A 72,089-nucleotide genomic window follows, 5' to 3' on the forward strand; every position below is an offset into this window, starting at 1 on the left:
TATTGAATGTAAATAAATCAGATCTACCACAGCAGATAATAAACTATGCTATGTCATAACCGAAGCAAACACCACGATTATGCCTCGTTTCGTTCAGTGTTGCTAGGCAACGGACCACGCGCCTAATCGGTTCACTTGGCCGCGGTGTATTATAAACCTGCGGAATGTTTCACTGCTTATGTTCATGTAATAAAAGCGAGTGAAATGTGGAGGTGATGTGTGGCCACTGAATGAGAACTAAATCAAAGATTTCAGTAACTACACTGAGTGTAACATCTGCATAGTGACACTAAACAGCTGAACACCTTCACTTTCCGGTTTACCTCTGAGAAAGAAAAAAGCTGTATGTTGTTTGTTTATATTTAGAATGTTTATAAAAGTACACGAAGTAGGCGCGCGCGCGCGCGCACACACACACCTCCCCTGAGCCCTCGGTCAACATCTAATGACCGTCGATATGCAAATGAGTCAAGACGTAGCCTAACGTGGTGTCGTGTCGGATTTCAGCGGTCACGGAGAGGAAAGACTTTGGAAAGAAGGAAGAAAAAGCGTTTTTTCAGTTACAACAAGCACAGCGATGAGTCCACGTTGTTTCACTGGTTATGACATAGTGACACTAAACAGCTGAACAACTTCACTTTCCCGTTTACCTCTGAGAAAAAAAAAAGCTGTATTTTGTTTGTTTATATTCAGAGTAACACCTTCCAACCACCTCTCATAGTCTATTGTTAGTTTTAATGATTTGGCTGAAACTAATTATCACTACATAAGTACCCCAACACCATTGATCATGAGTTTCAGCTGAAACTAATTCTATACATGCAACAGAAAATGTAGATGCAGATTTCAAATGTATAAAGATACATGCTATATATATATATATATATATATATATATATATATATATATATATGTATATATGTGTATTCGATGCATGCTATATATATGTGTGTGTGTGTAATCGAGGCTGGCTCTATTCAGGGGCAAGAGGGGCAGCGCCCCATCAACTAAATGTCTGCACATGTTAATATATTCCTAAAATTAATATATTACAAGTTGATAAACTGATCTGCGGTAGCAGAGAAATCCGCTGAAAAAGGGACACTACACAATACGGTATTAGATGTCCCTCATGTCTCTGTCCCTCTGCTGTGTGTATTCATTCACAGGCTGCAGCGCGCGCGCTCACACACACACACACACACCTCCCCTGAAGCAGTTGCGGCGTTTTTCAGTTACAAAAAGCACAGCGATGAGTATAAGAATAAAATAAGGTAACAGTTTGGTCTGTGTAGTTAGTGCCCTTGTATAGAATAAATGAATGAATAACACATTCCAACCACCTCTCAAGAGAGTGCCATAGTTTTGCAAAAATACTTGCAAAACATCAGCATACATTGGAGGGAACTTCTGAGGTGGTCAGTGATTGATGGCACGGTCGTTCGGAGGGGGTTGTGATCACACCTACAGTTCTTTTGTTCTAAGCTGTCGGTCAAATATCTCTCCACTTGAAATGGAAGCACAAAATTGAGGGGCAACATGCAAGGGATTTCAGCATCTCGACGCACAGTAGAAGCTGTTTATAAAGAAGACACTGTTTGTTTGTTTTTATTTTGTAATCTTTCTCGTGTTTACCTTGTACTGTACAATGTATATTTATTTTATTAATGAATTGTTGTGAATAAACTACATATGCAGTTGATTTACCAGAAAGGACTTTTCAGTTTTTGTGTGCTAAACTAAACTTCAGGGTCGATTTTATTTGAAAAGTGTATATATATATATATATATAGGGAAAGATTAAGAAACACGCTGAAGCGGAATATATATATATATATATATATATATATATATATATATATATATATAGCATGTATCTTTATACATTTGGAATCTGCATCTACATTTTCTGTTGCATGTATAGAATTAGTTTCAGCTGAAACTCATGATCAATGGTGTTGGGGTACTTATGTAGTGATAATTAGTTTCAGCCAAATCATTAAAACTAACAATAGACTATGAGAGGTGGTTGGAAGGTGTTACTCTGAATATAAACAAACTAAATACAGCTTTTTTTCTCAGAGGTAAACAGAAAAGTGAAGTTGTTCAGCTGTTGTTCAGTATGTCATAACCAGTGAAACAACGTGGACTCATCGCTGTGCTTGTTGTAACTGAAAAAAACGCTGCAACTGTTCAAAGTCTTTCCTCTCCGTGACCGCTGAAATCCGACACGACACCACGTTAGGCTACGTCTTGACTCATTTGCATATCGACGGTCATTAGATGTTGACCGAGAGCTCAGGGGAGGTGTGTGTGTGTGTGTGCGCGCGCGCGCGCGCCTACTTCGTGTACTTTTATAAACATTCTAAATATAAACAAACAACATACAGCTTTTTTCTTTCTCAGAGGTAAACGGGAAAGTGAAGGTGTTCAGCTGTTTAGTGTCACTATGCAGATGTTACACTCAGTGTAGTTACTGAAATCTTTGGTTTAGTTCTCATTCAGTGGCCACACATCACCTCCACATTTCACTCGCTTTTATTACATGAACATAAGCAGTAAAACATCCCGCAGGTTTATAATACACCGCGGCCAAGTGAACCGATTAGGCGCGTGGTCCGTTGCCTAGCAACACTGAACGAAACGAGACATATTCGTTGTGTTTGCTTCGGTTATGACATAGCATAGTTTATTATCTGCTGTGGTAGATCTGATTTATACAAATTTAATATTGTTTTAGCGATAATTTCACGGAAGCGAGTTCAGAACTAAATCGCTGCTCCGAGACGTTCAGAAGCTTCAAATAGAATGAACAAACTAATAACATTTTCTCCATACGATATAAAATTAAGTAGAGCTTTCCTTTTTGTTATAGCCCCTAGATGGACAAAGGAGGAGAAAAAACGGCAGAAAAAAGTCAAAAACTTTGGGTTATAATTCCAAACATGACTTGTTTTTTCCCTCTTCCTTTGTCCCCTTAGAGACTCTGTAGTAGGTTTTATCAGTTGAATATGAAAAAAAGATACCGCTTATTATCAACGCGGGAATGAATGGCGCATTGTCCAAGTGCAAGTTGATCTTGGAGCTAAACTATTTGCTTTGGGTGAAAGCGCCATCTAGCGATCATTGTGTGTCAGCAGCAGCTTCCCATTCAAAACAATAGGCGGTCAAATGACCGCCGAACGGCGTTTTTAGTAGGTGACACTGGCGCGGCGCTTCTAGTGTTAATATTTAATATTTTAATATTGTTTTAGCGATAATTTCACGGAAGCGAGTTCAGAACTAAATCGCTGCTCCGAGACGTTCAGGACCTTTAAATAGAATGAACAAACTAATAAATTTCCTCCATACGATATAAAATTAAGTAGAGCTTTCCTTTTTGTTATAGTACGAAGCCCCTAGATGGACAAAGGAGGAGAAAAAACGGCAGAAAAAAGTCATGCCAAAAACTTTGGGTTATAATGCAAAACATGACTTGTTTTTTTCTGCCGTTTTTTCCCTCTTTTTTTGTCCCCTTAGAGACTCTGTAGTAGGTTTTCTCAGTTGAATATGAAAAAAAGATATCGCTGATTATTAACGCGGGAATGAATGGCGCATTGTCCAAGTGCAAGTTGATCTTGGAGCTAAACTATTTGCTTTGGGTGAAAGCGCCATCTAGCGATCATTGTGTGTCAGCAACAGCTTCCCATTCAAAACAATAGGCGGTCAAATGACCGCTGAACCGCGTTATTAGTCGGTGACACTGGCGCGGCGCTTCCAGTGTTAAGCAGTAAACGCTCCAATATATATATATATATATACTGTATATATATATATATATATATATTGTAGCGTTTTTACGCCTGAAGAAATGCTGGAGAGACGAGCGAGCTTATTTGCTGCCCAGTGCAATGGCTGGGAGTACTTTATTTAGCACACAGCAGGTATGGCATGAGCAGCACCTTCACTCAGGAGCCTACATCCAATTCAGCACTAGCTTGAACTGGAGCACATTTCACACGTCACACCCCTCACACAAACAACAGGGCCAAAGCCACTGACCAAAACACCTTTCCCCAACATGGTGAACACACCGACATCCCCGCAAGGCATGCTGGTCGTCAGCCGCCGCGCCGCCCACGCCACACTGCCCCCACCCGAGCTGTGACCGTCCCTGGTCACCATGACGAACTTTGTATTGGCGGCGTGGAGGCGGTCGGCGCTGGCAGTGGGAACGCCGGCGTCCTTTGGCAGGTGAGGGGTGAACGCGAATGTAGTCCTGAGGCGGTCCGGCCTCCAGAGTTCGATGGTTCCCCGGCGTGCGGCTGGTGAGGCGCAAGACGGTCCCGGTGGGGAAAAACTCCAACCGCACCCGGTAGATGACATCGGAGAGCCGAGCTGGCTGTGAGTGTCCACGCCCATTCGCCCCTTCTGCCTGGCGATGAGCGGTTCACAGTTCCACAACCCGTGGGAAACAGTGGAGCCGGTGTCCACGAGCGCCCGCAGTAAGACGCCGTCCGGCACACAGTCCGTGCCGCCGATATGGGCTCAGCGCGCTCGGCCTCGCGCAGCGGCAGTTCGCTTTGCCGGCTAACAGCGCACGGAGCTGTATCTTGCTCCGGCTCTTGCGCACCGCCAGCCTCCGCCCCGAGATCCAGCGCCGGGATTTTCTGCTTCCCGCTCCGCGTTGGTTGACGTGGTGTGCTCGTGCTAGCTCCGCCAGGTAAGCGCTTCTTCTGCGCGAGTAGTCACTCCGCTACTCGGCGGCCCGCTTGGATTTTTAGAAGGTCCTCCTTTGTGCGCTCGAACCCCTTATTCTCCATCCCACTTCTGACACCAATGTCACATGGTGAACACACCGACATCCCCGCAAGGCATGCTGGTCGTCAGCCGCCGCGCCGCCCACGCCACAATATATATATATATATATATATAAGATCCAATAAGAACATTTCAAGATCCAAGGCAAATTAGTGTCTATGTTAGTAAATCATACTTTTTAGATGTTTCATTAAAACAAAAATGTCTTAGAAATCTTCATTAAGCTCTTATAAACACAGACCATACTTTACTCAGAAGAGAGTTTACCTAAAGAGACCTGAGTGATATATAAAAAAAAGAAATACCTGTAACAATGAGTCTGATTCCAGGTTTACCAAACCATTTTTCTTCATTCGTTCTGATTCTGAAGTAGTATTCATTTTGATCTGATTTCTTCACGTCACTCAGTCTGAGGGAGAAGTGTTTCTCTTCATCTCCTAAATACTCCACTCTGCCTGAGTAACCTGGTTCATTGCACAGACCAGTGTCTTTACCATCAAATGGGTTAATTAACCAAAATGTCTTAGTCACATTAAGATGTGTTGGGTGTGTTTACGAGCCGTTCATAAACACTGTAGATCCTTTTAAAGCACAGAGATTTGTCTGGCTGTATGTCACACTCCATTTATTCCCCAAAGCTCCTGAAACATGACACATTAAAGAGGTGAATAGAGGGCATTATCCAGAGCCCCATAAAACACTGAGTTAGCTTACATTATTTTGATTAATATATAATAAAAAGCTTACATTACTATTAGCTTACCTATTTTGTCATGAATACAATTGCACATCAAGGTTGCAATTATAATTACTGCATTGCACTTATTATTCATTTATGTCTTTTTAAATTATTATTACTTGTGACCTATAAACTTTATTCTCATATTTTTTTACATCTTTTAACTTTCTGTTAGTATTTACTAGTAACTTGTGTGTAACACACTAGCATTGTACACATAGCCCTTGTGTGTCTACCGACTGCATGTAAGATATACAGTGTGCAGGCACATTTACAAAAAACAAAAACAAATAATAAAAAAAAAAAACAACAACATAAAAACAGTTTGTTACCACTAGAAGCAAACATTTAACATTTTAAACTTGTGGTTTTGCAACTACATACAAAATCAACAAAATCAAGCGATTAAAGCAGTTGATATATAAATGAAAAATATATTGATGGATGAAGAATTATGGTCTCTGGTGTGCTTACAAGATGGAAATGTGTGACTCACCTGAGACCATCAGGAGAAAGATCAGACAAGACGAAGGCAGCATTTTGAGGGATATCATTGGTGAAGATTCTGTAAATGATTAAATAAATCAACAAATGCTACTTACAGTGAGCCTTAAAAAGCACAATCAACTATGGCTCTTTTAAAATAAAGATATGAGACTCCTGCCATTTATTTATACTGTACATACGCTATTGTACAGTGAAGTTTATGCCCCCTATTTTTGTATATGTAACATTGTAGCATGTTATTTTTTTATTTTTAATTCCATTTATATATATTTATATATATATATATATATATATATATATATATATATATATTCCATTTATATATATATATATATATATATATATTTATATATATAGCTAATATTAAACAGCATTAACATTATACAAACTGTTTTCGAAATACTGTAATATTTTTACTTCTCTTGTTTTTGTAGATTTTTTTTTACAATTTTGTACAATGGTATTATTATTCTATTACTCAATGAAGACGTTTTCAGTCTCAGTTAAATTTGTTCCTGTTTTATCTCAGATCATTTAGTTACTTCTGTTTTTAATGTGTGTGTGTGTGTGTGTGTGTGTGTGTGTGTGTGTGTGTGTGTGTGTGTGTGTTTACAATATAAATTGTAAACACACACAAAAGATCCTTACTTCACCGTAAGAGTTCTGTCTTTGTGTCTGTCCACCAGTTCCAGTCTCAGTGTCGGCTCGGGCTGTGCTGCTGCTTCTCTGTACTGCTCAACTCTGGTGCTCAATCTGACGCTTCCTGGATGAAAATAGAAAATCACTGCTGCAGCCAAATGTTTCTGCGTCATATTAATTTTCACTTTCGTTCCCCCTGTGGTAGATCTGTTCTGTGATTATGTTTCTTCATCCTCCCTGCTGTCCAGATTTTTCAAAAGTTTTGCATTCTCCACCTGGTATCTTCTTGCTTTCATTTAGTTGCGGTAAGAAGTTGTGCATGCTAAATACAGTAAATCAATAAAAGTGATGTTCAATATGCAGGGTTTTAATATATCATAGCATTCCTTTATGAAATGTTAATAATAATTGCCTTTATTTAAATTAATAAGTGGCTTTATAATTTCGGAATGAACACAATGACAGTTCACTTATTCCTATTGCAATACTTGGGTAAAATGATCAAATACAAGAATAACTAGACATTAATCACTCATGGGAAGTATTTGTTTATTTATTTATTCATTCTTTTATTTGTGGGCTGATGCCATGTAATTGGCCCCCTTCCTCTTCTAGGGATTTTTTCACCAATCAGGATTTTTTGGGAGTCTTAACATGCTCAAAACATCATTAAAATCAGTACACAGGTTGGAATCTGCTGCCATTAGGACACTTGACCGGCTGGGCCCTGAGTGTGGTACACCTGGTTGTGGCGTAGGGCATTCAGAAGAAATTTTGCTCCACAGCTCATACACATTTACACATATACATGTGAAATTCGATATACAATAATTGGCTTATTTATTTGATTGCCACCAAACCAAGACTCAAGACATCTCAAGACATTCGGCTTTATGAGATTAATAAAATATAAACTTAAGATAATGCAAGAAAGCAAGCTTTTGTTTGATATTGACAGGAAAAACATTACATAACACCATAATTAAGCTACTGTCAATTCAAACTATGAGACATTGACGATGGCGAATTCTGATCATTGTTGTTTTGCAACTATATTATAAATTTATTTTCACTTATCAATATTTTCTGGCTTTTAGTTTTAATGATTTTATTCTTTAATTAATTAATTTATTTTCTGAATGGTTTCGGTTTGGGTGTGCTTCGTGCTTTGATATAGCTGAACATGTGTACAGTAACAGGGAATTTTAAGTAGAGGGCAGTGTAGCTCTGAGGTGCACCGGGTTTATGTACAGGTTAGTCCCATGCAAATCATTCTCTTTCACTAATTACAGCTTAATCCTCTATTCAGGGTGGCGGGGAGCCTGGAGCCTATCCCAAGAGACTTAGGGCATGAGGCGGGGCACACCCTGGACAGGGGTCCCAGGCAAATATCAAATCTAAATGATAGATTAAAACTAATGTCTGAAAGTGTAAAACAGACAGATGGGTAACTTCTGTCTGTGTGTGTGTGTGTATGTGTGTGTGTGTGTGTGTGTGTGTGTGTGTGTGTGTGTATGAGAGAGAGAGAGAGAGAGAGAGAGAGAGAGAGTAGACATATACAGTAGGAGTCAAAATCCTTACAGTATATTAAAACATGATGGTCAGCTGTTCTGAAACAGTTCTTGCAAGAACAGTATTGTCGAGTGCATTTGCAAAAGCCATCAAGCACCATGATGAAACTGGTTCTCATGAAAACCTTCCCTGGAAAGCAAGACCAAAACTAACCTCTGCTGCAGACGAAAAAGTTCATTTACAGTCACCAGCCTCCGAAATCAGTGATTAAGAGTGAAATATGGATGAGAGGATTTACAATCCAAGTTACCCATCTGTCTGCCTCTTTGACGCAAATGGTAATATCGAACATGGTCTGTTTTATCAGAGACAAGGTGATCATGAAGGAGCTGGCCCACCCTTCGAGAAGTTTGTCAGCCACATTAGAGCTATCCCGCTCGGGTGCAAAAGCTCCAATATCAGACACATTCTGTATTTCAACAGAAAGATTTTAATGGTTTTCATTAAAATCAGGAAAAAAAGACTCAATGGTAAGTTTATGTGTAAAGAGGGGGATGACAGTTACAATTTATATCTTTATTTAATATCATTTAATCTTTGACAGCCTGTGGAAGAACACCATAGAGCCAGAGCCTGTAGTGGGCCATACTGGAGTCAGAGCTGAAAGGGGTCAGTCCCCAACACACAGGCAGCAATGAAACATACACTGCATCCAGCGCTGATGCAAACGTCGCTCATGCTATAAACAGCATGAGTATAAAACCCCAAATCTGTACCGGAGTCAGCACTAACAGTGACCCCAAGCCTAACAGTGACCATGTTCCTAATGTTTGCACCAGCAGCCAGAGATAAGCAAACAACCACTGACAATTAAAGAAACGCAAAACACTACAGCAAAACCAAGAAGAAAAAGAGAAAATGTGTTCAATACAGAACCAAACAGAAAACCTGCAGCCAATCTGTAAGTGGTAGTCAATACCCTAACACTTTCAAGTCTCCCCAGTTGGGTCCTTGATCAGGGCCCTTAACCCCTTAACTGCTCAGACGTGTAATGAGATAAAAAAAAAAATCACTTGGGATAAGGATGTCTGCCAAATGCTGTAAATGTAACGTAATGTAAATGTGAGTGAAACAGCACTGGAAAGTGAAGAAGCAGGGTGCAGAACACCTCACACACAGGGAGTTACACCCATAGACATCAAAGAGTAAATAAACTGCTTTCTACTGCTGTCCAAGGTAGAGGAATGATGTGTAGTAAAAGCATTTTTAAACAAATGAAAATCCCAAAGACAAATGCAACAAGTAAGAGAAATCAAAAGCTCACCTTTACTAAGGCAGAAATGAAAATGGATAGGAGCTGAACAAACCATAACCTCTGAACAGGTCTGTAAATCTCTGTCAGAATACATGCAGGAAGTGTGTGAGCAGAGTATGAGTAAAGTCTTGTTGCAGAAACCTTGTTTTACATTCCCTCATTTAATTAAAGACAATGCATTAACCTGAGAACTCTATGGCAGAGTCATCTCTCTGATTAAAAAGATCCCAATCAGGAGTAAACCTGGTCTGGTTAAATATGTCATTTGATTTAGAAGGTTTATGTACATGACCTTGAACAATAATACCACTGAGGTAGTGCACACATTAATGTTCAGTATTGATTATTTCGATTATTTTATTGATGTATTCAATGAAACTATGTAGAAACTGCAGGAGATGGGGCACCTGTATATGCATGTGTGTTTTCATGGAACAGAGGAGTGATGAAAGCAATAGTTTGGTTTGGGGCAGTGGGTGCCAGGAGCAGACTTTCTACTGCTTATTGCCAAACAATAGAGTAGCTCTTCCTTAGTGGACTGATCCAAATCTCACAGGATGCAGCGCTCAGTTGGGCTACAACATGGAAAAGCTTCCAAAAGCTTTACAGAGCAGGAACAGTGGAAAAGCAAAGCACCACTCATTGACAGACTTCTAGTAGAGTTTTATAAGCAACGTGAGTGGCATATCCATCTTGCTGGGGACAGCACAGTTGAGGCTGATACTATACAGTATAATTACCTCCCAACCCCAGGTGAAATGGTTTGTCCTGATTCTTAATTAGCACTGAGTAATGTCCTAATGCTCATCAAATAAAAATAAAGAATGTCAAGGACATTAACTGCACAGTTTTCTTTCTTTTTTAAAGAGAAAAGAAAAAGACAGTCACAAAACAAAAATGTGCATCTTTATTATCTCTTTATGTGTTTATTATGTATGTAACAAGATAGGACAGTATAACACTTATATTTGTTAAGGCAGGCTAGTTTGTTGCTAAGAAAATGTGTACTAGTGAATTTTTCTATTTATCACCTGTTTCAGGACTTTAATTCATCACGCTCCTTGGGGTCTGAAAGCAAAAAGGTTTGTTAAAGAAGAAGGTTACTATTTATTTACATCATCATCATCACACACACACAAACACACACACACACACACACACTTTTATTAACGTGACTGATTTGAAAAAGAATAGAAGTTACTGTTACTTGTGCGGTATGGAGAGCCGCATCATGAGATGTTTTAAAGATTATAAGATCCCTGACGCAGGGCTTTAGAGGGGGTCAGTGAAATAGGGGGTGGCGAGAGTGTTTATGACACGGGAAGACCTTTCCGGTGGAGATAGCGGGGGGTTATTGATTAGGAAACTCAAAAGGACACAAAAAAAAACACATAATAAATGAAGCTCCGCTTAACTGATGCGTGTCGCTCTCCCTCACTTTCTTGCTTTGTCTTGCCGGCGTCTTTGACAGGCAGAGGCCTGAGCTTTGCCCACGTAACAGCATGTTTTGTTTGTGTGTCTCTTTTTAAATTTTTTTATCTTCCTTTCTTTTTCTTGGTCTTTCTTTTTTTGGCCCTGATACCTTACCGATGCTACATAAATGATCACACGAAGTAGCAAAGGTATCAGGACTGTTATATACTGTAGACACGCCAGGTGCGTCGTTCAGGCTGATTGACTGACGGTGGTGTTGCCTGGCAACCGCGTGTATAAATGGTCGTGCCTTTGCCTGTTCAGATCTACACTGTTTCCATAACTATTTATGTTCACGTTTGTGTTTAAGTTCGTTCAGTTTTATTAAGAAACCCACGTTATCTTTAAATGGGAAACCTTCCCGAAAAGTTTGCTCAAGCACCTTCGCAGCTCACACACACACACACACACACACACACACACACACACAGCCTGGGCTCTGTATACAACCAGGCTCTCTCTATAACATAACATAACCTCACTGTTTGTAGATGAAATGGGATTATTAATTAGTAAACTAAAAAGATCCTCACTGCTGACCGGCTGCAGATGGACTTTATTGCTCTTGATGGTGTTTGTGGTTAAATCACGGCTGTTTTTGTACCAGATGAATGTTGGATCAGTCAGACTGCAGGTGGTTTTACAGGTCAGATCGGCTGATTGTCCCTCTGTCACTTCTGCAGGAGCGATCACCTGAAGATCTTAAACACAGAGAGACACATTACATCTGATTAAAACAATACTGGGGATTTCAACACTATGAAATAATACATATGGTATTTAATTATGTAACAACGATAGTCTGTTATATTAACACAGACCTTTCCAGAAAAGCAAGGTCAAAACTTACCTGGATAAGGAGGAGAAGTTGAGAAGTTAATTTAGAGTTACCAGCTTCAGAAATCACAGATAAACAACCAGCACCTCAGATTAGAGTCATTATGAAGGATTCACAGATCATGAGTAGCAGGCACATCTCAGCATCAAGTATTTTTGAACTCCTTCAGTATTGATTTACACTGTAGAAAGAAATAAAAATCAGGAACGACCATGGAGTTAGTAAGTGATCTCAAACTTTTGACCTATATTATATATAATTGTGACTCAAAGAAAACATACATAAAATATTATATATACAGTAGTGATGCGTAAAATGTAAGAAAAGTTATTCTTTTTTTCTTTCTCTATTTTTTTTTATCCAAAACTGCAAAAATGGATATTTGACATATTGCAGTCACACTTTTTCTTGTAAGATCTAATAAGTACATTTATTGCAAAGAAACCTTTTAATTACCAGGAAAAAAAAAACAATAATGTTTATTAGATCCATGGACAAATTAATGTCTTTTTTGTAATACTAGTAAATCAGTTTTTAGGTCTTTAATTAAAACATTTACTTAGTAAGAACGTCTTAGAAATCTTCTTTAAGCTTTTATGGACACGCATGACCCTCTTTTATCTTAAGAGACATTATGGCCTGAGAGATATATGTGAGAACTTTATTCACCTGTAACAATGAGTGTAACTCCTGGACCAATGAGTGTACCAATTCAATTTTCTTTATCTTTGTTTCTTCTGATTCTAAAGCAGTATTCATGTTCATCTGTTTTCTTCACATCACTCAGTCTGAGGGAGAAGTGTTTCTGTTCATCTCCTAAATACTCCACTCTGCCTGAGTAACCTGGTTCTTTACGCAGATCAGTCAAATCTTTAGCCTTTACTGACTTTATTAACCAAAATGTCTGTTACTGTAAGATGTGTTGGGTGTGTGTACGAGCCGTTCATAAACACTGTAGATCCTTTTAAAGCACAGAGATGTTCTGACTGTATGTCACACTTCATTCATTTCCAAGAGCTCCTGAAACATGACACATGAAAGAGGTTATTAAAGGTTATTATCCAAAGCCCCACAAAACACAAAGTTAGATTACTGTACATTATTTTGATTTATATATACTAAAAATCTTACATTACTATTAGCTTATTTATTTTGTTTTTAATCAAAATATAATTACTTAAAATAGGAGTGGAGGAGTGGTGTGGTGTGGGAGACATGACACTGGCTGTGCTGTAAACTCCCTGACCTGATGTTATTGATACTTTTCAGGACAACAGACATGACATGTTCATATATTAACTGCTGGATCTGCATTTTCTTCTTCCTTTCTTTGTACCAGTGCCTGGTTTTAGACCACAATAATTCATTAGTATGGTGTTGGGCCTCCTTTTGCGGCCAATACAGCATCAATTCATCTTGCGAATAACAGACACAAGTCCTGCACAGTGGCCAAAGGAATTTTGAGCCATTCTTCTTAACAATTCACTCCTCCAAAACACCCCAAAGTGGCTCAATAATATTTAGATCTGGTGACTGTGTAGGCCATGGGAGATGTTCAACTTCACTTTCCTGTTCATCAAACCACTCTGTCACCAGTCTTGCTGTGTGTATTGGTGCTTTATCATCCTGATGATACACTGTAATTCTCCCAGGTTGTGGAAAAGATAGTGAAGGTGGACTCATCAGCGAATAATACATGTTTTACTGTACATTGTCCACAGCCCAATATTTTCATTGCTGGCACCTTTGAAACCGATGTTTGGCATTGGCACGAGTGACCAAAGGTTTGTCTATAGCAGCCCGGTCGTGTGCATTGCCCCTGTGGAGCTCCTGACAAACAGTTTTGGTGGAAACAAGAGAGTTGAGGTACATATTTAATTCTGCAGTGAGTTGGGCAGCTGTGGTCTTATGTTTTTTTTGTATAAAATCCGGGTTAGCAGCCGGTCATGTTGTTGTTGGATGTGGTTCGTCCTTCTTAATGGCATGCTAACATTTCCCTACCAAGGCTCTGGATACATCACAAAGACTTGCTGTCTTAGTTACAGATGTGCCAGCGAGACACGCAAAAACAATTTGTCCTCTTTTGAACTCCGATATGTCATCCATTATGTTGTGTGCATTGCAATATTTTAAGAAAAACTGTGCTATTACTCTGTTAAACCTTCACACTTTGTTCATATTGGTGGAATGTGCAATCAATGAAGACTGGCCACCAGGCTGGTCAAATTTAGCCATGAAAACTCCAACATTAAATTCTTTAGTTTTTCAGTTTCATTGTCCAACCCCTGTATCTTTATCTATGGCCATGCATTGGACACAAGCTCAGGAACTCTTCCGTTACTTTAAATTGCTCATTAAACCCCTGATGAAAATGGCTAGCTGAGCACTAGCCACTCTTTTGCTAGCCACTCTTCTTTTCTAGACAAAATCAGTGACTTTCAACATGCAATCTTTCATAAACTGCCCTTCAGTGAATGGCTTTCTTGCTTTAACGACTCACTCACCACATAACTTGCTTCAAGTGTAGCATCAGCATCCTGTTTGGCTTTATGGAAAAAGCTTTATTGGGATGTTAGCTATCTCTGCAACTACGTAGCTTGTTTTTTTTTCTTTAGTCTTTCTGATACTTATCATACTGTTCTCTGTGCTTAGTTGAGTAATGGCGCTTGAGATTGTATTCCTTGAGAACGGTGACTTTTTACTTGCATATCAGACATGTAGCATTTCCATTAAACTCCATAAAAATACTGCAACGTCCATCTTTATTGAAACTGTCTGTGTTCATCATGTTTTCATCATATAACCTTTCTTTCAATTTGGAAAGAGACATGTTTTTATCAGCAGTCAAACAAAAGATAAACTACTACAGCCTCAAAACCAGCTCTTCTCAAATCTACCAGCATGTGCGTGCTTTTTTTACGCTTTCATGGTTATTTCATTGAACCACGTTATCCCCTAATTGAATATGAGGGGGTAGTTTAAATTCTTATAAAACAACTATAAAAAAAATAGCTGTTGCTTATTATTATTTTATTTTTTTTCAGATTATAATATATTTTTGACCCCTGATCTATAGGTTCCCTTCTCTCCTCTGAAACTAAAGGAATAAAAAGAATTCTTTATCACTAGAAGAAAACATTTAACATTTAAAACTTATGGTTTTGTGATTACATACATACAAAGCAAATGATTAAAACAGTTAATTTATATAAATGAAAAATAATGATGAATGAATAATTATTGTCTCTGGTATGCATACATATTCTACATGTGTGATTAGACAAGTTGAAGGCAGAATTTTGAGAGACATCATTAGTGAAAGTTCTGTACATGATTTAATAAATCAACAAATTTTCCTACATTGAGCCACCAAAGCACAATCAACGTTTGCTTCTTTGAAATATATATATATATATATATGTGACTCTGAAACAGGCACCTTACTTCACCTTTTTGCTGTTAGAGTTTTGCTGTCTTTGTGTGTGTGTCTCTTCCAGTACAACTCCACTCTGTCTTCACTCCGACGCTTTCTGGTTGAAAATGAAAAATCATAAAATCAGTGTTGCAGGCAAGTATTTTTGTGTTATGTTAACTTTCAGTTTCGTTCCAGTGGTGGTGTATCTGCTCTGTGATGAAGATGTTTCTTTATCCTCGCTGCTGTCCAGATGTTTTTCTTCTCAGTTGTTTGCATTATCCACCAGGTACCTTCTTGCTTTCATCTAGTTCCTGTATAATAATGTTTGCCTCTATTTAACCTAATAAATGTCTTTCGAATGTTAAAATGAACACATTGACAGTCCACTACTTCATACAGCACAATACATAATACAATAACTTCAAATAAGATTTAATTTTTTTAAATAAATAAAAAAATTTTTTTTATGTCAGCAGTGTATTTCTTGATCAATTTGTTTATTTTTTCCTTAAAAAATAAATAAATAAAACATTTTCTTTTCTTTTAAGATATCAATTTTTATTCACTTATTAATGTTTTCACTCACTCAATCTTCTATACCGCTTATTGTTTTCTTGCTTTTATTCATTTTTCACTTTTATTTTTAATGATTTTATTTATTTATTAAATAAATAAATAATAGATGTTTGTGTGTGTGTGTGTGTGTGTGTGTGTGTGTGTGTGTGTGTGTGTGTGTGTGTGTGCGCTGTGTGTGTGTGTGTGTGTGTGTAACATGTAATATTTAATATTATTTATATGATATGTAATATTTTCGCATAATTTGTTTGTAGTTGAGCATGTGTACAGTTACAGAGAATTTTCAGCTGTGTAGCTATTAGGTGTAAAAAGTTTACGTACTCGTTAGGCCCATGTACATATGTAATAATAATAATTATTATTATTATTATTATTATATTATTACGTAGATATCAATGTAGATTCTCTCAGAAAATGAATCATCACGACCAATCCAAATGCAGAATTAAGCATTGTTGTGGGATATGTAAAAAATGGAAATCATCACATACTATATAATAATAATAATAATAATAATAATAATAGTTATTAGTAGTAGTAGTAGTAGTAGTAGTAGTAGTAGAATATTGTTGTGGCTTGTTTATTTGTTTGTTTGTTTTCATTTTTAGCCCCTAGCCTAGAGCACTATGTTGAAATGCATGACGTGTGCTATAAATGTAAATGCAAATATATGCTGTATTCCGTAGAACTGTGTTTTATCACTGAGTTTATTCATTCATGCTGATCCACGGTTACATAGGATTAGAATGAGGAATAACAAGTTTTAATTAATCAAGTTTAATTAGACAACATGTACAGTAAAATAGAGAAAAAAGGTTTGAAATTAAGTAAAGCTGTTAGAACTAAACTGTTCATGTTTAATATTTCAACACAGTAGTTGGCAATGCTTTTTATTTATTATTTATTTTGTTCATAATGGACATTAACATGTACTGACATATATATGTATTTATACATATAAATAATATTGTAGTATTTATCATCACTACTGACTAAACATCCATGGCTAGTCAAGTAACTTTATACTGAATCAGATAGGTGATCTTAAGAAGAGAAAATTCCGTGATTTAAAAATTAACTAATTTAAGTAAAAAAAATAATAATAATAATTCACAAACAAAAATTATAGCAAGTGAATATATTAAGCAAAATGAATGTTTATTTATTTATTTATTTTTTTGAAAACAGTCAGTGGATATTATTTATCTTTATTTATAAATGCCTTCTATAAATTAGGTTCATAGGAATTGGTTCATAAGACGTGCCAATTATTTGGATCAAGGGTGCCTAATGATGTATAGCGACAAAAAAAAGTAATAGATTTGGGTTTGAGGAAATTTGCATTGGGAAGCTAATTTGAATATCCAGCTGAACAGAAACAAATGAAGCAAATGGTTCAGGGATGAGGGAGGCGGCGAGTGTCAAGGAGTGCATGTAAGAGCATTAACAATTCCCCAAGAACTGACTGTAAAACATGAACAATGAGATCATGCAGGATAATTCCATTCACAATCACTGGCAGTTCTACTGTGTAGTTGTAGGAGTGTGAGAGAATTCCCCATTAGTGCCTCCAAATGCAAACACAGCAATGTAGGTTAATAAAACAAATGTGTTTATAGCTTTTAATTTTGCCTATTTCACCAACCAGCGATCTTCTTAACATGCTTTGAATTTGTGTTACACCAATTAGGAGTATAAGCATGAGTACTTTAAGTACGTATATTAAAATGACTGAAAACCATATACATATTCAGGCAGAGCAGTCCCATGTTGTTGCTGAAGATGGGGTCATTTAGATGCTGTCAAACAAATGTTTATTAAATTTAATTAATCAGATTTATTTTATTATTAATGAAAGTTTTAGGATAATATTCCCAAATGCAAGGATAATAAAGACTCAATGACAATGACAGACTTAATGGTACTCATCCAGGAATGCACATACAAAGAAAGGAAGATCATCACAACAACACCCCCACCACAACATTTGACTATGTTGCGGATTTCCTGGAATATATGCAGATTTCCTTCTACCAGCACTGGCTAAAGAGAAGAACCTTTGTTCGGTTGTTTTAGTGGAAAGTTTAGCATTTCCATGGAAACTCAAAACATTTGTCGTACACAGCTTTCTGCTGCCATGACCAAAACTCCAGGTTAAACTACCCAAGCACCAGGTCAAACTACCCTGGTTAATTGCATTAGAACAAAATATTCCATGTAGGATGATTTGAAGATTGATGACTTTTCTATTAAAGTTTATGAAGTAACTTTCTAAAGCCAGGCTTGAGAAACAAAGATGGGACTGAAGTCATGACTAGTCACTGCTGCTACTCTCTAATAGGTCATTGTCGTGATGATGTCATCAGCACTGTTCTGTGGACACACCTGAGCTTGGCCGTCATCACAGTCTTGTCATACAACAGGAGAGGACAGGAAGAAGAAACATGAGCTCTATAAAACTGTGTAAGTGTCTGTTAATTATTGTAAATTGTATCTCATGTATGAAATGATGCAACACAGAACTGTTTTTATTCATCTTGTTTTTATATTTTGCTAGGGTTTGTCATAATTCTTCTGCCAGTAATCACAAACATTAGTACTGCTCAACCATGTAAGTTTAATGCAATTGCTTTCGTTTCAGAGTATTTATTAAGTAATTTATAATTACACACAGAAGATAAAGTAGATAAAGTTGGCAAACTTGACATCAAACAGTAGTACAGCAAAGTTCCACAATAAAAAATAGAGCTCAAATTAAACCAAATAAATATTATAGAATCCACCATATTGATTTTATAAGTTATAAAACATGTGCTTGATTCCCTTTTTCTAAGTTGAACAATTTAAGTTTTTGAATTTGTTATAAGTTGTGATGAAAAATTATCTTTTTAATACTTTTGATTTAGTGCCATTAACAAAACATATATTCTCCTCAGCTCCTTGTCTCAGTTATAAAAACAGATCTGAATCATGGCGAAATGTTGGCTTTTGTGAATACACTCAGAATAAGAATGACCTTGAAATGGAGAATGGATGGTATCGCTTCATTGGTGCAGGTGGAGACCAAGTTGTCTCTTCTTGTGCACGTACTAACACCAGTGGAATCGTCACCATTTACAATTTATTCATGTGTAATTCAAACATCAACTACACGGAGTATACACCCTGCAGTGGAGGATTCACAGTCTACTACCTCCGGCCCACCAGTAGAACTTACGCTACACGTGAGAATAATTACTATTTGGAAAAAAATTCTATTTTGTCTTGTTTGTTGCAAATTCTGCTTATTTTATGTGACACATCACTATGACTTGTTATCACTACAATAATTAATACAATTATTATAGTTTCCAGAACATAGTTTATGCAAGTATAAAAGTGATCCCTATATCCATGTAAAATATATATGCATTTTTTGTATGCAGAATGTTTCTTTTTTTTCTTCTTCTTCTTAATATTAGTAGTAGTATTTTAATTACTGCCGTTCTAAAAATTCTATAAAATAATTAATATTATTGATGCAACCACAGTGTTTTCTTGTGCCAGTCCCAAGTCTGGATAAATGCAGAGGGTTGTGTCAGGAAGGGCATCCGACATAAAACATTTGCCAAATCAATGATGCGAATCACAAACATAATTCCCATATCGGATCGGCCGTGGCCCGGGTTAACAACGACCGCCACCGGTGCTGTTGACCTACAGGGTGTCGGTGAAAATTGGGCTATTGTTGGTCGAAGAAGGAGAGGAGGAAGGCGTGTTCAAAAGCAGAGAGAGAAAAGGAAAGGCAAGAGTTTAGGAGTGATAATAGGGACTTTAAAAGTTGGTACCATGACAGGGAAGGGAAGAGAGTTGGTTGATATGATGCAGAGAAGGAAGGTGGATATACTGTGTGTCCAGGAGACCAGGTGGAAAGGTAGCAAGGCTAGAAGCTTAGGATCCATGGTATGGGTAGAAAAATAAATGGAGTAGGAGTTATTCTGAAAGAGGAGTTTGTATGGAATGTTCTGGAGGTAAAGAGAGTATCAAATAGGGTGATAAGTCTGAAGCTGGATATTGAAGGGGTGATGTTAAATGTTGTTAGTGGTTATGCCCCACAGGTAGGATGTGAGTTAGAAGAGAAGGAGAAATTCTGGAGTGAGTTAGATGAAGTGATGCAGAGCATCCCCAGAGGTGAGAGAGTGGTGATTGGTGCAGGGAACAAAGGTGATGAAAATGTGATGGGCAGGTTTGGTCTTCAGGACAGGAATGTAAAAGGACAGATGGTGGTGGACTTTGCAAAGATGATGGAAATGGCAGTAGTAAATACTTTCTTCCAGAATAGACAGGAACATAGGGTGTGGAGGCAGAAGCATTCAGGTAGAATACATCTTGTGTCGACATTGTAATTTGAAAGAGATCAGTGACTGCAAAGTGCTGGTAGGGGAGAGTGTAGCCAGACAACACAGAATAGTGGTGTGTAAAATAACCCTGGTGGTGGGAGAAAGGTGAAGACACCAAAATCAGAGCAGAGGACAAAGTGGTGGAAGCTGAGAAAGGAAGAATGTTGTGTAGTCTTGACAGGAGAGTTGAGACAGGCTTTGGGTGGTCAGGAGGGGCTTTCAGTTGACTGGACAACTACAGCCAATGTGATCAGGGAGACAGGTAGGAGGGTACTTGGTGTATCATCAGGTAGGGCAAAAGTGGACAAGGAGACTTGTTGGTGGAATGATGTCCAAGCGTGTATACAGGGAAAGAGGCTAGCTAAGAAGAAGTGGGACACTGAGGGGACTGAAGAGAGTAGACAGGAGTACAGGGAGATGCAGCATAAGTTGATGGTAGAGGTGGCGAAGGCCAAACAAAGAGCATATGAGGACTTGTATTCTAGGCTGGACAGTAAGGAGGGTGAGGTGGATCTGTACAGGTTGGCGAGGCAGAGAGATTTTGAGGAGTTGATGAATGAGAACAACGGAAGAGAACAAAGAGTAGAAGAGATGACTTTTGTGAAACAGGACGTAGCAAATATTAGTAAAAGTGAGGTGAGAAGGGCGTTGAAGAGGATGAAAAGTGGAAAGGCTGTTGGTCCTGATGACATACCTGTGAAGGTGCTTAGGAGAGGTGGCAGTAGAGTTTCTGACTAGTTTGTTTAACAAGATCTTGGAGAGTGAGAGGATTCCAGAGGAATGAAGGAGAAGTATATTATTGGTGCGATTTTTAAGAACAAGGGAGATGTGCAAAGCTGTGGCAATTACAGAGGCATAAAGCTAATGAGCCAGACAATGAAGCTGTGGGAAAGAGTAGTGGAACCTAGGTTAAGGGCAGAGGTGAGCGTTTCTGAGCAGAAATATGGTTTTATGCCTAGAAAGAGTACATCAGATGCAGTATTTGCTTTGAGGATGCTGGTGGAGAAGTACAGAGAAGATAATAAAGAATTGCATTGTGTCTTTGTAGATTTAGAGAAAGCGTACAACAGGGTGCCAAGAGGGGAGCTGTGGTGTTGTATGTGAAACGCCAGGATTTTAAGTTCTTAGGGTCAACGGTCCAGAGCAACGGAGAGTGTTCAAAGGAGGTGAAGAGTGGGTACAGGCAGGTTGGAATGGGTGGAGAAAAGTGTCAGGTGTGTTGTGTGATAAAGGAGTATCAGCGAGAATGAAAGGAAAGGTGTACAGGACAGTGGTGAGACCAGCGATGCTGATAGCTTAGAGCCAGTGGCACTGAAGAAACGACAGGAGGCAGAGGTGGAGGTAGCAGAGCTGAAGATGTTGAGGTTCTTTTTGGGAGTAACAAGTATGAATAGGATCATGAATCAGTTTATCAGAGGGACAACCCATGTTAGTTGTTTTGTAGATAAAGTCAGAGAGGCCAGATTGAGGTGGTTTGGACATGTTCAGAGGAGAGATTGTAAATATATCGGTAGAAGGATGCTGAGGTTTTAACTGCCAGGCGAGACGAAAGAGGAGATTTATGGATGCAGTGAGAGAGGACATGAAGTTAGTTAGTGTGAGAGAAGAGTATGCAGAGGATAGGGTTAGATGGAGGCAGATGATTCACTCTGGCGACCCCTAAAAGGGAACAGCCGAAAGACAAAGAAGAAGGTGGTTGTTATTATTATTATTATTATTATTATTATTATTATTATTATATTAAAAATAGTAAATGTAGTGTTTTCCATTATGATTAATAGCACTGATGGTATTAATGTAAGCTAATCTTATTCACAAACAATGCATGCATTTTGTAAATTTGAGCAAAAGCATTTTTAATAGACATTAAAATTTAGCATGTTCCATTTATAATAGCCACAATCTTTAAAAATGTAAATGTATGGCATTCATTGGATACTGATGATATGTAAGTTTGCATTTATAAAATATTAAGAATGTTCACATAAAATTTGTATAACACTAGAATAATCAGATTTTGTAGATTTTAAAGATAGAGTATCCAAAACAACACACACATACACACACACACACACACACACACTCACACACACACACACACACACACACACACACACACAATATACACACCCACGCACATACATACAGTATACACACACACACACACACACACACACACACACATATACATACAGTGGGTAAGAAAAGTATTCACACCCCCTTAAATGTTTCACTCTTTGTTATATCGCAGCCATTTGCTAAAATCATTTAAGTTCATTTTTTTACTCAGTAATGTACACACAGCATCCCATGTCAATTTTTTTCATTCTTGAGATGGTTCCACACCTTCATTTGAGTCTAGCTGTGTTTGATTATACTGATTGGACTTGATTAGAAAAGCCACGCACCTGTCAATATAAGACCTTACAGCTCACAATGCATGTCAGAGGAAATGAGAATCATGAGGTAATAGGAACTGCCTGAAAAGTCAGAGACAAAATTGTGGCAAGAGACAGATCTGGCCAAGGTTAAAAAAAAATAAAAAATCTTTAATTATATTAGTACAATATTAAATGTTATGGCATATGGCTGCAATATAACAGAGTAAAAAAAAATATGTATATATATATATATATATATATATATTGGGTACGGGAAGTATTCAAACCCCCATAATATGTATATATATATATATATATATATATATATATATATATATATATATATATATATATATATATATATATCGCCATATATATATTTTATCAATCAATGAATTGTTGTTCTTTCATCAATATAAATTTTATGGCAGGAGTACAGGAATTATATTATCTGTTATAATAAATAAATGCTTGCAATATAGAAAGGCTGTCAACAAATTATTAGAAAAGTATTGTATGTTAATAATGAAATGTATTGTGCTGTAGCTACGGTCAGTGCATACAGATTTTTTACAGTTGTTTACACCATAGCATGATTAAAACAAGATTTATCACTGTTAGTTTGATCTAACTGTTAACCTCCTTTCCGCAGGTCATTCAAACTGCAGCAATTCTTCTTCCTGTGGAGATAATGCTCAGTGTGGTATTGTTTACGGCAGCTGTGTGTGCAAACCTGGCTTGAAATTTAATATATCAAGCAATGGCATATACGAATGCACAGGTATATTAATGATCTCTCCTTGAAAACCCATGCACAGTAAATTCCTACTGTAATACGTGAGGATTACATGCATGAGGAAAGGTTTACCTAGTTAAAAAAAATATAGAACTTATCTTTTCTTATATGTAAATAATAATAATAATAATAATAATAATAATTCTTATTATTATTTAATTTCTCCAGTTCTCCAACCAAAGGATGATTGCAAGGTAAGACAGAAAGAAACATTTCTGGCATGTTTTGGCCTTTGTAATATTATTCGTAAGATTAATAATCATTTCGTCTCCTTTGCATTTTTTATCTTTTGTGGTGATAAACCATGATGTAAATAGTTTTTACACAATAGCTTAAATGTTATTGAATCCCTGTGTTTCTTATTTTTTCCCTGGTTTATTTAAATGTAATTAAAAATTGATAATGCAAATGCGTGTATGCATAGTTTATTCAAATCTGAATGTGGTAACTTATGGATGTGACCTTGCATTTTCCTTTCCATGATTATTACCTTATTATTATTATTCAACCTAGCTAGTTTTGATATGCTAAACATCAAAGCATATTATTGCACTTATATTTGCAGTTGCATGGTATTATTATTATATTATATCCATATTGCATTTATTTTCTCAAAATGGAATGCAAAAGGCAATGCAGATATTTTAACTGTTTTAGTTGTTTTTTGTTTGATTGATGTTCATTTGCTTTAACAAACAAACAAACAAACGAATAAATAAATAAATAACCTGAATAGATGACATTTTTACTTCTATTGTTGTTGTAGACAACAGAATGTGCAAAAGGCTTTTTCGACGATCTTAACTTTCTTCTAAATAAAACAGATGAGCCTCTACCACAAAAAGTAAGATGCTTTTGTCATGTTATTATCTGATACCTGAGTTTACAGATAATCTTTGCACATCGATGTATAATCACTTGGTGTCTCTCTTGCTCTCAATAGACTGTGGAAGTTTATTTAAACACAATTATGAATATTACAAAAAAAATTGTTGTACAAGATTCTACTAACAACAGCGAACTAATCACATATGGAAATACTTTACTGGCTGTCACTGAAAAACTGCTGGCTGCAGTAGTGACAAAAACTGAAAGCCAGAGCATATCAAAAATTTTACTTGAAAAAATGGGTATGATTATAGCAAAAAACCTCTTACAAGACCAAATGAAAATTATACTATATAATCAAGCAATTACAGTACATACACCTCTCATTTTTTTATATTTTCAGAGGCTGAAATACTTGCAGTTGGGAGTATGACTTCCCTGAATAATACCCCCCTGCTCAACACAAGCAACTCTTTCCTGAATATTGATCTCATTGGGATGTCCAGGAATAACAATGGTAATCTCTTCATATTTGATCTTGCATTTGATACATTTTAGTACATTTAAAATAATTGTTGAGTTTTGTGTGTATTTTGAAGATGATGAATGCTGCTTGCAAAAATTAGCTTTCTTAAACAGTGTTACAATGTTTTTAAAGTCTTGCATTTGTTATATAAGATAATTTATATATAACATCTATCTATCTATCTATCTATCTATCTCTCTATCTATCGTAATTATTTCTTTATCAAAAATAAAAAAGTGCATGTTCATTTCGTGTCTGTATGTGTATTATATCTAAAAATCTTTTTATTTAAAACAAGTCTACATTTGTTTTGTAAGCATAAAATGGCATGATGCACAGAAAGCAAAGTGTCATTTTTAAATGTTGTTATTATAAGTAGTACTAGTATTATTTATTTATTTATTCATTTATTTTTCAGGATCTGCTTCTGTGGTGTTTGTGAGCTATAATGACATGCACAAAATCCTAAAACCTAGCTTATTCAAGACAACCATCAATGCAACCAAAACCATGATGTCCAAGGTGGTGTCAGTGACACTTCCTAAAGTCAACAACACATTCCTCACCAAACCTGTCAACCTTACCTTCAATTATACCAATGTAAGCTGTTTTAATTTTTAGATCATGGTGGATATTAGAATTAGGCAAAATCAAATATGCAACAGGATAATGATCAAAAGCTCAGCAGTTAATCTACATCAGAATGGCTAAAAAAGAAAGAATCAAAGGTTTTGGAATGGCCAAGTAAAAGTTCAGACCTTAACCCAATTGAAAGGTGTGGTGGACCCTTAACAGAGCTGTGCATGAGCAAATGCTCAAAAACCACCAACAAAAAGAACAATGGACTGAAATGATATGAGAATTTCAAATGATTAGTACAAGTTACTGGTGCTATGAGGGTCGGCATTAAATAATGCAGAGTATTAGTATTGGCCACCTACAGATGTGGCCATTAAGACTGTGCCTGTTTTCTCGCTAGATGCCGCAATTTAGCGTGCGGCGTGTCGCGACTTGCCGTAAGCAACATTCGGGAATTTAAATAAATGTGTTGTGCTTCACTGAATATCCGCCAGATGGCGCATGGAAGGACTTTATCTAAAAGCCCTAAAAGAACTGTGTATAATTACTTAGCCTAAAACAATATTGTTTCCAATGCTGAAGCAAACATGAATTTTATTTTGTTTTACAACAGATCTGCCATGATGAATGTGTGTATATGTGCTTCATATTATTTTCACAATGATGAAATGAGATGCCCAAATTTGTGCTTTAAAAGTTTCTTATATAGTTTTTGTAATGTCTTAACAGGGACAAAAAAGTGAAAGACATGGCAATGCCTTGGTTTAAATGGTGTTGAAATTAATTTAATTTCTTGATAGTAGGCATCTGATTGTTGACATAGAGATAGTGTTAACTATGCGAATGTCCTGATTCGTAAATATGCCAACATGTCTTATTTAAAACGTAAAAATGTGTCGACATGAACAATATATAATATATTATCATAGTAAGTAAATATTGTTTTATGAACACGAAGTTCTTCTGGTTTTTTATAATATTCATCATATTTGCTGTTTGTGTCCAGCATTGAATAATTATTTCATACATTATTTAACCACGGCTGGAAATAATAGCTGGAATGTGATGTGATTGTGAATTCATGACTGAAATAAAGCTGTTCGTCTTTTGTAAAGTACTTTCACTTTACAAAAGGCAGCGTTTTTATTAAAAGGTTGATAAACGCGTGTTGTACAGTATATACACCGCGACAGCGCGCGCAGTTACTCACTTCTCACCTTTCATGTAGGTCTGCTCGGACTTATTAATTTTGTTTTAAACCCCTCAAAAATGCGTGTGTATACAGCTCAAAACCTCCATCAGTTATTAAAGATAGCATCTATTTAGAAAAAATGCCCCAGTGATTTCAGAGCTTCAGGAAATCTCCCGGCGCTCTGCGCATAACACCGGGCCAGCATGTCGGAAAAAATTTTTATAAACGTTTTCTATCAGTTTTCTATATTAGTTTTAATCAGCACTCAGCCGCATGCATGGAGTTTTCCAGAGCGCACCGACAGAAGTAGACTAATGATTATGAACGCGTCGGGAAAACAGCAAGCAGACTGACTCTGACCATTTAAAAAAACTTTCATTTTCTGATGCGCTCAAGTTCACCAAAAACAATACAGAACAGCGCACCTTATTTGCTTTCAAACATTTACAAAATCACAACGTTTTTTCGTTATTGTGAGTGAGCTTAAATAAAAGTTGAGTCTTATAAAGTCATGTAGTCTTATATAGTTTTATTATATAGTTTTTGCACATTAATCAGAGTCCTCATCTTTTACATTTTTGAGGGCAATAGTTTTTTTCAGCCTGTCACAGCGTGCGCCCAAATCAATATGGCTCCTCGCTCACTAGTTAGGCGGCCTCTCCTTCAGATATGCGAAGCAGCGGGGCTGCGGAATTAGACACGAATGGTAATAGTTAAAATATTAACAAGGGGAATGTTTAATGTCGTGGGCATTATAAGATTTGTACTGAAAACTTCTAACTAAAAAGTGGCAGCTGGCACGCCTAAAAATAGACGCAGGTTGTTATTTTTTTATAGTCTAAATAAAAATCCTCCTCTTTAGTGCCTCCTATTCCTATTAATCCTAAATTGTTGTTCTCTTAGTGTCACTGCGCTTTACAATGCCAGACAACATTCAAATGCAAATTATTCACTCTCCCCAAGTGGGAATCAGCTGTTCTCACCTATACATTCAGAGGAACTGTAATGGACCTCGCCACACTTTAAAAACCTCTTGAATCTGAGGCTCTTCTGAAGACTTTCAGTGATTAAGGCCTCTTTTTAAATTTGTGTGAATTTTATCTTCTGGATTCTAGATTTTAAAGTTGTTGACAGTGTTACCGTTTTTAATCCTTGGAATGGAAGAAATTGATATTTTCCTTATGATAGCATAAATTGCATTGTTTTTAATCAAAAAGGCCAATTTGCCTTTCCCTTATAGTGTTTAGATGTGACAAATATGCAAAGAAAAAAATTAGGAAGGTGCAAATACTTTTTCATGGCACTGCACATGTACGTAGTCAGATTGTTCCACTGGGATCTGCAGTAACATAAACATGCGCTCTTTGTCAGCGATGCACTTGCGCATCCATATGCGTAGAAAAGAGATGCATGGTATTATGGTTTCCGTCATTTTTTTTTTTAATATAGCTTACATATATTTGCGTACTTGACTGGGCTGGCCCACATTGGCCAGCGGCCCACCGGGAAAACTCCCGGTGCTCCAGATGGCCAGTTCGTCACTGTTCCTATTTACTTTCCTACTGTATGTAGAATCAGCGCTTAACCACGCATAAAGTTTTGTAAATTCATTTAACTTCTATTTCATAAGGTTTTTTGCCAGCGGTGGTACAGCGCAACGGGGGTCATTATTTACTATTAAAGAAATTTATGATGATCTGTCACGGCATGCGCCTGTGATGGGTGTGCGCCCAAATCTACTATCGCTACTCGCTCACTCTGTAGACTCCCTGAATAGGCGGCAAAAGGACGGAGCCGCTTATTCGTTTCGGCTGGCGATAATTAATGTTAATATGATCTCGGGCTTGCTCCACGTTATAAAATCAAGGCGCGGAGTTTAGTCCGAGGTCCGGGAAGTACGTGATGTGGTGGAGAATAGGCAGTGGCGGTTTTACACTAAATTGCTCCCCGGGCGAGATGTGCTGTGAAATGCTTTAAATGAACAGATTCTGCCTATAACAGGTCAGGGACAGTGAGGCTGGATCCAGCAGCGCACCACATCCCACGTCATAATACACTGGCTCAATAAAGTGAAGATTAATTTTTAAAACTACTTACTATAAAAATATAACACAATACAAAAACGTAAAACAAAGTTTCACTAAGCATATATCGGGTCATATTTGTAAAACAAAGGAAAGAATGATAAGTCAAACAACATATAAAAGTACTATATTTTCAGTGTCCAGTAGCACCAGTCCCACAGAGACCCAGGAGGCTTAAAAACTGTTTGACAGCAAAATGAGACATTTTGTCACTATTGTCATTTTTTTATGTATTTATGTATTTCAAAAGATGCAAGACAATACTGCCAAAATGTATCATTTACCTGCTGTTAAAAAATATTCTTTGCATTGTCTCTTATTGAGTCACAAGGGTGGTAAAAAGCTATTCATATCATTCAAAGTTATTCATATCAGTGTAGTTAGTATGATTTTGAAAGTGCTATAACTCCACCTGGCACAGTTTCATCCCAGTAGAACAATCTGACTACATGTGCAGTGCCATAAAAAAAAGTATTTGCCCCTTCCTGATTTATTTATATATTGCATATTTGTCACCCTTGAAGTGGAAGTCCAGGGCCACTTTTTGGTCCCAGTCCGCCCCTGGATCCAGATATGAGTAGTAACATGAAGCATAGCTACAGAAAATTAATAAATGATTAATTATATGTTTAAAAATTTATAGTCCTATTGGTATCCTCTTTTGTGGTAATGTAATAACTGGTATTATATCCAATGATATATGCATCTCTAAAATTGGAAGATTGTGGAAATTTTATTAATTTATTTATGTTTTAGTTTATTTATTTATTATTGCAATTAAATTCAGAAAGTAAAGCTCTCATATTTCTATACCCATTACATGTACAGAGTCCCGATGGTTAAGTGATTTATGTTAAAGGAACAAGCAATGTCTGTCATCTTTTCACCTCACTCAATTCTCTTAATTATTTTCACTTCTGTCTCCATTGTTATTGCTTAGTGCTGCTTAGCAGTACCAGCTTCATCGCCACTGCTTTTACGTTTGCTTCCAGACATCTTAGGATGCATGCTGCATGCATGTGACATGTGATCTGCGAGTGAAAATGCATTCATTAGTTTTACAAAATTTTGAAGATGTAAACAATTATACTGTAAATGTATTTCATGTAACATAAAATATTTTAAGCTTTTTTTTTTTACTTTTATTTTGGTATTTACAGAGTATGGCTCAAAAATGAAAAAAAAAAAAATAATAATAAATAAAAATACATCTTTAGGTCCTAAAAATCTAAAATCTAAGAAACTTTATTTGAATAGTACCGTTAATCACTTTTAATGTTTACTAGATCTCTGATGAACTATTGACTAGTAAGGTGTTTTAAACTTTAAACAGTAATTTTTTTTTTTTGTCCAGGCATTAAACCCTGAGGGAAATCTCTCCTGTGTGTACTGGAACGAATCTGAATGGGTTGAATATGGCTGTAGCATCAGTGAGAAAAACAGCACGTACACTGTGTGCTCCTGTACTCACCTGTCTACCTTCGCTCTCATTATGTCGACCAACTCAGACAAGGTAGGAAACAATACAATCATGAAATAAAATCGACTAGCTCTTTTTTTTAAAAAAGGATAATTAAAATAAACTCGTAAACTTAATGGAAGTTACGCAGGCTCTGAGGTCAATTCTGAATGGGAAAAGTCCAGGACTGGATTGAACATTCAAAAAACGTTTTATTAATTAGGTCAGCTGCCTTCCTACCCTCGCACAGACATTATTATTAAGTGTGTCGGCGCACACTTATTACTCTCTTCCCTAGAAATCCATTGCCCAATCCATTTATTATTCCCTAATAATCTGGACCGTTTCACGCCCCGCAACTTTGAGACGACCCACACGTATGTTACACCGTTCCATGTGGCTTGCTCGGGAATGGTGTGCTATGTCTTTTGCGACTATGATGCAACGGAAGGCTCGACCACGCACTGGATGGTATCCTTGCCCATTAGGAGTGACCCGGCCGTCGCAGAGGCATACTTAAAATTTCAGCAAGGAAGACCACACTGGGCATCCAGGCGATGAGATCTCCAACCAGAAGCAGGACTCCAGGACGAGTTAGACAAGTCCAGCAGGCAGAGGAGGTCTGGATCACTGGCAGCTCAGAAGCGACATGTATAGCTCAACAGAGAGATAGGTAGAGGAAAAATGAGAGAGGGAGAGAGAGAGCAGAAGAGAAGAGAGCAAAAGAGATGGAGAGATGGCAGTTAGGTATGGTCACAGTCGAACAATGTATAAGGTGAATGTATATTTAGTGCAGAGTGCAATCCGGCAGGACTAACTATGATGGCATAACTAAAAGGGAGAGCCAGAAGAAAACACAGACATGAGGGCTCCCTGAGATTGATAAAGCAACCAATCACCTCACCGTCAACAAAGCTGAGTGATCAATGAGAGTGGGGAAGACAGCATCTAAACATATAGATGTTCACCGTAATACTCTTTCTCCATAAGTCCCCTAGATCTGCTCCTTTACCAAAGGCAAATCAATTTACAAAAACGCTTGGCTAAAGAAATAGGTTTTTAGCCTAGACCTAAACACTGAGACTGTGTCTGAGTCCCGAACACTATTTGGAAGGCTATTCCATAACTTTGGGGCTTTGTAAGAAAAAGCTCCTACTCATACGCGGTACTGATAAGCAGCCTGCATCCTTTGATCGAAGTAGGCGTAGTGGATTGTAAGACAATAGCAGTTCACTCAGATACTGCGGCGCAAGACCATTTAATGCTTTATACGTCAATAGTAGTATTTTAAAATCAATGCGAAATTTTACAGGAAGCCAATGCAATGTGGATAAGATAGGGGTGATGTGCTCGTATCTTTTGGTTAGAGTGAGGACTCTCGCTGCTGCATTCTGGACTAGCTAAAGATTGTTTATGCACCTAGTTGAACAACCAAACAGTAAGGCGTTACAATAATCCAACCTAGAGGTGATAAAAGCATGTACTAGTTTTTAATTTGGTGACAATATATTTCTTATCTTGGCAATATTTCTGAGGTGAAAAAATGCTATCCTGGTAATATTATCTACATGTGTTTCAAATGAAAGGCTGGAATCTATAATCACACCGAGGTGTTTTACTGTTGCACTTGATGGAACAGAAAGGCCATTTAAAATCACAGTGTGATCAGAAAGCTTACTTCTAGCTGCTTGTGGTCCTATGACTAGAACTTCTGTCTTATCAGGATTAAGCAGAAGAAAATTAATTAACATCCAATCTATTATGTCCTGCACACATTGCTCAACTTTAGTAAACTGTTTTTTCCCGTCTGGTTTTGCTGAAACCTATACTTGTGTGTCATCAGCATAACAATGTAAAAACTAATACCATGTTTACGAATTATGTTGCCCAGAGGAAGCATGTAAAAGGAAAAAAAGCAGTGGGCCTAAAACTAAACCCTGTAGAACACCAAACTCCCCTTGAGAACATGAGGAATGGTCACTATCTAAATCTACAAACTGATAATGATCAGTCAAATAGGATCTGAGCCACAAGAGGGCCGTTCCCTTAATTCCTACTACATTTTCTAATCGGTGAAGAAAAAAACTATCATCAATATTGTCCAAAGCTGCACTGAGGTCGAGTAACACAAGTATAGTGACGCAACCCTGATCAAAGGCCAATAGGAGGTCATTTACTACTTTAACAAGTGCTGTCTCTGTGCTGTGATGAGGCCTAAATCCTGACTGATATAGTTTGTTTATGCTTTTTCTATGTATATATAAACATAGCTGCTGTGATACAGCACTACCTTTTCCAGAAACTTAGAGATAAAGGGAAGGTTTGATATTGGCTGATTTGAAAAGCTGACAGGGGTCGAGGTCAGGTTTCTTGATTAGTGGTTTAATAACTGCTAATTTAAGGGATTTAGGAACATACCCACTGCTGAGTGAACAGTTAATTACTTTCAACAGGGGTTCTGCTATTGCTGGAACTATCTGCCGGAGAAAATGTGTCGGTATAGGATCTAATTCACAGGTTGAGTGAAATTAGTTCTCTTGCTTCGAGGGGAGTAAAATATTCTAGTTTCTGACATGATGTGATTAATTTTATCATATGTATCAGTTAAATTGTCTGGTTTCAAAGCCTGATTTTTTTGCCTAATATATATATATATATATATATATTAATTGAAAAAGTACATGAAATCCTCACTACTGTATGTTGTTGTTGTGGAAATTTCTGCAGTGGTCTTGTTTTTAGTTAATTTAGCTATTTTTTGTTATTTTCTATAAGAGTGGATAGATACATTGATCTAGCAGCACTAAGAGCTTTTCTATAGTTCAGGATGACATACAGTAGTAGTTCTCTCCTTCCATGCTATTTGGAATACTAACAATTAGGTTTGACGCCATTTGCGTTCTAATTTCCGAGCGGTTTGTTTTAGAGTGCGTGTGTGGTCATTATACCAGGGAGTGAGTTTCTTATCTTTAATCATTTCCCTTTTTACATGGAGCTACATTATCTAAGGTCTAACAAAGTGTTGACTTTAAAAATTTGGTCGCCTGATCGAGTTCTGTGGAGTCAGATGGTGATCCAATCAAAATTGGTAACTCTGGGAGATTATTGATAAAGCTCTGTGTGGTATTTGATGTGAACGTACGTTTAAAGCAGTAGCACTGTGTACTGTGTATTAGTGAGACACACTTTAATCGACAAGTGATCTAATATAACAAGACAGTGATCTGGGAGAACTTCAGACTGTGGAATTGTAATTATGTTTCTTATACTTAATCCGAAGGATAATAATAAGTCCAAAGTGTGACCTGCTTTATGAGTGGGTCCTACTACACACTGATTTACTCCTACTGAGTCCAGTATGGACATAAATGCTATTCTCAGAGAGTCTTCTGGATTCTCAAAATGAATATGAAAGTCTCCAGCAATTAACGCTCTGTCTACAGAAATAACCAGGTTTGAGAGGAAATCTGCAATTCTGCAAAGAAACTCAGAGTAGGACCCTAGAGGTCTGTAAATGATGATTAGCGGAATCAACTGAGCTAACTTTGTTACTATAGAGCACTTCAAATGCATTAAATTTAAGTCTGTGTTTTTGTACGATAGACAGATTATCATTGTAAATTCAATTCAATTTTATTTGTATAGCGCTTTTAGCAATTTTCATTGCCGCAAAGCAGCTTTACATAGTCAAAAGAATTATTTAGGTTTGTATGAAATGTGAATTTGTATGAATCAAAATGGTCAGTTTGTCCCTGGTGAGCAAGCCGAGGGCGACAGTGGCAAGGAAAAACTCCCTGAGATGGTAAGAGGAAGAAACCTTGAGAGGAACCAGACTCAACAGGGAACCCATCCTCATTTGGGTGAAACAAAAAGCAGTAAATGATCTGCATTTATACAGTGTGTAGGGTGGGAGGCAGTTCAGCTATAATAGCTGATGTTAATTGATGTTAATATGGAGTCCAGGTAGTTATTGAAGACCCAGGTAGACTTGTAAGAAGTTCCAGTCATGAACTATCGAACTGTCAAGTCCCCAGAGAAACAGTTGCCAACACCAGTCAAGGCCAGAACCATTTTCTAGGTAGAGAGAATCATTCCCAGACACCAGACGCATCCCAGAGAGACACATGGGGCATCCATGTGACGAGATCTTCAGCCAGAAGCGGGGCACCAGGATGGGTCAGACAGGTCCGGAGGGCAGAGGGAGTCTGGATCACTGGCAGCTCAGGAACGACATGTGTAGCTCGACAGAGAGAGAGAGAAAGAGTGAAAGGGGGGGACAGGAGGAGAGAGGAAAAAGAAAGAGGGGGGGAAAGAGAAGAAGAGGAGAGATGGCAGTTAGGTATGGTCACAGTCACACAATGTATAATGTGAATGTATATTAACTGTAGCGTGCAAGCAGAGACTCCGGCAGGACTAACTATGACAGCATAACTAAAAGGGAGAGCCAGAAGGAAACACAAACATGAGGGCTTCCTGACATGTAAAGCAAACAATCCCCTCACCGTCAGCAAACCTGAGTGATCAACGAGAGTGAGGAAGACAGCATCCAAACATACCAGTTCACCATAATACTCTACGTCCATGAGTCCCCCAGATCTGCTCCTTTACCTATGGCAAATCTATTTATTAAAATGCTCGGCTAAATAAATAGGTTTTTAGCCTGGACTTAAACACTGAGACTGTGTCTGAGTCCCGAACACTATTTGGAAGACTATTCCATAACTTTGGGGCTTTGTAAGAAAAAGCTCTGCCCCCAGCTGTATTTTTCATAATACGCGGTACTGACAAGCAGCCTGCATCCTTTGATCGAAGTAGGCGTGGCGGATCGTAAGACACTAGCAGTTCGCTCAGGTACTGCGGCGCGAGACCATTTAATGCTTTATATGTCAAGAGTAGTATTTTAAAATCAATGCGAAATTTCACAGGGAGCCAATGGAGTGAAGATAAGATAGGGGTGATGTGCTCATATCTTCTGGTTCTGGTGAGGACTCTCGCTGCTGCATTCTGGACTAGCTGAAGCTTATTTATGCATCTAGCTGAACAACCAGACAGTAAGGCATTACAATAGTCCAACCTAGAGGTGATGAAAGCATGAACTAGTTTTTCTGCGTCGTTTAGCGACAATAAATTTCTTATTCTAGCAATATTTCTGAGGTGAAAGAATGCTATCCTGGTAATATTATCTACATGTGCTTCAAATGAAAGGCTGGAATCAATAATCACACCAAGGTCTTTCACTGTTGCATTTGATGGAACAGAAAGGCCATCTAAAGTTACGGTATGATCTAAAATTTTACTCCTAGCTGTATGCGGTCCTATGACTAGAACTTCTGTCTTATCCGGATTTAGCAGAAGGAAGTTAGTTAGCATCCAATTTCTTATGTCCTGCACACATTGCTCAATTTTAGTAAGCTGTTTTTTCTCATCAGGTTTTGCTGAGACATATAACTGTGTATCATCAGCATAACAATGAAAACTAATACCATGCTTACGGATTATGTTGCCCAGAGGAAGCATGTAAAGGGAAAAAAGCAGTGGACCTAAAACTGAACCCTGCGGAACGCCAAACTCCACTAGAGAACATGCAGAATAATCACCATTTAAGTCTACATACTGATAACGATGGGTCAGATAGGATCTGAGCCAGGAGAGGGCTGTACCCTTAATTCCCACTACATTTTCTAATCTGTGAAGAAGAATAGCGTGATCAACAGTGTCAAAAGCTGCACTGAGGTCAAGTAATACAAGCATAGTTACACAACCCTGATCAGAGGCCAATAGAATGTCATTTACTACTTTCACGAGCGCTGTCTCTGTACTGTGATGAGGCCTAAATCCTGACTGATACAGTTCATGTATGCCATTCCTATGTATATATGAGCATAGCTGCTCCGCTACTATCTTTTCCAGGATCTTAGAGATAAAGGGGAGGTTTGATATTGGTCTGTAACTGGACAGCTGACAGGGGTCGAGGTCAGGTTTCTTAATTATTGGTTTGATAACTGCTAATTTAAAAGATTTTGGAACATATCCAATGCTGAGTGAAGAATTAATTATTCTCAACAGGGGTTCTATTATTGCTGGTACTATCTGTTTAAGAAAATGTGTCGGTACAGGATCTAATATACAGGTTGATGAATTTGAAGAAGAGATGAGTGAAATTAGTTCATTCTCTTCAAGGGGAGTAAAGTATTCTAGGTTCTGGTCTGACATGGCTAGATTAACATCTGCATCAATTACATTGTTCGGTTTCAAAACCTCAATTTTATGCCTAATATTTACAATTTTATTATTAAAAAAGTTCATGAAGTCCTCACTATTGCATGATGTTGTTGTGGAGATTTCTGCAGTGGTCTTATTTCTGGTTAATTTGGCTACAGCATTAAATAAGAATCTAGGATTATTTTTATTTTCTTCTATAAGAGTGGAGAGATATGTTGATCTAGCTACACTAAGAGCTTTTCTATAGTTCAGGATGCTCTCCTTCCATGCTATTTGAAATACTAGTAATTTAGTTTGACGCCATTTACGTTCTAATTTCCGAGCGGTCTGTTTTAAAGTGCGCGTGTGATCGTTATACCAGGGAGCAAGTTTTTTATCTCTAATAATTTTTCTTTTGGCTGGAGCTACATTATCTAGGGTATAGCGAAATGTCGACTCTAAATATTCAGTCGCCTGATCGAGTTCTGTGGGGTCAGACGGTGATCTAATCGAAGTTGGGAACTCTGGGAGATTACTGATAAAACTCTGTTTGGTAGTTGATGTGAATGTACGTTTCATACGGTAGCGCGGCGCTGTGTGTACATTATTATTGTGACACACTTGCAATGAGACAAGATAGTGATCTGAGATAACATCAGATAGTGGTATTGTGAATAAATTTCTTATACTTAATCCAAATAATATTATTAAATCTAAAGTGTGACCTGCTTTATGAGTGGGTCCTACTACACACTGATTTACTCCTACCGAGTCCAGTATAGACATAAATGCAGTTCTCAGAGGGTCTTCTGGGTTTTCAAAATGAATATTAAAATCTCCAGCAATTAACACTTTGTCTACAGAAATGACTAGGTTTGAGAGGAAATCTGCAAATTCACTAAGAAATTCCGAGTACGGCCCTGGAGGTCTGTAAATGACAATTAGCGGGATCGACTGAGCTGACTTAATATAGTTAAATACACTTATGTTACTATAAAGAATTTCAAATGAATTAAATTTGTGTCCGTGTTTTTGTACAATAGTCAAATTATCATTGTGAATAACTGCGACGCCTCCTCCTCTACCAGTTAACCGAGGCTGGTGTATGTAGCTGTATTCAGGAGGACTAGCTTCATTTAGAGCTACATACTCGTCCTGTTTAATCCAGGTTTTAGTTAAACATAATATATCAAACTCCTGGTCCCTCATTTATCAACAGTGCGTAGAAAAGGTTCTATATTTTGTCCAACGAATGAAATTTAGAATGTGCCTAAGTACAAGAAAATCCGCATTTATCAAATGTGCGCACGCAGTTCTTACGCACATGAGTAAGCAATCATTGTTGATAAATACCACATGTGCATAAGTACCATGCTCGTTCACATTCATGGTCATTAGCATTCGGAAACGCCTCCAATTAACCATATATGGTGACAACACTTCCCTTTAAAAATTAAGTGATTGTGTTTTTTCCTCACTGCAATAATGGCAAAGAGAGCAAAGAAGAGGAACTTCACAAACACAGAATTAGAGATACTTGTAAATGAAGTTGAATCCAACCAACAGATATTGTTTAGTTCATTCACTGCAGGAGGAATTACAAATAAAAGAAAAATGCTGCATGGGAGAATGTCACCAATGCAGTTAATTCCGTTGTGTCTGAGGAAAGAACTGTCCCAGAAATAAAAAAAAATGGTTTGATATTAAAGTATTGGCTAAAAAACGTGTCACAGCACACAGACGAGAAATGTCCGCAACTGGAGGAGGACAGACAACAACTGAACTTTCCCCATTGGACAACCTCATAGCCTGCATCATCGGAGACACGGCTCTGTCCGGGATTACTAAGGACGGTGACACTGATGCTCTTGCGACAGAACAAACCGGGCCATCTAACACCCAAAGTGAAGGTAAAATAAACCAACTGGAATAGGATATTGTGTTTGCATACATTTTATTTCAATTTGTAAACTGTTAATGAAATCATTCATAGGATAAACTCAAACAAGTTAATGTGAACATGTGTTTCCTAAATAGCGACACCCGTTGTGCCTGAGGAGCTTGAGGAGCCGGGCCCATCCATTGCCCCTTCCATGCGCCGTGCGCCAAGAGTGCTGAGTGAGGTGGGGCTACAGAATCAAGAGGAAACAACAAAATCCATTAATGACCTAAAGGATCAACTGAGCAACATAACGAATGTATTGATTCAAATCAACGTGTCTTTGAAATAGATTGCCTCTTGCGCAAATACAATTGCTAATAAACCATAAACCGCTGACTAATGTGATTTCAGTTATTTGTTTCCACTAAGCTGCAAAACACAAAATGAAATCGCTGTAATGTTTCTGCACTCGACCAATGGCCAGACTTACCTACAGTAAAATGTCTGTATGATCCTCTGTCTTGTCTGAATGCCAGCGGCATTAGGAGGTGGCAGGGGCACTGCATCGGGCATAGGGCCGTCTGGTCTTGGGGGTTCCTGCAGAGGGATGCCCTGTCTGATGTCTACGCACCATTGATAAATAAGGGCCCTGGCCTCTGATAGTTTCATTTACAATAACTGCTTTAGATGCGAGAGATCTAATATTTAACAGTCCTAGCTTCAGATCAAAGGTGCCGGCTGTGTATTCAGTGTGTTTTATTTATTTTTTGTCTCTATATTTAATAAATTACTAAAACAGACTTTCTGAGGCTTTCTACATTTTTGCTTAACTCTGGGAACAGACACAGTCTCAATATGTTGAACCCTGAGTGACGACTTTATGCAGCTAGCAGACTGTTGGTTTAGCCTATACTACAGGAAATGAGAGCAGCACCTTCCCGAGTAGGATGAACCCGCTCTAATAGGCCAGTTTTGCCCTCAAAAGGTCCAATTATCTATGAAGCACACGTTGTCTTCAGAGCACCACCTGGACATCCAGCGGTTCAGCGACCATAACCTGCTGTGAGCTATGTCACCATGTCTCATTGGGATGGGACCAGAGCATATTACTTTATCAGATATTGCCTTCGCTTGTTTAAACACCTCTGTGAAGTTATTCTTGCTAACCTCTGACTGACAAAGGCGTATATCATTAGCTCCAGCATGTACCACTATCTTAGAGAACCTGTGCTGTCCTAGAGCCCTAAGATTACCTGCTATGTCCGGTGCTCTGGCTCCCGGAATACACCTAACCACTGCCGCTGGTGCCCCTAAAGGCCTGGCTAATTTCACATAAATTTTAATTTAATGCCGGAGTTGGGGGCTGGTTATCTCCGCCTGCGGCACCCAGACTGTCCGCTACGGGAATAACACTGCTCTCACACTCTCTAACCCTCTCTAAAGTCTGGATGCGCTCCTCTAACGCTGATATCTTCTCCGTCAGAGTGCTCACTAACACACACTTATTACAAGTAAAATTACCACTAATGACGGAGAAAGAATGTTTAAACATCCTGCACTCCACACACTGAACGAGCTAAATGGTAAAAATGATAACGTACCTGAGTCGGAGTTTTAATTATTTGGTGATGGATTCCGCTTGTTTTTCTCAGATGCATCGCGCGTTTTTCGAAAAAGCGCAAAAAAAACGGAATAAGGCAAAAATCCAGTAGTATTAAAGCGTAAAACTAGTTAATGTTGTTATTTAGTATAAATGGGAAAAGGCAGTGTAATTTAAACGATACAAACAAATGAGGAACTTTCGCGGGAACAATACGAAAAACAGGAATCTACCAATTGAGAATTGAACATTAAGCATAGAGAACATAGAGACTGATTTCTTATTGATATATACTAGCATTATTACACATCGTTTACAGGTTTATAGAAATAGTTAAAAGGTTACATCTAATAATAATCTGATCTAATCTTTAATGTAATCAGTGATATTATTATTATTATTATTATTATTATTATTATTATTATTATTTCAGGTTAAAGCCCACGTACAGTACATGTCTGTCTGTCTTTCTGTACGCCAGAACTCTCTGTCTAACTTATTAATACACTGAATCACATTTTGTAAAGTTGAGTTTATTACACCTTGTTTACGCTAAGTTGTACTTCTTTCGTTGTCAGACAAATGCACTCCCTGTTCGGACTAATTGAATTATGCCAATTACGACCCCTTGGGTCAATCACAGATGAGAAATGGAAAAAGTAGATGGGATAAAGGTTATGTTTTAAAATGACTGCAGCACATTAAAACTCACTTTTACCACTTTTATAAGTGGTTTTCCTTTAATAAATTAGCTCCATCTAACTTACACAGCATTAGACTGTAATCAGTTATAGCAATTGTCTGTGCTTATGGTTTGAGGGAAGGATACAGTACAAGGTTGGTTATATTCACCATTGGCCTTATAGTTGTATCCCGCTAAGTGTGGTGAGGTTAAGGGGGTTGGCTCGAAATCTGCCGATCCCCTGGTTTTAACAATGTAGCTAATTACGCCACCTTGAGTCAATCACAGATGAGAAATGGAAAAAGTAGATGGGATAAAGATTATGTTTTAAAATGACTGCAGCGCGTTAAAACTCACTTTTACCACTTTAATGCTGTTATTTCAGTGGTGAAAATATTAACTAGTTTGAGTAAAAATATTCGGTTTAGCTTTTATAATTAAGATCTATTGGTGCAGTAGCTTTTACATTATTTACATTGAACAAGTAGCTTATTAGTTGCTGTAGTCTTAAAGTAGATTATAAAATCGGACACGTAACCGTTCATAACATTGTTTTTACTCAACATTTTGATCTGACACTGGGCCCGCCCAATGAGCCGAGTGGCACATTAAGGGAACCAACTGAAATACTGTGCTCCCAGTTTAGGTATTTTACATGTCCCCCCCTCAGACTGCTGTAGATATGTTGCTCTAACAATTGTGTTCTTAAGCTCTTAGTGTTCTCATAGTGGTGCTTTACATCACTGCTTGTTATTAACACCAATGTTTCGGAATTCATGACTTAAACTGGTTTAAGCCTTCCTGTAGGAAGAATTAACAAACAGTAATTTGTCTATACATCTTTAAAGGGTTCGTTTCAGCTTTTTTCTTTTTTTGGAGTAAGCCAACATGCGTTTGTTTGTGTTTGGTGAATATTTGCATGGCTTGAAGGTGCATTAACATATCACTTCTTCATCTTCTGCATACTCTATGTACACAAGTCTCACGTTGTTTGGCTCTGTTAAGTGATGCATATAGTCATGGCAATGTAATCCAGCACATAACTGCTCATAACGTCCCTTCTACTCAACATTTTGATTTTATAGTATCAGTCAATCTGGGAGAAGTAAGTAAAATAATAACAGAGATGTACATGGAAAAATAATGTAAAAAAAAATATATATATATATATATTTATTTTTTTATTTTTTTATTTTTTTGCTCCTTCTTATTAAGAATATCCAAACACTTCCAGACTTTGATAAATTCTTTTGTCAGGTTTGTTATATAATTTATAATAAGTATTTGATTTGCAGGATAAGACTGAGGATGATGCCACAGATCTCTTTAACACAGTGGCGGTCTCTGTGGGGTTAGTGTTCCTCACCTTGACTGTACTGACTCTTGCTGTTTGCCAGCGAGGACCAAAAATCACCAATGCAGCTTTGCTCAATCTGTGTATCAGCTTGTTTTTTGCTCATCTGACATTCCTGCTTACACAGAAGTTATTGCAGAGCATAAAAGAGCATACTCAGGTAAGTGTAGCTAGTAATATACAATTATCTGATGGTAGAGTACTTCACTTTTTCTACATGTGAGATTGTGTCCAACTCTTTGCTACAATTATCATTTGTCAGGAATAATATGTAAATTTGAAGTAGTTCTATCATTGTTACATTCTGCAAGTCTTTAGACTATTTTTACTATTCTCCTTTCTTGATAATTTGGCTTCATAAGTGGTTTTCCTTAAATAAATTACCTCCATCTAACTTACACAGCATTGGACTGTAATCAGTTATAGCAAATGTCTGTGCTTATGGTTTGAGGGAAGGATACAAGGTTGGTTATATTCACCAGTGGCCTTATAGTTGTATCGTCCTAAGGGTGGTGAGGTTAAGGGGGCTGGCTCGAACTCTGCCGATCCCCTGGTTTTAACAATGTAGCCAATTACTCCACCTCGGGGAGGGCGCCCAAGGAAATCGAACAACCCCAATTATCACCTTAACTAAGGCACCCAGGTACGTTCATTGAAAATGAAAGAGGCGTGGATTTCGTACATAAACATGTTTATTGTCTCAAAAACAATCATACACATGTAGTAGTTCAGAAGTTTCGTATAGCAATGCTAAAAGCAGTTGCAACTACTTCAAGTATATTCTTCGCCAAGAATGATACACAACGTCTTAAAATACACATGATCACAATAAAGCTGCAGCTTACCAGTGGATGAGTAGACTATGAAAAAGAGGGGCGATGAATTTCCTTACTTTAATCACCCCAAACACACGTAAATCACACCCACACGCAATTCACTGTGATCAGCAGCACAAAGGGGTGACCAACACCCACACACGAAGAAGCGAAACCACCCCCAGCACGTCACACTGCTACCACCGTTAGCTAACAGCTCTACAAGATTATCATTGAGATAAAAACAATCAACCTGAAAAATAGGTGAGTAAGAGAGAGAGAGAGAGAGGGGGGGGGATGACAACTCTTAAAACTATAAACGAGTTCTTAGACAGACAATATTATAGTGCATGTGAAGCAGCAATATAGCAAAGCACCAATCCAAGAAAAACAGCATTCATGCAACAGAAGTAAAGGGGAAAGTAAATATATATGCCATTGGATGAATATATATATATTTCATCCAATGGCAGTAAAGCAAGACATATGCAATAAAAAAACAGCAGTGAAACAAAAGCAGCAGTGTTTATGCATAAGTCCACAGCACCCACTTTGACCTATACTGTAGTTCCTGTTCCAAAATGCTAAATGAATGATCACTAGCAATCCCTGTACAACCAGGAAGTACTGTAAATGAGCCAATTACCGACGCCAGTAAGGCAATGTTGTCAAAACGGAACCTAAAAGTCTAGGTGGAAACTGAAACGAAACGCAAAGGCAAGAGATTTCTACGGTTTCCGGGAAATGCAAAACAAAATAATTAAATAAAAAATTAAATAACTAATCCAAAAACAAAATAACAAAACCGAAAACAAAATACAAAATGAGAAAACACAAAGACAATTCAATCAAACCGGAAAAGGTAGATATGGTTTGCAAATTAAATTCTTATAGCTGATTGGAAGAGACATTTGTCACTCAAAACATACAAGAAGTACTATCAAGTAAAGTCAAATTTATTTTTAAGTCACATTTACCACAATTTAGTTGACCAAAGTGCTGTACAATCCTAGAATACTGAAAATAATTCTTAAATGAAAATACATCTAAATGTCTGTGAGACTGCAATATTTCCTGTGTATTTTGAGTGACATATGTCTTGTCCAATCAGCGGTAAGAATCAACATGTCTACTTGTGGTTTGTGAATTAAATGATTACCGCTAATCTTAAATGGCAGATGTCTTGTCCAATCAGTGGTATGTGGTAATGTCATTTGCAAACCACACCGACCTTTTTCAGCTTGTTGATTGTTACCGCTGATTGGACAAGATATCTGTTACTTAAAATCAGCATTTAAACAGTTAGCCAAATGGTATAGAACCAAATGCATTTAAAGTGCCATGATACTGTAAGTCAGTACACCATGGGTCCACTAGTGTCACTGTGGTTCACTGTGGGATTTTTTCTCTTTTATCCTCTTTGTTGTATATCTGACTAACCCAGTTTTTACCCCCTCACTGTTTTTTTTCTGATTGACAAGACCTTCTAGGCACATTTTTTTTTCCATTTTAGGGATCATTGGGTCATGACACCTCAGTGATGTCATAGTTGTTGACGTCCCTCATCTATCCTTCTCATACTTTTCTTCTTTGCAACTCCTACTAAACCATCATTCACTGGAATTTAACTTAACCTTTACAGAAGCTTTATTAGAAAGCATTGCTCTGCACTAGCTATTTCAGAAGTTATATAATAAGTGGACAGGAGACACATGTCATCATTGGAAAACTCACATTTTAAATAATTAGAGATTAATTAATAAACACTGAATTAATTAAGCTTTTAATTCGGCTCTGTCCATCTTCTTTCCCTCCATCTCACCTTCTTTTTCATTGGAACTATCTGTTTCTTCTGTTGTATATTTCTGTTTCATGTTAAACAGTATACCTGTCTCTGTAGGTAAGAAATCGTAGCAGTTCTTAACAATTCAGAGCAAATTGGGAGGCGTCTTAGGTCTTAGGTACTTTAGTTAGGTGACAGTTGATAGGTAAATCCTGACAGTTTTTGGCAGTTTAGTATTAATTTGGCACAGTTCATAGCAAAGCTCTAAGATTATATATATATATATACACACACACAATGGTGTGAAAAACTATTTGCCCTCTTCTTGATTTCTTATTCTTTTGCATGTTTGTCACACAAAATGTTTCTGATCATCAAACACATTTAACTATTAGTCAAAGATAACTCAAGTAAACACAAAATGCAGTTTTTAATTGATGGTTTTTATTATTTAGGGAGAAAAAAAATCCAAACCTACATGGCCCTGTGTGAAAAAGTAATTGCCCCCTGAACCTAATAACTGGTTGGGCCACCCTTAGCAGCAATAACTGCAATCAAGCGTTTGCGATAACTTGGAACAAGTCATTTACAGCGCTCTGGAGGAATTTTGGCCCACTTATCTTTGCAGAATTGTTGTAATTCAGCTTTATTTGAGGGTTTTCTAGCATGAACCGCCTTTTTAAGGTCATGCCACAACATCTCAATAGGATTCAGGTCAGGACTTTGACTAGGCCACTCCAAAGTCTTCATTTTGTTTTTCTTCAGCCATTCAGAGGTGGATTTGCTGGTGTGTTTTGGGTCATTGTCCTGCTGCAGCACCCAAGATCGCTTCAGCTTCAGTTGACGAACAGATGGCCGGGCATTCTCCTTCAGGATTTTTTGGTAGACAGTAGAATTCATGGTCACATCTATCACAGCAAGCCTTCCAGGTCCTGAGGCAGCAAAACAACCCCAGACCATCACACTACCACCACCATATTTTACTGTTGGTATGATGTTCTTTTTCTGAAATGCTGTGTTACTTTTACGCCAGATGTAACGGGACACGCACCTTCCAAAAACTTCACAAGGTATTTTCCCAAAAGTCTTGGCAATCATTCAGATGTTTTTTTAGCAAAATTGAGACGAGCCTTAATGTTCGTTTTGCATAAAAGTGGTTTGCGCCTTGGAAATCTGCCATGCAGGCCGTTTTTGCCCAGTCTCTTTTTTATGGTGGAGTCGTGAACACTGACCTTAATTGAGGCAAGTGAAGCCTGCAGTTCTTTAGATGTTGTCCTGGGGTCTTTTGTGACCTCTCGGATGAGTTGTCTTTGCGCTCTCGGGGTAATTTTGGTTGGCCGGCCACTCCTGGGAAGGTTCACCACTGTTCCATGTTTTTGCCATTTGTGGATAATGGCTCTCACTGTGGTTCGCTGGAGTCCCAAAGCTTTAGAAATGGCTTTATAACCTTTACCAGACTGATAGATCTCATTAACTTTTGTTCTTATTTGTTCCTGAATTTCTTTGGATCTTGGCATGATGTCTAGCTTTTGAGGTGCTTTTGGTCTACTTCTCTGTGTCAGGTAGCTCCTATTTAAGTGATTTCTTAATTGAAACAGGTGTGGCAGTAATCAGGCCTGGGGGTGACTACAGAAATTGAACTCAGGTGTGATAAAGCACAGTTAAGTTATTTTTTAACAAGGGGGCAATCACTTTTTCACACAGGGCCATGTAGGTCTGGATTTTTTTCTCCCTAAATAATAAAAACAATCATTTAAAAACTGCATTTTGTGTTCAATTATGTTATCTTTGACTAATAGTTAACGGTTTTTGATGAGCAGAAACATTTAAGTGTGAGAAACATGCAAAAGAATAAAAAATCAGGAAGGCGGCAAATAGTTTTTCACACCACTGTATATATATATATATATATATAAATGTTTCATTTAACAAATGATCATTTCTTAAAAGTAGAGAAAAAATACAATGAAGTTTATCTTTGCATAAAATTGGTTTATATGACAGTGTCTGTTTTGCTAATTTGTAAATATGCAAACCTGATGCATTAAAGGCATCTATATCTTGCTATCTCTCCCAGATTTGTTTAATGCTGGCTGGAGTCATACATTTCCTCTTTCTTTCTGCGTTTGTGTGGATGTTCATTGAAGCAGTGTTGCTCTACATATTTGTCAAGAACTTGTCGAGGATCAGCTCAAGGGAGAGTCAGATGCTTAGCTGGAAGTGTATGATCGTGATTGGATACATCATCCCCCTGGCAATGGTGGGCGTGACATCTGGACTGTATCCTGATTGCTACAATCGGGAAATGTAAGAATCTGGTTTAATTTTCATTTGTTGTACCACAAAAGACTTATGATTTTCTGACATTCTAGTTTTAAAGTACCAGCTTCTGGTTTACCTTTGTGCAGGTGCTGGCTTGAGACAAGTTATGTCTGGAGCTTCCTGGGTCCTGTGGCGTGCATTATCGGTGTACGTTCTAAATAAAGATGCATCAAGGAGACAGGTTTTTTTGTATTGTAACAATGCAACAATGGTCTACTAATTACTATCAGTAAAAGAAAGACCAAGAACATGTACAGGGCATCTTAATAAACTAGAATATCATCTAAAAGTTGATTTATTTCTGTAATTCAATTAAAAAAGTGAAACTCATATATTATACAAATTTATTACACAGAGACTAATATATTTCAAGAGTTTATTTCCTTTAATTTAGATGATTATGACTTACAGCTAACAAAAAGCCAAAATTCAGTATCTCAGAAAATTAGAATATTACTTAGGATGTTTCGCATCTTCCTCATCACAGTACCCCATAGATTCTCCTTACACTGGACTGCAAGCAATTTGGATTCTTGTGGTACTTTTAAAAATGGAGATTTTTTTCTACTTAAAAAAAAAAAAAAATCTGTCCACATGACCTAGGGTTTAAAAATATTTTTAAAATTCAAAACGCCCTGTTAAGTGCTATTAGGAGCATCCCTAATCAAAACATCATTACCTTTCAAATTACGATCTTAAAGTGTCAAGTTGAAAAAACACAGAACTAGGAAAACATTAGGGTATACACCAATCACTACGCTAACACTATTACCAGGCAAGTTAGATATCATTGATTATCAATTACATACAGTGGTTGAATTGTAAAGAAGGATGGTGTGACGAGATATTTGTTTTTTTCATTATTATTTTTGGGCGGGGGGTGGCGGGGAGTGTGTGTGTGTGTGGGGGGGGGGGGGGGTTAGGTTAGTAATGTCACTTCACAAAATGATTGTGCAATATGTTAAAATTTTGAAAAGTTTAATTAACAAAATATAAGCTTAATTAAATTAATTTGGAGCCATTACACAAAACACATGCATTTGAACATGCAAACATGACTTTTAAGACTTTAATGACTAAAGCCATGGTCATACTCTGCTGTAGAAATAACCAGTGTGTTTATGATCTGTAAAAGGGGCCTCAGCTCTTTAGGTGGTATGCATTTATCAGTGAACCTCCCTCATTTGATCCTTTCCATGGCTTTCATCTATAAAAGATTATACTGTACGAGTAGAATAAAAATCTACATAAGCATTAGTAATGCAATAATCATTGTAAGGATTTCTTGAATTTTGGTAGACCCCCTTTTGTCTAGTCAGTGCTCAGCCTGTATTTTGCTTTTCCCGCCTGGATCCAGGGAACCCCTTAATGAAACACTCACAAGGCAGTGCTCAGTGAGACATTCAAAGTTTATTGTGGGAGACATAAGTATATATATATATTTGTATATATATATATATATATATATATATGTGCGCACACACACAAAGAACCAAGTTGGCTGCAAGAGTGTTTACATCTGTTCTGAAATGTTTATAAAAAGATAAGGTGAAGAAGAACAGAAACTTGGGAGTAGCTCTGCATTTATGAGTGTTTAACAGTTTTACGACCCTTAACATAAACTACTATAGATTGTGTTTCGTAATTATGCAGCGTGTCGAGGTAAAAGAGAGAAAAACACTCTGTTCTCATACACACAGAATATCATGAAACACTAAAAATTAAATATTTCCTACAATTCCCCCTTTTATTCATAAGAAACATGGTTGAATAAAACTCAGAGCTTTCCAGAAGTCGCAGGCGGATAATAGGTCATTGGACGTGGCGCAGAAACATAACCTTAAACATACTCATACAAAAGATTTGCACACAACGAAGAATACACAGAAACATGACAAGTTAAGTGCAACTGAAAAATGTCGCTCGCAATGTCAGACTCTACTACTAGTGGTGAACTATTGCCTTTCTTGATTCTACAGTGCTCGGAGTGCGGGCAGGCCCAATCTGCATTCGTCCCACCTATAAATATACACTATTTATTATACACTAATAGCAGAAGTGGAATTGCCCCGTGGCAATCCAAGGCGATCCCTCTGTATCACGTCACTCCCTCTGTGTCAGATCACGGGTTGGTCATTACTGTAGCATGTCTTAATCTAGGAAATAAAAAAATCACAGAGAAAGAAAGATAATAATAAATAATTCATCTTTTGATCTCACGCCGACAGGACATCTCTTCAGCCTAGTAGCATGAATCCACTGTGGAAAAAGATCAGTTAGGATAGCAATACAAGTAATTGCGATTACTTCTGCTGGTCCGTCATATTTACAAACTTCCAGTTTTTTTGGGGTCCAAGATTTTACCGGAACAGTATCTCCCACATTAAAAGGATAAGTGAGTTTTGTTGAGGGTATTGAAGTCACATCAGCAATTTGTTTATAATGTTTAGATAAAATATCTATTAGAGGAGCAGAATATTCAGCAATATGTACATTAAGATCATTTGTTCCTATCGCGGGTTTACCTTTCCTCCATGGCATGGGAAAGGGTCAGCCAAATATAATTTCACACACCAAGCATCTAGATATTAAGGAATCAATTGTTCAGAGCATGTTAACTATGTAAAAGAGTTTTTTCATACCTTTCTTAACCCCCCTTTGTGCGCGATGTGTAACACCGTGGAACTTACGAACGAGGACCGGAAGCCAATGAGATAGCAGTTAGCACCATTACACAAACAACCATTAGCACAATACCATAAACTATCAGAATCACTGTAGGCACCCTAAGCTTGCCAAAAAGAGGAATCATTCAGCATGGCTAAAGCTCGCAAAGACAATAAATCTACATCGGGAATCAAAGAGCTAGCAAGAAAACATGTATTTACTGTATCAGATCAGAATCAGGAAAGAAAGAGTCAGGAAAGAAAATCTATTTTCGGGCTGCTTTTTAGCAACAATCAGCTAGCAAATTACCTTGCACTTCCATAGGGTCACCAGTTGTTATCGATGTAGAAGACATACTGTATCAGGACGTATACTAGTGGAGTGAACAATCTCTGAGCAGCAGTCATGATCTATTTCTACTAGCCTGTCATCCTGTGCATTGATCAAGCGTGCCAGAGCATATCCGAGGGTGTCAAAAGAAGAGGTGGATTTTATCTCTAAATTGCTTATAGAACAAAGAATAATCTCAGACCCAGACTGTCTCTGAGCCATCATGTGTTGTGTTTGAAGGTTATGTAGCACTTGTTTAACCTAATATAGAGGATACAAAATTAAAGGATGAGAGAGATAAATTTTCTCAGCATCTTGAACCATCACCGCACAGGCGGCCACAGCCCTGAGACAGGCGGGCAAACCTTGTGCCACAGTATCTAAAGTTTTAGATAAGAACGCACATTGTCTTATCATCCCAACCCCCCCCCCTCCCCCCCCATGCACCTGTGCCAATACGGCAGAAGCGGTGTCTCCGTGCTCACACGCGTATACTGTAGATGGAACGGATTTTTATAGTTAGGCAGGCCCAGCGCTGGAACGGAGCATAGCCTTTTTCAGTTCCTGGTATGCCTCAATCATGTCAGCAGTCCATGTCAGAGGCTGTTGGAGCGGATCATTGTGTGAGATGGCTGTCCTGATGCGTTTATCGTTGAATGAGCAGTCAGGAATCCACTGACAACAATAGTTGACCAGTCCCAGGAAAGCTATGAGAGCATGTTTAGTGCTAGGACATTTAGTGTCGAGGATAAGCTGGATTTGTTCATTTAAGAGCCTTCTTTGACCTTGGGAGAGTTTAAAACCCAGGTATTTTACAGTGTCTCTGCAAAAATGTAATTTAGTTTTTAATACCTTGAAACCCTTCTGTACCAGGTGTTTCAGGAGATAAATGTTGGTTTCTTCGCAGACAGCAGGTTAAGCGGCAGACACCAATAAATCATCCGCATGCAATAGAACAACAGAATTAGTGGGGAGAGTTAGATCACCAAGTGCATCTCTTACTACAGCCGAAAAAACAGCAGGCTAGTCAATAAACCCTGCAGAAGACGAGACAAGGTGAACTGATGCCCCCTGTGGGTGAAGGCAAACAATAGCTGTGTCTGCCCTTCCACAGAAACACTGAACAAGGCAGAACAAAGGTCAATAACAGAAAAATGCGAATGATGTCAAGGTATAGAGGAAATAATGGACAGCACATCAGCATTGTGTTCAGCCCACAGACTGCTTGGCACACATTTAGGGGAAGCGGGAAGAGAGCTATTCTGTGAAGAAAGGAAACAATTACTTACACGCATATTTGTGAGGTGGAAGAAAGGAACTGAATCAGGCACTTCAACAGAGAGTTTTGCAATAGAAAAAGTCAAAGACATGAGTAGTCTTCTCATTAAATCACGTCCTAGCAGATTAAAAAGACAATCAGGCATACAGACAAAACAGTGAGAGAGATGAATTCCCTTATCTAAAGGACAGTGAGGAGTAAAATAATTTTCTTGAGCAACCACTTCAATTCCCACAGAGCTTATACTTTTATTCGAGAGCAGCCCCTGCATAATCACGCTGCATAATCATGACTCAAAGACGACATTGTAGCTTCCGTATCTACCAAGAACGAGAATATGGAATCATCCAAACATAATTTAGAGGGATTCAAGATGGCGGCGCGGCAGTAGCATGCAGCGGCCGCTCCAGCGCCAAAATGGTGCTATGTTGTTTACGATTTGTGTGTAGCACGTTTATTTTACTCTGTGTATGGATATCGTCGTGACTGGTGTCCGTACATACAACCACCAGACACGTTTGTACCTAAATAACCCGGTTAACGACATCCACGATGAGCTGCGGGAAAAGCTATGTGACCTTGGCTTGCTGCGTGAACCAGGCCTCGAAGCCTCGGTGTTGCATGACAAGAAGGACACATACATTCAAATACTGTACATAGATTTTAGCTCAGCATTCAACACTATCATAGCCCAACAACTGATTGGGAAGCTGTGCCTGTTGGGCCTGAACACTACCATTATCACTCAGCTTAACTCAACTACGTCAAAAAATTTAGACTGGACTGACTAATCAACACAAGCGCAAACACACTGACCTACACCACCAAACTATCGTACACACCAACCTGGTAAATGCTCTTTTGCACAATATTCATTACTGGACTACTTTTTGCACTAACTTTTTAACTTCCTAATTCTTGTCACTACCTCAACCTATTACCTCAATCACCTCAACACTTTATCATGTTATGTTGTCACACTGTCACTTTGTTGCTTCTGTTTGCACATTTGCATGTGCACTTTATGTTGTCTGTCAACCCTGTAGTTAGTTTTCCTTAGTTAGTTAGTTTTTGTTAATTTATGTTGTAATTAATGTTAGGTCAATCTGTCTTGTCTCCGCTTGCCAGCTAACTAGGCCTCTTAGTTAGCTAGGTTAGTTTTTCTGTTAATTTATGTTGTAAATTTATGTTGCATGTAGCACCTTGGTCCTGGAGGAATGTTGTTTCACTTCACTGTGTACTAACTGTGTATGGTTGAAGTGACAATAAAGCCTACTTGAACTTGAACTTGATAATTCTATAAAGGGCAACTCATTAACCTGAGGTGACTCGAAAGTACAAAGTAACATTGCGGGACTGGAACTCAAACATGAAAACACCTCATTAGCATGATGCCACTGACCATCATTTAATTAAGTATACACATTTTGTCCACCACGTCCCTCATCTCAGGCCATTCACAAGCAAAATGACGTTCTTTATGACAGTAGCAACAATTACTAGACCTACGGAGTGTTCTCTGACCCTGCAGACCTCCTCTACCTCTTTATCCTTTACAATACAACAAAAAGAACAACAAAAGAGCTCAAAAAAGACAACAACAAAGAGCGGGCAAAAGAATACAACTTCCACACTATGCTTCAGTTTAAGGAACTTTTCAGAAGCGAGCGCACGCTAAACAGGTGTTAAAGCCACAGGACAGTCCTCCCCCGTATATGGTCCAGATACCAAAAACCAGGGAGCATGCTTGCCCTATCCTTATAGAGAAAAATAAAAAAGCAGCACTCGCCTGATTAGAGGTTTCCTGGACGAGCCCCCAAATTGTAAGAATTTCTCGAATTTTGGTAGACCCTCTTTTGTCTACTCAGTGCTCAGCTTGTATTCTGCTTGTCCCGCCTGGATCCAGGAACCCCTCAATGAAACACACACAAGTCATTGCTCAGTGAGACAATCAAAGATCATTGTAGGAGGATACAGTGGTGTGAAAAACTATTTGCCCCCTTCCTGATTTCTTATTCTTTTGCATATTTGTCACACTTAAATGTTTCTGCTCATCAAAAACCGTTAACTATTAGTCAAAGATAACATAATTGAACACAAAATGCAGTTTTTAAATGAGGGTTTACGTTATTGAGGGAGAGAAAAAAAAAACTCCAAATCTACATGGCCCTGTGTGAAAAAGTGATTGACTGTGGTTTATTACACCCGAGTTCAATTTCTGTAGTCACCCCCAGGCCTGATTACTGCCACCCATTTTAATCAAGAAATCACTTAAATAGGAGCTACCTGACACAGAGAAGTAGACCAAAAGCACCTCAAAAGCTAGACATCATGCCAAGATCCAAAGAAATTCAGGAACAAATGAGAACAAAAGTAATTGAGATCTATCAGTCTGGTAAAGGTTATAAAGCCATTTCTAAAGCTTTGGGACTCCAGCGAACCACAGTGAGAGCCACAATCCACAAATGGCAAAAACATGGAACAGTGGTGAACCTTCCCAGGCGTGGCCGGCCGACCAAAATTACCCCAAGAGCGCAAAGACAACTCATCCGAGAGGCCACAAAAGACCCCAGGACAACATTTAAAGAACTGCAGGCCTCACTTGCTTCAATTAAGGTCAGTGTTCACGACTCCACTATAAGAAAGAGACTGGGCAAAAATGGCCTGCATGGCAGATTTCCAAGGCTTTTAGGCACTCCACTTTTAAGCAAAAAGAACATTAAGGCTCGTCTCAATTTTGCTAAAAAACATCTCAATAATTGCCAAGACTTTTGGGAAAATACCTTGTGGACCGACGAGACAAAAGTTGAACTTTTTGGAAGGTGCGTGTCTTGTTACATCTGGCGTAAAAGTAACGCAGCATTTCAGAAAAAGAACATCATACCAACAGTAAAATATGGTGGTGGTAGTGTGATGGTCTGGGGTTGTTTTGCTGCTTCAGGACCTGGAAGGCTTGCTGTGATAGATGAAACCATGAATTCTACTGTCTACCAAAAAATCCTGAAGGAGAATGTCCGGTCATCTGTTCTTCAACTCAAGCTGAAGCGATCTTGAGTGCTGCAGCAGGACAATGACCCAAAACACACCAGCAAATCCACCTCTGAATGGCTGAAGAAAAACAAAATGAAGTCCTGACCTGAATCCTATTGAGATGTTGTGGCATGACCTTAAAAAGGCGGTTTATGCTAGAAAACCCTCAAATAAAGCTGAATTACAACAATTCTGCAAAGATGAGTGGGCCAAAATTCCTCCAGAGACTTGTTGCAAGTTATCGCAAATGCTTGATTGCAGTTATTGCTGCTAAGGGTGGCCCAACCAGTTATTAGGTTCAGGGGGCAATTACTTTTTCACACAGGGCCATGTAGGTTTGGATTTTTTTTCTCCCTAAATAATAAAAACCATCATTTAAAAACTGCATTTTGTGTTTACTTGTGTTATCTTTGACTAATAGTTAAATGTGTTTGATAATCAGAAACATTTAAGTGTGACAAACATGCAAAAGAATAAGAAATCAGGAAGGGGGCAAATAGTTTTTCACACCACTGTATATATGCGCACACACACACAAAGAACCAAAAAGGTGGCTGCAAGAGTGTTTAAATCTGTTCTGGAGTGTTTATAAAGATAAGGTAAAGAAGAACAGAAACTTGGAAGTAGCTTTGCATTTACGAGCGTTTAACAGTTTTACGACCTTTAACATAAACTACTATGGAATGTGTTTATTGAAAGTGCAGCGTGTCGAGATAAAAGAGAGAAAAACACTCTGTTCTCATACACACAGAATATTATGAAAAACACTAGAATTTAAATATTTCCTACAATTATATTTATATTTATTTATATAAAATGACTACCCACCAGTCTCTCTCTCTCTCTCTCTCTCTCTCTCTCTCTTTCACACACACACACACACACACACACACACAAATGCATGCCACACAACAGAATGCCACTATATCCAGCAGAAAGAGTCACATGAGCACTTGTTGGCAAATTAATTTTATTTTTATACATTTTCAAATTACTATTATAACATTTTAAAAATATTTTTGACCTTTTTGTACTCAAGCAAGTTAAATTACACAAATTGGGTAAAGGAGAGATCTTTTATAATCATTAAAGTTGTCAGTTAGAAAACTCCCATGTTCAACTGAATCCTTCATTTTCAACACGACTCCGCTGAGAGAATTTGTGCATACTGTATGTATCAAATCCTCATTTCTCTTCTTTTTGAAATATGTCAAAAGCTGTGTTTGAACTGTTTACTTGGCCCTTGTGAAAATGGGAAATGCCCACCGGAACCAAAGACCAGCCTGTGTGGCAGTGCAGCGCAAATTCAATGCTGATAGAAAAGTACCAGAACTCCCAGTGCACCACAGCCCACTGCACACGGGGACCAGCAGGCAAAGTGCCCACGACCACTGTTCCAGCCTCCAAGATCCCAATCCAATTGACAAACATGTCTGATCCATGAAATCCCTACGCGCAGCACCCAAAGAATCTGCTGCCAATATCCTGGTGCCAGACAACACAGCACACCCCCAGAGGCCGTGCAGATCCACACCTGGAAGTTGTCCTGATGGCACAAGGGGAACCTAAACAATATAGAGCTTAATGTTATAAGTTTTAATGTTATGGTGGATCAGTACTACTATGCAAACAGAGCAGGAATTGATACAAAACAAAGAAACTACAGTAAGAACAGACAGCACACAAAAGTGTGCACAAAAGGAAACATGCTTACATGGAGATCAATAAAACACAAGAAAAACACAGAGCTACTAGATGTTAAGCGGAATGCACTATTGCATGTCCTACAATTAGACACAGTTAGACAGTCAGAGGGCATTAATCATTTTCATGGTGAAAGTGTCATCACCACATTTTACTTTGTGCTTTGTTACTATGCAGTATATTTATTATATATTTGTAGATCATGTTGAAAATATTACATGTTTAATTAAATTCTTGTTTGGAGAATGATTATGATGATTTCTTTATTTTCATTACTTTTACAGATCAACTTGCTTCTCTCTTGTGTGATCTTCATGAATCTAAAATGGGCTTTGGCAAGACTGGATAAAACCGTTTCACAACTAAAACAAACCCAGTAACACACATCACAAGTTATTCCTCTAACATGATATTTACATATTTATATAATACTTAGCTTTTGACTTCTCTCTCTCTCTCTCTCTCTCTCTCTCTCTCTATCTATCTATCTAGGACCCTTGTGTTTAAAACCCTGCTCCAGTTCATTATTCTTGGTTGCCCCTGGGCCCTGGGTTTTTTTGTTGGGAACAACTCCATGATAAAGATTGTGTTCCTTTTCTTAAATTCGCAGCAGGGAACCTTCATCTTCATCGTTCATTGTGTCCTCAACCAAGAGGTGAGAAGTCAACCTTTTTAGGCATAAAACAAGGTTAACAACTAGAGTTTGCAGTTTTATGATATGATAGAGGGTGGTGAGGAAACAACTGTGTGACAGGATCATGGGCACCCAGTGCTCACTGTGGGAACCAAACGCCAACTCATCTAATTCCACAGAAAAGCCAATGCAGCACAAATTGGAAAAAGTAAATGCTGGCCAGGATAGAAGGGCACCATAGCATATTGTGCACCACACCCCTCCTCACAAAGGGCCCAAAGCCACAGACCCAGCACCAAACTCCCCAGATCCCAGTCTGACTAGGCACCCATGGCATGCTCACGACAAATAAGTTCAATCCATGGGGGCCCCACCCTGCAACCAACATCATCCACAGATCAGGGGCTCATGTCCTGGTGCCACCCCTAGGTGGTTGCAATGTCATAGGTGCTAAACTTAAGGGATGTGTTTGCATGATGCAGTATGTTTAAATAACAAAATACACTGTATTATTTTGTTTTGATTTTAGGTCAGGCGGCAGTACAAGCAGTGGTGGTTTGCCTTTCGCCACAACTCCAAGTATAAGTCCATGGAAGACGACCAGACAAAAACCTCACATTCACATTCAAACTAATACCAAACAATGTTAATGCCTTGTTGAAAGTGGTGTCAGTGTGTCACATGACCAAAGAACATTTCAGGGGACAGACACAGTACCTGTAAGACCTGTCAGAGTGTCACGTGCTAGAGTTTAATTTGCATTATATTTGTTAACACAACATTTCTCTACACAACATGTAATTACACAAAAATTCAACTCAGCTATTATTTTAATTTTTCTTAGTAGTAGTAGTGGTCAATGAAATGTGTACGACAATTAATATTGGAGTACAAAAAATTAATTATTTAAATATCTGTAGTAAAAAAGATAAATAAATATCTGTAGTAAAAAATAAATAAATAAATATTAAACTGTGTTTTTAATCTATCCATCTGCTGTTTGTTTAAAGATTTTTCATAATAATTTGTAAATTCTTTAAGATGATGACAAAAAGTGCTGTGCTAATATATAGTTTAATTTAAAATGTATTAATTTCAATAACTAACTGGTATTTGAAGATAATAATCATCATTATAAAAATTTATATTATTATTATTATTATTATTATTATAGTAGCACTTCAGCATTTTTTTTACTGCATCTTTACACACATCCTACAATTGCAGTTGCCTGTCCAAGTCCTACACATATGCAAAAACTGCTTTGTTGAATTTCTAACAGCAACTCATTCACCCCACATTCCAGTCACTAAATGCAAATCATTAAGATTTTCAGATAAGAACAGAAAGGATTTATTATCAAGTTTCAGATGATCGACACTCACTTGGACCATCATTTAGGTAATAAGAATATGTGTATGGAATACATGAGAGGATTTTGACAAAATATAATGAAATAAGTTTTTTTGTTTTTTTATCATTGAAAGGTGAGTGTGTAAGCTATATAGTTTTTGTTATGATTTTTAATATACAGTTTAATTAAATAAATTCATTATAAAGTGTGTGGCAAGAATACAGTGACAGTATTATTATTGCAGTATTATACATGCTGCATGCATATATACTAAGATGAAATTATCGTTGGAGATGTTAGAGATTACACTATTATTTTAACAGACATGCTTATGGCCACTCTAAAAATAAAACTGTGCTGTACTCAATTTTTTTGGTGAAACATTTTTACACTTAAAAATATTAAAATAAATCTAAAACTTGCAAAATCGTGTAAAATATTCTTCATGAATTGAGTACAAGTGAGTAAAAAATAAATAGGTAGACCTGAATAACTTTATTTAGTACAATGATGTACAAAATTGAGTAAATGTAATAAAAATCAGAAGTTAATGCAATGGTTACCCTGAGCGAAAATTAATAAAATAATTGAGTAGATATAATTGAAATGCAAAGTAGAAGAAACTGAAAATTAGACTTATTTAGTAAACAAATGTGCATCATTGTACTAATTATTTTAACTGAATTTAATTCATACTTCTCCATCACAGAATTAATATGTTGTTACACTTAATAAAAAAAAAAAATATATATATATATATATATATATACACACATTAGCATTTTAATTAAACATTTATTTGCCAAATTTGATAAGACATGAAGTCTAAACTCAACCTGGTTTACTTTGCAAATGACATGTAACAAGATCATAAACAATGAGCTGAATTGATCTCATTAGTAAACAGTCTCACAATCAATACTTCTGTCACAAGTATTATACAGTTAATATGTGGAAAGTAGACTTTTGTATTAGAATCTAATGAGTCACATTTTACATTTGATAAATTGCACACCTTCACACTTCAGTTTCCTGCAAACTGTGGGATCCATACAAATGTGTGTGCAGAACTTCTCAGGTCTTAAAGAAGCAAAGACAGTCTAAATGAAGACAGGACACTAAATATCCATGACCAACAGTACCATGCTTCACTCCATAATGATCGAAACTCCTTTTGATGATGTGACAAATGTGCAGAGCTTACACCACCATCCCATAATCTGGCACCTAAAAAAGGAGTTATAGTAAACAAGTAAGTACAAGTGTGACTGTTACTATACACAGTACAGGCCAAAAGTTTGCACACACCTTCACTCATTCAATGTGTTTTCTTTATTTTCATGACCATTTACATTGGTAGATTCTCACTGAAGGCATCAAAACGATGAATTACCACATGTGGAGTTATGTACTTAACAAAAAAGGGTGAAATAACTAAAAACATGTTTTATATTCTAGTTTCTTCAAAAGAGCCACCCTTTGCTCTGATTACTGCTTTGCACACTCTTGGCTTTTCTCGATGAGCTTCAAGAGATAGTCACCTGAAAGGGTTTCCAACAGTCTCGAAGGAGTTCCCAGAGGTGTTTAGCACTTGTTGGCCCCTTTGCCTTCACTCTGCGGTCCAGCTTAGCCCAAACCATCTCGATTGGGTTCAGGTCCGGTGACTGTGGAGACCTTTTTTTGTTAAGTACATAACTCCACATGTGTTCATTCATAGTTTTGATGCCTTCAGTGAGAACCTACTGTACCAATGTAAATGGTCATGAAAATAAAGAAAACACATTGACAGATAGATGAGAAGGTGTGTCCAAAGTTTTGGCCTTATTAATACATCATACTAATCTATGAGTGGCGTTCAAGTCAAAGTGGGACTTGTGATGAAAATTCTTTGAAACGAAGACGTAAAACTTATGTAAGTTTACAGAGCCCATTGCTGGTAAAATTCCAGTGAACATTCCAGTGCACTGCTTTGATCACCAAAGGCTTTTTGCTCTTGCAGAACAATTCCCAACCTCATATATAGAAAAATAAAAGGAGCGTTTACTCTAATAGTTATTCTGCACAATCAAAGGTCCCGCTTTGACTCGAATGTCCCTTGTATAAAAATGATACTCAACTTTATTTACGCATTACTATCAACTATATAAATCTAGTATATTCTAGTGGAAAACTTGTATATTTTAGATTCATTATAGGTGAAGTATTTCAAGCCTTGTTTTAATTTGTAATGGTTACAAATTTAATACTTCTGTAACATTTAAAAAGTTGACATTTACCTCGTTTTATCTCCATTCTAACTTCTCTTCTGTAGTGGTGTTGGTGCTGTGAAAGAGATATTGAAAATATATAACATGTTTCACAAACACAAAAAAAATTAAAATCAGTTTTAGTTTTTTTTTACTTACATATCACAACATGCATAACATATTTCACTTCAATATTTAAATTTCATATTACTTTCTCCCAATTATAATTCTGAGAGAAACGTTGTACTTTTACTAAATCTTTATATTTTCTAGCTTTAGTTACTAGTACAGTACTTGGCACATTTCTTTTTGTAAACAGCAAATTCAATAATATTTAAGTACACTGTTTTGTTTGTGATGTACTTGTAGTACTTTTGCACACTTTAGAATGACTTTAACTTAAGTAAAATGTTTGAGGTTCTATTGTTTTAAACAAAGCTATGCATCATTATACTGCTACTTAAACTGCCTGCCTGTAGTGCTGTAAAACATGACTGGAGCTGTGCTGGACTCAGAGCTGTGCTGGACTCAGAGCAGTACTGGACTCGGAGCTGTGATCGACTCGGAGCAGTACTGGTCTCGGAGCTGTACTGGACTCGGAGCTGTACTGGACTCAGAGCTGTACTGGACTCGGAGCTGTGATGGACTCGGAGCTGTAGCTCTCTGCAGTGGACTCTCAGGTGATGCATTAACGTTTTTTAAAAAGGTTCCTGCTGCTGCGTTCTCAGTGTTTAATCATGTTAATACTCACATAGAGTAACAGATGAAACACTGCTACGGCCAGGTGCCTAAACAGTACCAGACACTGCACCTCATTTCTGCCGTTTAAACCTGCTTTGTTCTGCGTTTCCTCCTTAAAGTGTTGGAGTGACCGAGCAGATTCGCGGTTCAGTGTGTGAGGTGGACTGTTACAAATGTGCTAATTATTTGAACATGCTAGTTTGGTGGTTGGTACAAACAAGCAAAATCCCACTGAACTCCAGGACTAGCCTGTTACTAGCCTTAAGTATAACCCTATCTCAACTATGCGGTTTGACTCACTGTGAGATGCGGTGTTAGGCACCGTGTCCTGCCGCAATTGCTCGCAGACGTTCTGCAAAGTTCTGCAAGGTTCTCAAGCTTCCGCGAGGACAGCCAAAAAATTAAACATGTTTAATTTTTAAAATTTTTTTTAAAAAATTAAACATGTTTAATTTTTACGCAGGAAGATGGGAGGGTACTCACAGCGCAAAAAACTCGCGGTGAATCATGATAAACTGCACTTAAGGCCACCGCGTGAAACGGCATAGGTGAGATAGGGGTATTAGCAATGGAGCTTGGCTGTGACAGGATTCAGAACAGTAACTCACACCCTATAAAGTTGTGTGTGCGGGCAGACAGAGTCATTATTACAGTAACTTGTGTTAGCTGTTTACTCACCAGGATTTGTAAGGAATGTTCCAGAATGTTCCAGGTGCTTCATGTCCATTCTCACATCCTCACAGCCTTCTTGTCTCTGATGTTACACCAGACGTCCCATGAGCACTTGCACAGGGCAATTTACTCAATTATTTAAGTTTCTGTTGTTAAACATAAAGAATATTGTATAAGAGACGTCACAGAGACGTCAAAAATGACGTCTCTGTGGACATCAGTCTTGATATAATTTTAACAAAGAACACCAGAACTTTGTTCTCTCACTTATTCTCTACACCATTTAACAGAGAGTTTACACAGTGCGGCTTTACATTTAAAGGACTATCCAATAACTGGGCATGACACGGCAGAGTTAACCAGTCATATTTTGCTAGTTAATAAGTATTCTTAATTTATATTTTCTTGTCTAGACAAATCTAAAGAGCATTACAACAATCTAGTTCTTAGTGGAGGGTTGCTTATAAGGACATTTATCTTTAAAAACAGGAAGAAGTGGCTCAAAAATAAAATGCAATATGTGCAAAAGGAACAATGCTGTAAAAATCAAACAACTTGTCATTTTCTGATTAGCACAAATGCTCAGCGTAGTAGTGTACACTATTTGTTGTTTCTCTTGGAATTTTAGGATCAGTTGCTGTGGCCTTAATGAGTTACAGTGACATGGAGGACAACCTGAAACTTAGGTTTTTCAAACCACTGAAGTCTCTGGTGTCTTCTGTGATGTTAGCAAGACTTCCTAAAACCACCAAGACGAACCTCATTAAACCAGTCAACTTCACATTCAAACACCTTGTCAAAGTCAGTGTGACTTTGATTTACTTTTCTTTTAAATAACGTAATTAAATTAATAAATCGTAAGGTTTTTAATCGTTGTAAATAATTACCCTTCACATCTTCTCAACTGTCTAGAATGGGGATCCAGAAGTCAGATTCTCCTGTGCATACTGGAATGGAAATGAATGGGTTGAAGATAGCCATGCTGTTATACACACTAACAGCACTCACACTGTGTGCTCCTGTGATTACTCGTCAATGTTAGCGCTCGTCATGGAGATCGTTCCATGTAAGGTAAGAAACTTCATTTAAGTATTAGGCTGGATCACGAGCAAACAAAATATCATAGCATATTTTGCGAAAGCAACAATGACATTAAGGACCTTCTTAATTTTGTTCTTTTTTAATTATTTTCTGTCACTTCGGCCATTTTAGGTGCATGTGGTCTTTACGAATAGAAATGTAAAAAGAGGAGAAAAATTTCAACAGGGGAAAGTAGTTGTGGCATCATGGTGGTGTAGCGGCTATTATTGTCACTTTGCACCAGCCATGTTCAATTCCCACCTCGGATCTGTGTGCATGGAGTTTGTGTAGTGGTGTAGAGAAAATCCTATAAGATTACATTCATTGAATAAAGACAAAATGACAACAAAACACATGTGTACATCACTGAGGAACTTATTATCACAATTATACAAGTATATAGTGTAAAATCATCTATTATTTGAATTAACATCTAATTTAATCACTGCCAAACTTTTGTGACTTACTGTACTATTTACATGCAGACTGGGAAGAAGCTAAAGGTTAGCACTCCCCAAAACAGCATGAGGACACAGAAAATCTAAATATGGTCATCACAAAATTCAATTTTAAAGGCATACCTGCTACGTTTTAGAAAATGTTCCCCCCGTGGTTAGTGGGTTTCCTCCGGGTACTCCGGTTTCCTCCCACAGTCCAAAGACATGCAGGTTAGGCTAATTAGCGTTGGCCATAGTGTGTTAATGAGCATATGAGTGTGTGTGTGTGTGTGTGCCCTGCACTGAATTGGCACTCTATCCAGGGTGTACCCCACCTTGTGCCCTCCTGGGATAAGGCCCGCTGAGACCCTGCATACAGGGAAAAGCCATATAGACAAGGAGTGAGCGAGTTTTGTTTTCAACATTTCCCCTGTTCATTATAGATCCAAAGAGAAGTTTTAACTGTGAGTTTTTAAAGTTTCATCTGCTTCCACATTATAGAACGTTATGCAGTGGTGACAGTGTTAGATTGAAGACCTCAGGTACAGTAGGTGCCTGAACTAAACAAAATTTATAAATAGATATTGTGATGAGATATTATAAAAATGGCTATGAAGTGGCTATCATGTCTTGGTAAAAATCTTAGATGTGAGCATTTACTTTTTTTTTCTAATTTATGTCAGTCCAGGATTAATGGCATGTATGGGGGTCTCCAAAAGACAAATTAATTTTACAGTCACACCTATTAGCCATGCCACTATGACATAAAGTGAGGCACTTTTTATTCCATGCAATTGTAGATGTCTCAAACTTTAAATTGATGAACTATATTGTATAAACAATAGAAACTATTTAAAAACAATAGAAACTATTTAAGATTATCATGTGTTACTCTTCCTCTTTTTTTGCTTCATCTATATTGTATGTAGACACTATTTGGAGTCATGGTGTCCCTGCAATGTAACGCAGTCTTAAACAAGACCATTGCTCATTGAGTTGGAGTTGTCTTCCTAACATTGTGTCTACCAACATTTTTTTTTTTTCCTTACGGACCACAAATGGTACTACAACTGCTCTAATAAACCTATGTTTGAACCTCCTGTTCTTACCTTCTTGACCTGCTCTAACCTCTTTTCCGCCTCCATCTACAATCCCCAGTGAGTGCTGTTATCACCTCTATACACCTCATCACATCTTAAAATGATACCTGAATAATCCCAAATTTCTCAAAACATCAAAATATTCTCTAACTTTGTTTTTCTTTTCTCTTTTTTTTCTCAGCAAGGCTGTGCAGTTATGACCGTCATCCGACGATACTTCTTTATCTCTACTTTTGTGTGGATGTCTATTGAGAATGTGCTGCTCTTGCTACGTGCTGTAAACCTTTCAAAAGTCAGATCAAACCAAAAGAAACAGATTAGTTGGAAATGGTTACATTTGTTCGGATATCTCACTCCCCTGGCAGCAGTGATCATGTGACACTGCAGTGCACCTGATACCAATATTGATGTATGTACGTATGTGCACGTGTGGGGTTGTGGGAGAAATGAGTCACTCTCCCCAGTTTCAGTGAATATCTGAGATTCATTACCTTAGGTGCGGTTACAGTATGGTCTTTGGCCACATGATGGCAGTGTCGGAAAATGGGACAGGTTTAGTCAAGTGGATTGGTTTGCTGTACATTGTATATTTGTGCCAACGGCGAATAAGATTCACCTTGTCTGACTTACGGTACTGTAATCACAAATAAAACTGATTGAACAGAGCTTATTGAGGGACTACCTGTATTTATTTATATATATATATATATATATATATATATATACAGTATCAGTAAAAAAAAAAACAGGTTTGGGCACTGGTTTGGATGAATTTTCTACATTCTAGAACAATACTCTAGTACAATATTTTCAAAACTGTGAAATAACACATACAGCATTAAGTAATTAAGTAATAACAGCAACAACAGTCAATTGTTATTTTAGGACATGAAGGTCAACTGTTTTGTAGTTAAATTGTCAAGGGCCAACCCATGAAAACGGATCAATCACCATGATGAAACTGTCTCTCATGAAAACGTAAGTCTGCCGCAGAGGAAAAGTTTAAATTTTAAATTTACCACCTTCAGAAATCACCAATTAACAAACAGCACCTCAGATTAGAGCTGTTATGAAGACTTTACAGAGCAGAAGTAGCAGAAACATCTCAACGTTAAAAGGAGATATAGTGTTGTAGATTTTCTTTTTATAGGTGCTGGGGAACTAGAGAGACAGACATGATCTTTGACATTCCAGTACTTGTTCTTGCACTGAGTATTACTACAGACCACATCTGCATTATTGTATGTGATATTTACAACAGCTGTTTATTTTTAGTCATGCCAGGTGAGCAGGAAAATGTCCAATTATTGTTGATTACTTGAATGTAGAAACTTCTGCATTATTCACCCAATTTCGAATTAAATATGTAAAAAAAAAAAAAAACAGAAAGTTTGATTAAACTCAAGTCCTGTAGACTTATAGATGGCTTAAATAACAATAAATGTATTAATTAGCAAAGAATAAAAAAAGATTTAATAGCTGTATTTACTATACTATTACTGTAATTTACATTCTATTTTATTTCTGTGTAGGAGTCTGGTAAATAACATGTAACACTTTTCTGGATTTGTTTACCATGGTCCAAATAAATGATTATTAACATAATTTAGAATGTTTCTTGAATAATGTCTTCATTTAATTTGCTAAATTGGAAAACTGTTTAAATAAAAGTTAATCTGGGCCCGGTTTCTCGATAACGCACACTCTTAGCATGCTACAGTAAGAAGACTCTTAAAATATCTCTTACGTTAAATGATAACTTTTCTAAGTGTATTTCTCGAACTGTCCTTTAGAAGTCTTCTTAAGTCACTGCCTCTTACGTCCGACATTACAAGGCGCTGTCTACAGTGAAGGTATTGAATTATCTGACATCGATTGCTCAGGAATCAATTTTTCACTCCTTTTGCATGACAGCGTTAAGAATGACGGCACTTTCTATGCAAATTAAACTATTTTTGGCACTAAATTCTTCCACTAACATTTATTTCGACATGGGTTAACTTATCAATAGCATGCCATAATAGACAAATATATAAATTAAATCATCATACTGTCGCTAATATTTTCATGTAACCTGTAGTGACGGTGAAACGAACTAGGTATACAATCATAGTTGATTGACAAACAGCTGACAACACTCTTTACCAGCTTCAGAAACAATGTGAAGCATGTCAGTGGTTGGGGTTGTATAGCGCACTTATGGAATGAATACAATAAGATGACAGAGTAGAGGTTTAATACCCCTATCTCACCTATGCGGTTTCTGGTGGTGGCCGTGAGTACGGTTCATCATGATTCAGCGCAAGTTTAATTAATAAACAAAAGCAGGCGTATGGCATTTGTATATTTAATAAGAAATCATATTTAAGAAGAAATAACTGGAGCACATAGCCAAGTAAGTAACGATTCAATTCAATTCAATTTTATTTGTATAGCGCTTTTAGCAATTTTCATTGCCGCAAAGCAGCTTTACACAATTAAAAGAATTATTTAAGTTTGTATGAAATATGAATTTGTATAAATCAAAATGATCAGTTTGTCCCTGGTGAGCAAGCCGAGGGCGACAGTCGCAAGGAAAAACTCCCTGAGATGGTAATAGGAAGAAACCTTGAGAGGAACCAGACTCAATCAGGGAATCCATCCTCATTTGGGTGATAACAGATAGAAATGAGATAACATCATGTGTGTTGTGCAGATTAAACCTTCAATATAACAGAAGTTATTTAAATTAACATGAAGTTCGGTTCAGCACAGGGAGTCAGTAGGTGCAGAGGGCATATGGGGTCTGGGTCACTGGAAGCACAGGAGCATCATGCATAGCTCCAACCATCATTAAGCTGAATCCAGCTGGAGCTGGTCCTTCTCTGGATGCCTCAGAAACCTTGCAGGGTTGGCATTTGTCTACTGAAGCTGGCATAATCTTCAGATGCCTCGGGATGGGTAGAAAGATAAAGAACAGATGGAGAAAATTAGCGTAGTTGCCATTCAGGATAGGTGCACTGGAGTATGAGGTTATGGGATGAGTTACGTGTATGCCAGATTAAAGAGATGTCTTGAGTCTACTTTTGAACTGGGAAAACGTGTCTGCTCCCCGAACACTGTCTGGAAGGCTATTCCAAAGCTTTGGAGCTAAATATAAAAATACCCTACCCCCTTTTGTAGATTTTGAAATTCTGGGAACTACCAGAAATTCTAAGTTTTGTGATTTTAAGAATCATGGTGGATTGTAGCGCATCAGAAGACTGGTTAGGTATGTGGGAGCTAAACCATTTAAGGCCTTCCATGTAACTAATCCTATTTTGTAATTCATTCTAAACTGAACAGGTAGCCAGTGCAGGGATGATAATATTAGGGTCATATTTTCTCCAATCATATTTTCTTGATCTAGTGAGAACCCTGGCAGCTGCATTTTGGACTGAAGCTTGTTTATTGAGGATGCAGGACAACGACCTAGTAATTATGAAGGAATCAGGAGGTCATGAATGCATGAACTAGCTTTTTTTGCATCAAATACAGATAAGATGCTCCTAAGTTTGGCAATATTTCTAAGATGGAAAAAGGCAGTTTTTGTGATATTTGAAATGTGATTTTCAAAAGACAAGTTACTGTCTAATATTACGCCCAGGTCTTTTACTGTCGAGCTGGTAGCAACAGTACATCCTTCTAAATGCAGGCTGAATTGTGAAAACTCTTGTGTGCTGGTTTTTGGGCCAATAAGTAATATCTTCGTTTTATCTGAATTTAGTAAAAAAAAGTTATTGGTCATCCAATCTTTTATGTCCTGGACACACTCAGTTAATCTAGACAACTTCGTATTTCGTCTGGTTTTGTTGAGATATATAATTGGGTGTCATCAGCATAACAATAGAAACTAATTCCATGTCTTCCATGTGATGTTACCCAAGAGAAGCATGTATATTGAGAACAGCAGAGGTCCTAAAACTGACCCTTGTGAGACCCCATATTTCACTGGCATTACACCAGACGGTTCTCCATTCAGAGCTACAAAATGGTATCAATCAGACAGGTATGATCTAAACCATTTTAATGCCTGTCCGTGAATACCTATATGATTTTGTAGGCGATCTATGAGAATATTATGATCTACAGTGTCGAATGCAGCACTAAGATTAAGTAAGACTAGTATTAAGATGCAGCCTTGGTCTGAAGCTAAAAACAAGTTGTTTGCAATCTTAACAAGTGCAGTTTCTGTACTATGATGGGGCCTGAAACCTGACTGAACATGGCTCAGTCACTGCACGTTCTTACCTCAGAGACATCATAGAACCCATCATCATCCCCCAGTTCCGCCAGCACACCGCCAACTTTCTGTTCATGGATAATAATGCTCCACCATATCATGGCAGAATTGTCACAGCTCGACTTGGAAGTTGGAGTGCCTCATATGGTATGGCCATCAATGTCCCCTGACCTGAACCCCATAGAGCACGTCTGGGACCAGTTGAAGCAGAGATTGGTTGATCATACCCCACCCCCAAATGACCTGGCAGAACTGCATGTAGCACTTGTGGAAGAGTGGAACGCATTGCCTCAGAACAACATCATGAGGCTAGTGAAGAGCATGAGACATAGCTGTCAAGCTGTCATTGCGGAAAATGGTGGAAACACCCGCTACTGACATTGTCAAATTTTGTTATTTTGTTTGGAGCTATCCTATGTTATGCGCTCATGTAAATAACAACATCCCTAACTTAGAGTTAAACACAAACAAATATATACACATATATTATATATATATATATATATATATATATATATATATACACACACACTACCGCTCAAAAGTTTTGGTTCACTTGCAAATTTCTTTGTTTTTGTTTAGTGATTTATTTTCTACATTCTACAACAATACTAGGCATTTCAAAACTATAATAACACATATGGAATTAGGTAATTACATAACAACAACATAAACACAGGATAGTTAGACTTTCTGTAATACAGTATTTCTTGCAAAAACAGAAAGAAGTGCCATAAAGGCCATTCCAGGAGGGTGAGACCAAAACCTACCTCTGCTGCAAACGAGAAGTTCATTTAGAGTTATCATGCTGAAAATTAACCAATTAACACCACCTGAGATTAGAGGCATTATAAAGTCTTTACAGAGCATAAGTAGCAGACACAAGCCTTCAGCATTCCTTTACAATGTAGAAAGAAATAAAAATCAGAAACGATCATGGAGTTAGAAAGTGACCCCAAACTTTTGAGCGGTAGCGTATTATTGTTATAAAACGGTATACCTTGAATTTTTGCCATTTTATTAATTTACTGTTTTCAATGCATAAATTCATATGATAAACAGGAGGTCGACAGCTTTAATACGTACTTTTGAGCAGGTTTTTCTATTAAAGGTATACATCCTGTCAGTGATATCCCCTGGGGTACTCTGCACGCATTAGCCTTTTATGTTCAAATTCAAATTCAAATTCAAATTTTATTTGTCACATCGAAGTCATACACAGTCATACACAGTACGATATGCAGTGCATGCTTGTACGACCGCCAGTGACCTTAAAAAGGAAAAAAAACTATATATAAGGAATAAATATTAATAAAAAGAAATATGAAAGAAAATAAATGTAACTAGTAAAATAAACAAACTGTACAAATAATTGCATAATAAAAATATTACAAAATATAGAAACATAGGAATATAGGGGGGAAATATATATATTAAAATTTATAAGTGTTTTAAAGTGGCAATGGCTGTGCAAATATGCATGAAAAGTGACTTATGAAAGTGTCATGTGTAATGGTTTCAGATATATGAACATGTATTGTATAAAAGTGACTTATGAAAGTGACATGTGCAATGGTTTCAGATATGTAAATATGTATTGCATGAATGTGTCCATAATTGTCCAGTCAATGTCAATGTTTAAAAGATATTACTCCTGTGTGGTGGTGTGATTGAGAGACCTTATCGCCTGCGGGAAGAAGCTCCTCCTTATTCTCTCTGTGTTGGCCTTTATGGAGCGGAATCGCTTCCCAGACTGCAACAGTCTAAGAGAACAGTCCATGTTGGGATGGCTGAGGTCCTTCCCAATCTTCCTGGCCTTGGTCCAGCACCGCTTGCTGTAGATCAAGTGCAGGTCAGGGAGCTCGGTGCGGATGATACGCTCAGCTGATCGCACCACCCTCTGTAGAGCTTGTCTGTCCTGAATGGTGCTGTTTCCAAACCAGGTTGTGATGTTTCCCGTCAGGATGCTCTCTATGGTACAGGAGTGGAAATTTCTGAGCACCTTAGAGGGCAGTCTAAAGTCTCTCAAGCGTCTGAGGTGGTAGAGACGCTGCCGGGCCTTTTTTATTACAGTGTTGATGTGACAGGACCATGACAGTTCCTGCGTGATGTGAACACCGAGGTAAGATTGTTCCTCTGGCACCAGTTCTCCAGATTTACAATCTCCTCTAGGTAGGCCGACTCATCATTGTGGTTGATCAGGCCCACCACGACAGTGTCGTCAGTAAACTTGATGATGGCGATGGAGTTGGTAGTGGCCACGCAGTCGTGGGTGTACAAAGAGTACAGCAGGGGGCTCAGAACACAACCCTGGGGGGCTCCAGTGCTGAGAGTGAGTGAGGCTAAGACATGTCCGCCCATCCTTGCTGCCTGTGGTCTGCCAGTCAGAAAATTGGAGATCCACTGACACATTGATGCGCTGAGTCCCAGGTGCTCCAGCTTGGTGTTGAGTGTGGAGGGAATTATGGTATTAAATGCAGAGCTGTAGTCGATGAAGAGCATTTTAACATAATTCCCTTTCTTAGTGTCCAGGTGAGTAAGTGATGTGTGGAGGAGATGTGAGATTGCATCGTCTGTGGAACAGTTCTGGCGGTATGCAAACTGTAGTGGGTCGAGTGTGTCCGGTAGTGAAGAAATGATGAAGTCTCTGACCAGGCGTTCAAAGCACTTCATCACTACTGAGGTGAGGGCTACAGGGCAATAGTCATTGAGAGAAGCAGGATGATGTTTTTTCGGAACAGAAACAATGATGGACTCCTTGAAGCATGTGGGGATCACCGACTGAGATAAAGAGATGTTGAATATCTCAGTAACCACAGGTGCTAGCTGATCTGCGCAGGCTCTGAGAATACGATCTCAGATCGATCTCAGAGCGTCGCGGATGGTTTTATCCACCCACGGCTTCTGGTTGGGAAACGTTCTAATAGATTTTTTCTCCACGGTATCATCCGCTAGTTTCCCAAAGAATCCCACAACCGCTTCCGTAAACACGCTGACGTCATCATCAGAGCTGTTTCGGAACATGTCCCAGTCTGCGTCATCAAGTGCGTCCTGTAATGCGGCCACCGATTGGTCCATCCAGCGTGCGACCTCCCTCTGAACCGGAACTTCCTGTTTCAGCCTTTATTTGTATTTTGGCATGAGGAAGATGGCGGCATGGTCGGATTTACCAAACGGAGGACGAGATTGTGCCTTGTAGCCGTCCTTGACTGTCGTGTAAAAGTGGTCCAGTGTCCTTCCACCCCTGGTGGGACAAGTGATATGTTGATGAAAGTTCGGCGCTGCGCGTTTGAGGTTGGCACTGTTAAAGTCCCCCGCCACAATAAGGCCAGCGTCCCGATGCTGTATTTGGTGCTGTGTGAGTGCCCCATGCAGCGCGCATAAGGCAGTGTCCGTGTCCGCTTGTGGTGAAATATAAACGGCGAGGATTATGACCGAAGGTAAACTCCCAAGATAGATAAAAAGGACGACACATGATGGACAGTAGTTCCAGATTTGGTGTGCAAAAGCGTGTAAGAGGAACAACGCTCGCGCTGTTGCACCAGCTGCTGTTTACCATTAAACACATGCCGCCTCCTCTTGATTTTCCCCGAGTCCCGCGTCCTGTCCATGCGGTGAACCGAGAAGAACTCGGCCGGCTGGATGGGGTGGTCCGGCACCGCTGGGTTCAGCCATGTCTCGGTGAAGCAGAGGGGATTGCAGTCCCGAATGTCTCTCTGGAACTTTATCCTGGCCCTGAGGTCATCGAGTTTGTTCTCCAGTGACTGGACATTGGCGAGCAGGATGCTAGGCAGAGGTGTGCGGTGTGCACGGGCTCTCAGCCTCGTGGCCGTTGTCCCCCAGGATCTCAGTCGGCCAGCTCAGACTCGAAGTTAAA

General features: G+C 38.0%; 1 protein-coding gene and 1 long non-coding RNA gene across 2 annotated transcripts; one reads left to right on the top strand and one right to left on the bottom strand.

Annotated features, from left to right (window-relative positions):
• Positions 1-5,117: 5,117 nt before the first annotated feature.
• LOC128506524 (uncharacterized) lies at positions 5,118-6,812 on the bottom strand. The gene is made up of 3 exons (XR_008355718.1): positions 6,695-6,812; positions 6,036-6,104; positions 5,118-5,441 (listed from the first exon to the last, which is right to left on the bottom strand). It is a non-coding gene; the product is annotated as an uncharacterized LOC128506524 (long non-coding RNA).
• An 11,428-nt stretch (positions 6,813-18,240) lies between these two features.
• Positions 18,241-57,172, top strand: LOC128507005 (adhesion G protein-coupled receptor E3-like). Its single transcript, XM_053477621.1, has 14 exons — positions 18,241-18,277; positions 18,372-18,425; positions 18,751-19,038; positions 23,227-23,355; positions 24,372-24,500; positions 24,602-24,715; positions 25,143-25,324; positions 29,934-30,090; positions 41,691-41,917; positions 46,433-46,662; positions 46,764-46,824; positions 55,972-56,063; positions 56,180-56,342; positions 56,851-57,172. Exons 1-14 carry the CDS (start codon positions 18,259-18,261, stop codon positions 56,953-56,955), a joined length of 1,950 nt encoding a protein of 649 aa, XP_053333596.1. The 5' UTR covers positions 18,241-18,258; the 3' UTR covers positions 56,956-57,172.
• The last annotated feature ends 14,917 nt before the right edge of the window (positions 57,173-72,089 follow it).

The sequence above is a fragment of the Clarias gariepinus genome, chromosome 18, assembly GCF_024256425.1.
Source record: "Clarias gariepinus isolate MV-2021 ecotype Netherlands chromosome 18, CGAR_prim_01v2, whole genome shotgun sequence".
NCBI classification, from domain to species: domain Eukaryota; kingdom Metazoa; phylum Chordata; class Actinopteri; order Siluriformes; family Clariidae; genus Clarias; species Clarias gariepinus.

Excerpts from the sequence above, each read along its gene's own strand:
- LOC128507005 (XM_053477621.1), top strand. Across the intron at positions 30,091-41,690 it reads TATGTCGACCAACTCAGACA|ATTTGCAGGATAAGACTGAG; the intron begins AGGTAGGAAACA and ends AATAAGTATTTG. Across the intron at positions 46,663-46,763 it reads GATTGCTACAATCGGGAAAT|GTGCTGGCTTGAGACAAGTT; the intron begins GTAAGAATCTGG and ends ACCTTTGTGCAG.